This window comes from Mucor mucedo (assembly GCF_025094135.1).
Source record: "Mucor mucedo strain NRRL 3635 chromosome Unknown EV154scaffold_203, whole genome shotgun sequence".
Lineage (NCBI taxonomy): Eukaryota > Fungi > Mucoromycota > Mucoromycetes > Mucorales > Mucoraceae > Mucor > Mucor mucedo.
The window spans coordinates 1-68,392 of record NW_026252487.1 but is presented as its reverse complement, the minus strand read 5'-3'; the positions used below and the strand labels follow the sequence as shown (position 1 = coordinate 68,392).

General features: G+C 36.7%; 17 protein-coding genes across 17 annotated transcripts; 13 read left to right on the top strand and 4 right to left on the bottom strand.

Annotated features, from left to right (window-relative positions):
- Positions 1-9,785: 9,785 nt before the first annotated feature.
- Positions 9,786-10,100, top strand: EV154DRAFT_487788 (uncharacterized protein; the record flags this gene model as incomplete). The annotated part of the gene is made up of 1 exon (XM_051599015.1): positions 9,786-10,100. One exon carries the CDS (start codon positions 9,786-9,788, stop codon positions 10,098-10,100), a length of 315 nt encoding a protein of 104 aa, XP_051451147.1.
- A 318-nt stretch (positions 10,101-10,418) lies between these two features.
- Positions 10,419-10,775, top strand: EV154DRAFT_487787 (uncharacterized protein; the record flags this gene model as incomplete). Its single annotated transcript, XM_051599014.1, has 1 exon — positions 10,419-10,775. The coding sequence occupies one exon, from the start codon at positions 10,419-10,421 to the stop codon at positions 10,773-10,775; it is 357 nt and encodes a 118-aa protein (XP_051451146.1).
- A 9,768-nt stretch (positions 10,776-20,543) lies between these two features.
- On the top strand, positions 20,544-22,401 carry EV154DRAFT_581184 (uncharacterized protein). Its single transcript, XM_051606633.1, has 3 exons — positions 20,544-21,108; positions 21,185-21,711; positions 21,778-22,401. Exons 1-3 carry the CDS (start codon positions 20,841-20,843, stop codon positions 22,126-22,128), a joined length of 1,146 nt encoding a protein of 381 aa, XP_051451145.1. The 5' UTR covers positions 20,544-20,840; the 3' UTR covers positions 22,129-22,401.
- Positions 22,402-24,568: 2,167 nt separating this feature from the next.
- Positions 24,569-25,855, top strand: EV154DRAFT_529968 (uncharacterized protein). Its single transcript, XM_051603716.1, has 2 exons — positions 24,569-24,779; positions 24,835-25,855. Exons 1-2 carry the CDS (start codon positions 24,763-24,765, stop codon positions 25,373-25,375), a joined length of 558 nt encoding a protein of 185 aa, XP_051451144.1. The 5' UTR covers positions 24,569-24,762; the 3' UTR covers positions 25,376-25,855.
- Positions 25,856-31,762: 5,907 nt separating this feature from the next.
- EV154DRAFT_431685 (permease family-domain-containing protein) lies at positions 31,763-33,616 on the bottom strand (the record flags this gene model as incomplete). Its single annotated transcript, XM_051596629.1, has 4 exons — positions 31,763-33,042; positions 33,105-33,178; positions 33,242-33,434; positions 33,514-33,616. The coding sequence occupies 4 exons, from the start codon at positions 33,614-33,616 to the stop codon at positions 31,763-31,765; spliced, it is 1,650 nt and encodes a 549-aa protein (XP_051451143.1).
- A 2,172-nt stretch (positions 33,617-35,788) lies between these two features.
- On the bottom strand, positions 35,789-37,914 carry EV154DRAFT_529960 (glutamyl-tRNA synthetase). Its single transcript, XM_051603715.1, has 8 exons — positions 37,589-37,914; positions 37,463-37,535; positions 37,372-37,409; positions 37,083-37,301; positions 36,857-37,030; positions 36,537-36,791; positions 36,122-36,467; positions 35,789-36,049 (listed from the first exon to the last, which is right to left on the bottom strand). The coding sequence occupies exons 1-8, from the start codon at positions 37,784-37,786 to the stop codon at positions 35,823-35,825; spliced, it is 1,530 nt and encodes a 509-aa protein (XP_051451142.1). The 5' UTR covers positions 37,787-37,914; the 3' UTR covers positions 35,789-35,822.
- A 509-nt stretch (positions 37,915-38,423) lies between these two features.
- EV154DRAFT_529959 (uncharacterized protein) lies at positions 38,424-42,514 on the top strand. Its single transcript, XM_051603714.1, has 8 exons — positions 38,424-38,636; positions 38,687-38,762; positions 38,817-39,618; positions 39,687-40,218; positions 40,286-40,370; positions 40,433-40,507; positions 40,571-41,378; positions 41,434-42,514. Exons 1-8 carry the CDS (start codon positions 38,588-38,590, stop codon positions 42,124-42,126), a joined length of 3,120 nt encoding a protein of 1,039 aa, XP_051451141.1. The 5' UTR covers positions 38,424-38,587; the 3' UTR covers positions 42,127-42,514.
- A 1,369-nt stretch (positions 42,515-43,883) lies between these two features.
- Positions 43,884-45,010, top strand: EV154DRAFT_529953 (DHS-like NAD/FAD-binding domain-containing protein). Its single transcript, XM_051603713.1, has 3 exons — positions 43,884-43,965; positions 44,031-44,142; positions 44,195-45,010. The coding sequence occupies exon 3, from the start codon at positions 44,301-44,303 to the stop codon at positions 44,928-44,930; it is 630 nt and encodes a 209-aa protein (XP_051451140.1). The 5' UTR covers positions 43,884-43,965; positions 44,031-44,142; positions 44,195-44,300; the 3' UTR covers positions 44,931-45,010.
- A 1,556-nt stretch (positions 45,011-46,566) lies between these two features.
- EV154DRAFT_121968 (uncharacterized protein) lies at positions 46,567-49,920 on the top strand. The gene is made up of 7 exons (XM_051593954.1): positions 46,567-46,837; positions 46,898-47,422; positions 47,480-47,564; positions 47,627-47,701; positions 47,761-48,568; positions 48,623-49,301; positions 49,365-49,920. Exons 2-7 carry the CDS (start codon positions 46,999-47,001, stop codon positions 49,712-49,714), a joined length of 2,421 nt encoding a protein of 806 aa, XP_051451139.1. The 5' UTR covers positions 46,567-46,837; positions 46,898-46,998; the 3' UTR covers positions 49,715-49,920.
- Positions 49,921-51,461: 1,541 nt separating this feature from the next.
- Positions 51,462-52,980, top strand: EV154DRAFT_546255 (diphosphomevalonate decarboxylase). Its single transcript, XM_051604692.1, has 2 exons — positions 51,462-51,597; positions 51,666-52,980. Exons 1-2 carry the CDS (start codon positions 51,559-51,561, stop codon positions 52,857-52,859), a joined length of 1,233 nt encoding a protein of 410 aa, XP_051451138.1. The 5' UTR covers positions 51,462-51,558; the 3' UTR covers positions 52,860-52,980.
- A 52-nt stretch (positions 52,981-53,032) lies between these two features.
- EV154DRAFT_431667 (uncharacterized protein) lies at positions 53,033-53,455 on the top strand (the record flags this gene model as incomplete). The annotated part of the gene is made up of 2 exons (XM_051596627.1): positions 53,033-53,146; positions 53,231-53,455. 2 exons carry the CDS (start codon positions 53,033-53,035, stop codon positions 53,453-53,455), a joined length of 339 nt encoding a protein of 112 aa, XP_051451137.1.
- Positions 53,456-54,925: 1,470 nt separating this feature from the next.
- EV154DRAFT_121936 (uncharacterized protein) lies at positions 54,926-56,808 on the top strand. Its single transcript, XM_051593953.1, has one exon. The coding sequence runs from the start codon at positions 55,231-55,233 to the stop codon at positions 56,362-56,364; it is 1,134 nt and encodes a 377-aa protein (XP_051451136.1). The 5' UTR covers positions 54,926-55,230; the 3' UTR covers positions 56,365-56,808.
- Positions 56,400-58,574, bottom strand: EV154DRAFT_540751 (multicopper oxidase-domain-containing protein; the record flags this gene model as incomplete). The annotated part of the gene is made up of 8 exons (XM_051604441.1): positions 56,400-56,908; positions 56,970-57,256; positions 57,408-57,571; positions 57,638-57,786; positions 57,842-57,922; positions 57,988-58,163; positions 58,224-58,370; positions 58,435-58,574. The coding sequence occupies 8 exons, from the start codon at positions 58,572-58,574 to the stop codon at positions 56,400-56,402; spliced, it is 1,653 nt and encodes a 550-aa protein (XP_051451135.1).
- Positions 58,575-58,743: 169 nt separating this feature from the next.
- Positions 58,744-59,562, top strand: EV154DRAFT_529939 (uncharacterized protein). The gene is made up of 2 exons (XM_051603712.1): positions 58,744-59,367; positions 59,442-59,562. Exons 1-2 carry the CDS (start codon positions 58,784-58,786, stop codon positions 59,533-59,535), a joined length of 678 nt encoding a protein of 225 aa, XP_051451134.1. The 5' UTR covers positions 58,744-58,783; the 3' UTR covers positions 59,536-59,562.
- EV154DRAFT_453157 (ubiquitin-conjugating enzyme/RWD-like protein) lies at positions 59,555-60,222 on the bottom strand (the record flags this gene model as incomplete). Its single annotated transcript, XM_051597281.1, has 3 exons — positions 59,983-60,222; positions 59,817-59,920; positions 59,555-59,758 (listed from the first exon to the last, which is right to left on the bottom strand). Coding segments are annotated over exons 1-3 (465 nt in total), but the record flags the coding sequence as incomplete, so codon positions are not given.
- Positions 60,223-60,303: 81 nt separating this feature from the next.
- EV154DRAFT_607571 (kinase-like domain-containing protein) lies at positions 60,304-62,353 on the top strand. Its single transcript, XM_051607620.1, has 4 exons — positions 60,304-60,440; positions 60,516-60,870; positions 60,965-61,573; positions 61,633-62,353. Exons 1-4 carry the CDS (start codon positions 60,410-60,412, stop codon positions 62,306-62,308), a joined length of 1,671 nt encoding a protein of 556 aa, XP_051451132.1. The 5' UTR covers positions 60,304-60,409; the 3' UTR covers positions 62,309-62,353.
- Positions 62,354-63,109: 756 nt separating this feature from the next.
- On the top strand, positions 63,110-64,948 carry EV154DRAFT_431674 (uncharacterized protein; the record flags this gene model as incomplete). Its single annotated transcript, XM_051596628.1, has 7 exons — positions 63,110-63,190; positions 63,265-63,371; positions 63,435-63,503; positions 63,564-63,712; positions 63,778-64,034; positions 64,093-64,234; positions 64,293-64,948. The coding sequence occupies 7 exons, from the start codon at positions 63,110-63,112 to the stop codon at positions 64,946-64,948; spliced, it is 1,461 nt and encodes a 486-aa protein (XP_051451131.1).
- Between the last annotated feature and the right edge of the window lie 3,444 nt (positions 64,949-68,392).

Genomic DNA, 68,392 nt, shown 5'->3' with positions numbered 1-68,392 from the left:
ACGAGATTTCAACTTGGCCATCCCTCAAATCATCAATCATTCAGCAATTTCGTCCTACCAACACAATCGTACAACTACGTGAACAGTTACACTCTTTAGTACAAAAGACAACAATTAGTACTTACATAAATGAATTTCTGACAATCAGGCTTGGAATTCCCCGTATGAGTGATGACGAAGCTGTTGATAAGTTTACTCGCGGACTCAAAAACAAGGATGTTCGTGCGCAGATTCGAGGATTATATCGAAACGAATGCCCTCCAACTCTTAACGAAGCAATACAAACTGCTCAAATGTTTGAATCCTCTCGTATTGAAAATGTGCAATTTCAACTACCAGGTATCAGAAACAATTCTACTAACGAGACAGATATGGTGGACGATCCTATGGATCTATCCGCTCTTCGTGAAGTATTAAATTTTGTTCAAAACAATTACGGGAATAATCGTGGTCGTGGTACTTGGCGTGGTGGTCGTGGTGGTTCACCTAGAGGTGGATTTAGAGGCTCGAGAGGCGGTCGAGGAGGTTATGGCGGTGCTGGTGGTTTTCGTGGGGATTATCGTGGTGGTTATCGAGGTACCCGTGGTGGTTATCGGGGAGGATCGAGGGAAAATTATGCTTATCCTACGCAACAACATCCAAGAGTAGAGAATCGTGATTGTTGGAACTGTGGACAATTTGGACATCTCCAATTCAACTGTCCTCAGCAACAGCAACAAGAATCTTTTTATATTAACTCAGAATATGATAATTATTATGAGGACGATTATAATGAAACTGAAAATCAACAACCCGTGCCTAACAATGTGAATAAAGCTAGTGCACAAAATGATCAGAGAAATAAAATCCAAGCAAATTCTTCATCATCATATTCTAACTCGTCTTTACTATTGTACAGTGTATTACCATCATCTTCGGCATATATTAAACCATTAAGCGTAGACCACAAGATAATGAAACAGGACATTGACTTTTTAATGAACGCTAATAATATTCACTACAAGTTACCGTTATATAAAATTTTAATCAACGGTCATCCATGCAAAGTACTTATCGATTCAGGTGCGAGTGCAAATTATGTTCATTCCGATATGTTACCTTTTGTATCCACAATTGTTCCAGCTAAACAAGGACAATCCGTTGAGACAGCAAATGGGCAGCAAACATATATCAACAAAATAGCAGCATTTTCAATCGCTTTAAATGGATATACAGATCGCATTCAAGCATATGTATTCGACACCAAATTTGATGTAATTTTAGGTAGATCATGGCTTTCACAGGTCCAACCTATTCCAGATTGGTTTAATGGAACGTGGAAAATTCGAATTCGCAATGATCCCACACAAACAACAATGATCTATCCATTACCAGATCATTTGATTAGTAAATCATTGGTGTCACCAAAAGTAGTTCCAATCAATTCCATCGAGGCAAACACTGAGAATAGTCAACGGCAATTGGAGGATCTTGATTTTTTACTATCTGCAAAACAATTAGACCAGTTGTTTAAAAAGAAAAAAGTAGATGAATGTTATCTCATTGATGTTTCGACAATTTACCAGGAAACGGAGGATTTATTAGTGCTAGTGGATGATAAGTTACCATTACATAAAACAACTAATCATCAAAACTTAGAAAATAGTGATAAGGAATGGTGTAACGAGTTTGCAGTAAAGTATCCGGGAGTATTCAAGGGTGTCATAGACAGTCTGCCTCCTTTGAGAGACACGGTCGAGGACATGATCAAATTCAAGCCAGGAGCTATACCAGAATCTAGGCCTCCGTATCGAATGAGTCCCGTTGAACTCCAAGAATTAAGAAGACAACTGGACACACTTTTGAAACAAGGATTGATTGAGCCAACGTCTTCACCGTACGGGTCACCGGTATTGTTTGTAAAACGGGTGGACGACAAGAAATTGAGAATGGTTTGTGATTTTAGAGCAATCAATAAGCACAGTATCAGTCATCGTATTCCAATACCACGTATTGATGAATGTTTATCAATGTTACACGGTAGTAATTTCTTCACCACGTTAGATTTGCAAAGCGGATTTCATCAACAACGTCTAACAGAATCAGATTCAGAAAAAACAACAATCAACACAAGATACGGCCAATTTAAATGGAGAGTTATACCGTTTGGACTGCGTAACAGTGGAGCACAATTTCAAAAAATGCTAAACACCATCCTTAAAGATTATATTGATGTTATTTGTTTACTATATATTGATGATATTCTTATTTTTACAAAAGGCAATGATGTAGATCTTCACAAAAAACATGTTGACATGGTTTTACAGAAGCTAGCAGATGCCAGTCTGGTAGTAAACAAAACAAAATGCAAGTTTAATAGAAAGCAGGTGACGTTTTTAGGGCATGATGTGATAGCCAATACAGGTGTTCGACCAGCACAAAAGAAAACCGATGCTATTACCTCTTGGCCTCGACCAAGTAATGTTCAAGAAGTACGACAATTTGTAGGATTATGCCAATTTTATAAAGCATTTCTGCCCAATTTCGCGTCCATTGCTTCTCCAATAACCGATCTTACTCGAGGCTCAGGTCCTAAGCTACGAAATATTGAATGGACGAATGAATGTGAGCAAGCCTTTATAAAAATTAAAGAGATGATGACTACCGCTCCAACGCTACTCAACCCATGTATGACTTTACCTTGGCGTATTGAATGTGATGCTAGTGATTATGCTGCGGGTATGGTACTTCTTCAGCAAGATCCACAATGTAACCATGAATGGAAACCAGTTGCATATGAATCTCGTAAATTTAGTAAGGAAGAAAGAAAATACCCAGTACAAGAACGGGAGTGTTTATCGATTTTACATGCTTTACGTACTTGGCGTTGTTTCATTGATGGCAATGATTATGAGGTATTTACTGATCATGAACCTCTTAAAACATATCAAGATACATCAAAAGTTTCTCCAAGATTGGTAAGATGGATGACGGAATTAAGCTTATACTCACCACGGATTCTATACAAGAAAGGTGTTGAAAACATCATTCCTGATTTGCTCAGTCGACGTGATGGTCCTACTTGCACCCCAAATGCTGAATCAATCGAACCTAGATATCTATATGAGCCTATCGAAACGGTTGCGGCAATTTTGACAAAAACATCCCACAACACCAACGAAACTTTGATCACAGACCCACTTCAAGACTGGCCGCTGTTTTATTTTAAAGACTCAAATCTATGGCCAGAATCCATCAAACGACAATTATCTGAAAAACAAGAAGATTTCATGGTTCAAAATCAACACGTTTGGAAGAAAATCAAACCATCAGACAATCACAAGGAAGACAAATTACTTAAATTTATTCCATTTAAACGAAGACTGGACCTAGTAGAAGACTTTCATCGAGGGTTCGGACACCAAGGAAAAGCAACTGTTTACCAGCTTATGAAATCCAGATTTTGGTGGCCTAAGATGCTCCATGATATTACAACATGGTTATCACGATGTCCTGAATGTCAACTACATTCGCGTAAAGAATCCAATGTGCATCATGCCCCGATGAAGCCGTTAGAAATTCCACCACCCTTTCACAGATGGCACATAGATTTTATAGGTGAGCTCCCCACAACAAAAAACGGCAACAGATGGATTATTATGGCAGTTGATTATCACACAAATTGGCCAATTGCCCGTGCTTTAAAGTCTGCTACCGCCGATGAAATAGTAAAGTTTTTATATGAAGAGATCGTCATGCGTTTTTCGTGTCCAGTCGAACTTGTCAGTGATCGAGGTGCTAACTTCATGTCCAAAATATTGAATCAATACATGAAAAAAATCAAGTCACAGCATATATTTACCAGCGCCTTCCATCCGAGAACTAACTCCAAATGCGAACGCTTAAACCAAACTTTCAAACATATGATTACAAAATATGTAAAAGGAGAAGTGCATAGCTGGGATGAATTTGTTGAAACTGCCCTCTTTTCCTGTCGAGTAAGAAAACATGCCACAACTGGATTGAGCCCTTTCTTTATGACATATGGTGTTGAAGCAGTTCTTCCAGGTGACTCAAAACGTCCGTTCATGGAACCTATGACAGAAGAAGATCCGGAGCTCATTGCCGAAAATACATTATCACGTATTAGAATACTAAGGGAGGAAAGATTACAAGCAAGCGAAAAAATGAGGATCCAGGCCGAGAAAGACAAAGCGAACTGGGACAAAAAAATGAAAGGAGCAACAACCCAAACTTTTGAAGTCGACGATTATGTAATGCTAAGGCATGAAAACAAGCAAGGCCTTGAATTCAATTGGATGGGGCCATATAAAGTACTCAAAAAGAATAGCGACTACAATACATATCAAATTACTGAAGTGGATGGAAAAATTTACTCCTCTTGGGTCCACACGGATAGGCTTCACCCAGTAAAATACGATGGTAGTCCAATTGACAAAACTTGGTATATTCCTCGCGTTGCTCGAGCCAAAGATAAAGAAAAGCAAAAAAATTTACCTTGAAGCTTATTTTGGAAAGGGGGTGTTGTCGGAGTACAATTCAGATACATATATATATTTCTTAATCATACAAAACAATAAAGACCATCTTTTATCTACTACTCCACTCTCGTATATATCTTACTTAATACAAGATCAGACCCGACAGGGCTTTCTCCTTATGGCTGTAGTTTTTTCACCCAACCAAATTTTAATAAATTCTGTAAATTTCAATCTCAAGCCAATCTTCTCTCTTAAATTTCTGTAAGTTGAGATTCAGAGCCAATTAAATGTCTGTATTTTCTGTAACTTTCGTACCCGCAGTGGATATTGCCACGAGGATCAATCACTATAAATGTTGATTTGAATGCTGTACATAACACTTTTCTCTCTTCAATTACATATTAAATGAAGCCGACAAAAAAAAGTCTTGGAAAGTCTACTCTTCCCAAGAGGAATAAATCAATTCTGAATTTTTTATCAAAAAAATGTGAAGTAATTGATGATCAAAGTACCCTAGATGGATCTCTTGTCCATGAAGGGTCGTTGGATGAACCTGAAGTATCCACATCTTCCGGAGATTCCATAATACCAAACAGTGTACAAGTTGAGGTAAACTCCCAACATTATTTTAGTCGAATCAAGCTAAAAACATATTTTCTAATTATAGCAAAGCGCTACGTCCGAGGTCGAAGGAATACATTACCTTGTGGATGAAGAAAGCACCGACGAGTAAGAGTTTATAGATTAGGCCTATATAAATAATTGGGACTTTAGATTAACTGTATATTTTACAGTGCAATTGTGGAAGAGGAGTATGAAATAACTGAAGAAGAGTTTTTGAATATTGATGAAGATGCAGGCAGAATCACCAAGGGTGGTCCATTGGATAAGTATCTTCAAAAAATCCAATTAGAATGTGATGTGCGTAATCCGTACAAGAACGGTACATACTGGATCAATCCTATGATGTCAAACTTCGCCTTGTCAAAAAGGCCCTCCCCGGAAGCCCTTTATTTGCCTAAAGTATTTATTTGGCTGCCTCATGCATTGTTAAATACTAGAGATGATAAATTGAAGTGCGTAACTCCAGGTTGCACAAACCCCTTGAACAAGAAAAGTTTTTTGGATGACCCCAAGGCGCGAAAAATTGTGGATGTGCATGAGTAAGTTATTTGTTCCCCGGTATACATATTTATATTAAATCTGGTGTATCTAACTATTTTTTTTTAGAAATTTTTACTTGATGACATATCGTTATGAATGTCCAAACAAGGAGCATGGTACATGTATTGGATCTGACAAACGAATAATTGAGCAGCTGCCTATCAGATTTCAGCTGGATTTCCCTGCTCATTTGACTCACAGATCAGGAATATCTAAAGATTTGGGTAAGCTGCTGAGGGCTGGTGCACAAAATTCCCTTGGTCCAAGCAAGGTCAGTCGCCTTTTAAGAGAATTCCATACTCTTAGACACAACGAAATCGAGCTTCGTTATCTTAACTCGTTAAAGGACACACAAAACAACACGTTGGTGGGATTATTGAATACAAAAGCCACAGAGAGTACCGAGTTTTCTTCATTTGGTGACAAGGAACATTACGCCGGATCAATTCCCTCCGCAAGTTATCTTAGTTTTGTATATTGCTCGATTATAAATGATCTTCGGCCTTTCATGGACCGAATGACATCGTCATTGGGTGGAGAAGTTCTTAAAGCCGATCACTCTTTCAAGATTTTGGATCATATGGGAAAAATCAATGGTGTTTCTGTTTTTGGTGCTCTCTATACAGTGTGTAACGAATATGAAGAAATTCGGGCCCAAGCTTTAGTTCCGACTAAAGCTCATATGTTGTGTTCTAAGGTAAAGTAAAATTATAAAAAGACTATAGGAGTAGTTTGAGACTGTTTATAAGATTGTCCTTTATTAATAAATGAAATGTACGAGTATTTATATAAAAGACTGTCTGCTGTGTTCATATCTCTAGTGCTATCTTGAAGTTATCATTGATTAACCAAAAATGTATACGATTATTACATAGTCACTAATTTAGTCTTGTTCTAATAAATGTTAAGTCTTCTTAACTCTCTTTGCTTTAAACTAAATTTTAAGTATTTCTCAGACGTACTAAATTAGACTTGTGATGTAATATCCTTATAGTTCTTACTATGACATTTATTGTTAAGCTTATATCACAAATGATATCAGCATGGATAAACCTTTGTTAGCTCTAATATGGCTATAGCCTTGCTAGGTCACCACATCATAGTCATCTTCAACCTGTCTACGATAAATTGATTGAAAGCTACAACATCTATGGTTGCAATCTCCCAAAATTTGTCTTCACTGATAATGTTACTGCAGATCAAAAATTTCTCGAGTCTGTGATCCCAACATTGAAAGAAAATGTTTCACACTATTCAAAAAAAAAATTGATCGAAAGGGCAAGGGAAAAGAAATTGTTGATGCAAGCACTTCTAATGAAAACCAGTATTAAGACAACGCAGAAATTTTAAATGAAACTGATCTGGCTCTTCCGATGTATACCCTTCCTTTAGATGTCAAAGTCTGTGTTTTAGATAATTTGACAGCTATTAATTCAGTACTCAATGATGTGCTTAACATATCTGAAGATCGTGGCCCATTATGCGTTGGATTTGATTGTGAATGGTACTTCAACCGGTCTCCATTTTCAATTGATAAAGTGGCTCTGGTTCAAATTACCCACAAAAATAACGTCTGGCTTATAAGATTGAACAAGTTTAACGAAAACAATTTTCCAAAGGCATTGAAGATCTTTTTAGTTGATGATAAAATAATTAAAATTGGCCGGGCAGTTGGTGGAGATATGAAAAAATTGGAGCGAGACTTCAAGCTGAGCGAGGGTAATGGGAAGTTAGAATTGGGGACTTATTGTAAGAACAAAGGTGCAATTGAAAAAGCAAACGTTGGGCTGGATTTTATTTGTTCCGCCGTTCTTAAAAACAAATTACCCAAAGATAGCAATTCACCAAGACTTAGTGATTGGTGCTCCACCAGTCTGTCAGAAAATCAAATCAACTATGCCGCATGCGATGCCTACATATGTATCATTGGAAATATTCAATTTTTTACAGCATGTTACTCCAATTGGTACTCAAATTTTTGAAAATCCTAACCCAAATACCTTTGTATCTGTTTATGTTAAAGGAAGCAAACCAGCTTGTGCTTTTGGTTACACTACGGTACCTACTGATACAATGCATAGTATGAAGAACAAAGCGGTAATTAAGATAACAAAAATTGCTATTCCTGGTGTAGCAAAAGTAGGCTTAAAGAGGATAGTTTTGCAGAAAAAAAGGTAGAAAAAAACAATAGGATCAATTAGAATTCTTGTCAGAGTTTATTGATGTTAAAGTTAACTAAAGATTTAAGAAGAGGAAAAATAAAGAGTATTTATAATAAATGGAATGGACGAGGCTGAGGATACTACTCTTAAGAATATGAGTGTGCTATCAATAACAATATCTATATTGGACAATTAGTGCTACGCATAGTCAATAGAGAAATAATAACAATAACATGTCTTAAGTTTGGACATTGGTGTTACGATACCGTGACACTTTAAAATAGTGACCGGCTTTAGCGAATTCCTTTTTTTATGCCTGATCATGATTTAGCTATCATTTATCAGTGATGATGAGATATGAATTTATTATATGTACAATCTATATGTGTGATTTAGCACACCTGGTACCACGATGATTGACTCTTTCGACAACACCAACAACAAATCCCTGAGTGATTTTGGTGACACACCTTTTGAAGTTGTAATTGAATCATTACCAGCTTTTTATTGCTAGTGAAGATTGTTTTGTAAATACAACTAATCATGCAAATCGCCCTGAAGAAACTTTGGATACCAGCTTAAACAACTCTGATGCTCAAAACATTTTACCTTCAAGAGTACTTAAAGATGTTTTCCATATCATGGATATGATTCCGATTCAAAAAACGCATGGATTTTCCAAAGAATTCTCAAGAAAGTTTAGAGATGTCTTGTTTGTAAATGACCCAGAAGATGAAAGACTTGTGACGGAATACTTGAAAACTAGACACACATCTCTAGAAAAAATGATGGTGAAAAATTCCGACTGGGTGCTCAAGAGAGTTAGACGATATGTCCCCAATCTATCCGAGCTATACCCTGTCGTGAAAAAACTTTTTGAGGTGTATGGAAATGCCATTTGTTCTGTCTCTGGAAACAAGCTTTTTGACAAAAAGGCTTGGAAGGTGTCAAACATGGTACTTAAAGCCATTCGACTTGGGCATGTCTCGGATCCTCCTGGTGTCTCTTGGTACTATCAAATGAGCAAAGATCAGAATGGTCTTCAAGTGTACAGATGCGTGAGAGGCACGAATTCTGTTGAAGGAGGTGTCCATCAGAATATCATCCGAAAACTCTCGTCTTTCAATGCCAGTCCCGCTCTTACCGACTGTGTCTTAGCAGATTACCGTCTCCGTTACAACATAACAGTAAGCTGCTATAAAAATAATTAATAGTACTTATGAGTACTTCATCTAATGTCACCTTAATTTTAATATAGGTTGGGTCAAAAAACAAATACGGCGTTATTCACAAGACCCATTTCTCGCCTTGGATCAACCAAGCGATTAATTTTCTCAGGGCTGAAATGAAACAAAATGTAGTGCCCTCCTATAGTGATCCAAGTGGAAATACACTCTTTCTTGCCGCATCTTCAGAAACGTTCGGTATTTTGTGGAAATCGGTGTAGATTTATAAAATAAAAACAAGAAAATTATCAAACTTGCAAAAATTAACTAAGGCTTTATTAAACAAATAAAAAGGGGTCTTTATATACACATTATTTCAGACATTGATCACAGATGGGCTGATGACAGTCGTGGGTAGATTCATCCAGATAATACTCGGATGTAATGATCCCATGTAGAAAGGCCATAATGGGATGTCAATAACAATAACAATAACATTCATTCTTAAACTGTGTATGTCTTGTAGCACAATATTCAGGGGAAAATGTAGTTCTTAATTCAGATAGCTGTGGCACCTCAATGTGGCTGATGTAACCTTCATATGTGTTCATATCAATGTTATTATTTAAATGTATGTCTTATACTTGTATGAAGGATGATATGAGATCAAGCCTGTACATAAAGTAAATGATCAGTATTTAATATAACAGTATCCATAAGAATTATATTTAGGATTATCAAATGGAAGATTTAAGAAATGTAGATAGAGTCATATATTAAGTATATAGCCTCAATCATGACGTATTTGTCGTATGCCAGAACAGCTTATTGACACATATCATATGCAAAGTAACACTACAAACTATGATAATGGTAACTGCTATCAGAAATTCGAAAGTATGACCGTAAAAAGCAAGCTAGTTCTATGTGTCAGTCCAACTGTACAAGTTACAAACAGAAACAAGTCCGTTTTTGGTGGTTTGCAACATCTGTATCTCTCTTATATGCAAGGAACAAAGATAGCCGTTACTCCGGTTCATACTGAAGAAGAAATGGAGTTGTATCTGTTATTACGAAGAAATAATCCTTCGCTTGCAAATCAAGTGTTCTCTGAAAAAACATGGTAAGATTTCACCATCTTATGGTCTCAGCAGTGTAATGATGGCAAGAAAAAAAATATTTTTTATAAAACACCAGAAAATCTACGTCATTACTTTAATCAAAGAGAGGATCAAAGCAGATATCTCAACTCTGTAATTTTAAGCAAAGAAAGAGTTGACTCTGCTTCTACCTTGATTAAAGAATCATACGAAAAAAGACCACTTGAAGAAGCTAATCGTTTCCTCCTATTACCAGGACAAACAATCATGACAAATATTCAAAACTCAAAATAAATACATCAACAAGATAACGCTTCGTCGACATCCAAACCTCTTCCTAAAATTATGCCATCTCAATACATCTATGCACAAAACTCCAATATGCCTCCCAATTTTAACTATTCTATGCACCCAAATAACATGTTTCCATCTCGCCTACCTCAAAATCCTATGCCTCCTAACCCTATGCCTCATAACCCTATGCCTCATAACCCTATGTCTCAAAACCTTATGAATCTACCTTTAAGCCCATCACATACAACGACACGAAAACATCGACTCCTTTATTCCAATACACCACCACCCACTGTAATGTGTGAATCAAACCCTAAGCGAAAAAAAACAAGAACATGTGCACTTTGCCATAGCAATATCTGCCCCGGAAGCTCTAAAAGAAAATATTGTACATATAAGCCTCAATAAAGTATCTAATTCATCTCTTAAATTCAATTATTTGTCGACGATCCGACTTTTAAATTTTTCTAGGAGGGCCTACCGGCCCTCTCCTCAACATTTTAATTAATTTTTTTCCAACTACAGACATGGTCACAGAGCCTTTTGTCGAGTGTCGTGACTGCTTTCAGATAATTATAAATATGTCAGATCAATCCTTCTGTCGTGACTTAGGTCACACAAATATGTTGATATTTAAAATAGGCTTTTATCTCAACCATAATAAAATTATCTTTGATGTGGTGATCCACCTACTGTTGTTACTAATCACACCATAAAACAATATTAAAATTAAATCTCACTTCATCACCCCATACATTATTACATCACAACACGAACTATTTTCTTATACATTATATCATATCCAACTACAAGCACTATTTTAGTGCTGTGTAACTTATCCATCAAACTAAATTCATAATCCGATTTCTCTTAACATATATAAATATGCAAACTGATAGTTAGAATAGAACCCTCGGAATCTTTGAATCTACTTTTACTCTTAATAAAACTTATAAGCAGTCTCAAAGTATTTTATTGTTTTTCTCTTTTAAAATCTATTCTCAACTACCACATTTGATCCTCTAAATAATACTTTTATATATTTGGCTGTTACATACCAAAAGTCCCACGACACTTCAATAAAACGATAACTCTTTTACTACTCTACTTAAATATCTATAACTAAGCTTCACAACGGGAAATAAAATGTAATCTAGTGTTTCTGGTGTAATTTGGTGTAATTTGGTGTTAACATTTTAAAATCGTCACTCGAACATTAACACTAAATTACACCAAACTACACCCACTTACACCTTCTTTAAAAGTGTGATAAAATATAAAATGGTGGCAACACGAAATCACACGAAATCACACGAATTTACACCAAACTATACAAAAGCAAATCAATGACATTTTAAATAATTATAGGAAGGATGGCTTTTTCTTTTTGTATGTTTAAAATTATTTATAAGCATACAGTAGTAAAAAACTGTGAAACTGTATTCTACTGTAGCCCTTTACACATTACATGCACTATGTCATCATTCATAATCGAAGGAATATAGATGGTCAAACCAACAATATCATCGATGGCTGCTATATATACAGAGGAAAGTACGTTTGATCTGTTCATGTAATAATTCGAGCCATTATGCAAAAGCATGGCTTCTAAGGTTACCATTGCATACAAGATGATGCCATCTAAACTGAATACAGTACTTATGATTCCTGTAGCGTGCTCAACACGACCATCTTCATTCTTGAACTCTACCACCACGGATCTTTTGGTTTTTCTTTTATGACTGAGCGATTGCTTGGTACGAGGAATACAGCAAGTTGGATAATAATTTATATTATCCTGATTTGAAAGATATGGAAATTTATACATCATCGCTTCCACTTCTTCTTGTGATGAAGTTGTAAAAAGCTCAGTTATGGTCATAATTTCTTTTTTGTTCACTTGCAATTCCTCAACACCCCAAGCTCGACAAGCAAGAGAATGATGATTTTTCATCACTGTTACAGCATTCTCGGCAGGCTTTGATCTTGATCTAATTAACCTCTTCACATTACCGATCGTTCTTTCTAAAACTCGTGCACTTGAGCAGCGAAGCGGTCCAAGCTGACGTATCATTTCGGTAACGTGAGTCAAGTAATGTTGATTGATCGTAAAAGCCGTGTCTTTGTACACCTCCAGCAGAAACAAGTGCCATACCTCAATCAATCTGTAAATACGCATAAATACATAAGGCAATTTGAAAGTTAGTTATGTGCTAAACAACATTCTACTACATTTACCTATCAATCTCGATAAGATCCATGGTGGAAATTTCGTATTGTTCCGTCATACGACAGACTTTGGACAAGCATTGCAAGGCATAGCAAGTCTTGCCTATAATTTCTGGCACTTCTACCAGATTCGTCCCAACAGGAACAGGCACGTCTCCTCTTTTCATCTTTTTGTTGCGTCGTGCTTTTTCGGCTGCAACAATGTCCATTGCTTGTATTTGTAGCGCTTCGACGACCAGCGTGGGTACGATGTACTGCATGAAGTCAATCATGTCCACACATCTTGCATTTCCTGCACGGTTAGCCATGTCTGTTGTATGAATGTTAGATACGATGTATAAATTGGAAATAAAAAAGCACAAACAAAATACAAGCCATTAAAAACTTACCAATGAGCTGGCCGTCTAAAGCACTACTATCGATACAACGTTGAATGGTGGCCATTCTGGATCCAACGTTGTCACGATACTTGTTTCGGAGAAACAGTGGGTTTTCATGCCCAAACAACTGCTTATCGTCAACCATCATCTTCCACAGTTGCTTGGCGATGTTTGACCCCCAAAGATGGAGTTCATCCAGACCGAAGAAGGAGTATCCCTGGAAGCTATTCAGCAAAGAAAATGGTGTTGGCTTTTTGATTCCAGCACTCTTTTAAATATGTATTTCAGTATCATTAGTAAATTTGAATACAATTATTTAGCTACACTTTTTTTCCTGGTCACATATAGCAGTACCTTATCACCATGACAAAACGCATTGGAATCTCTATAGTCATTTTTTAAAAAAACCCCATCCTTGTCCATTTTTGGGGGAAAAACTATTGCCCGTTTTTTACTTGATTGCATACCTCGAATGGTACACATACGGCAACCAGTATAGGACGTATGTCCTGAATGACAACAAAGATCCGCTACTCCAGGTATATCCCCTACAACATGAACAAGCTTCGCCTTATACGTACAGGTGCCATCAGAAGCCATGGAAATCCCAGCCTCCTCGAGTGTTATCAGCTCCTTTAACGTGGGGTAAAGGAAGCTGAAGATATCCCATGGCTTTTTTTCCGTGGTGATAATCCCCAAGATAAGAACATTTTCGGCCTTGAATCTTTTTGAAGTAAATATATGTACAAAAAATCAGTATTCCATTTCAAATTCAAATGTTATCAGTACAATACCTTAATTCTGGAGATAAGTCCAGAATTGTCACCATCAACAGCGTCATACTTTGACCTGTAGCACCTCTTTTAAAAGGTGAAAATGCATCGGCATGTAAAGCCAATGAGAGCATTTTATCACCTTCTAAATCTTGGTTGTTCTTCCAGGCACTACCATCAAAAACATCTTTGTAAGATCCGGACGAAGATTGTCTCTCTTCTCTATATGCGTTGATGTTGTTGACATTTCTTTGCTGAGTCAGAAAATTTCCGAGTTGCTTTGCGAGAGATAACTGCGTATGAGTTTCTACAGGTACACCTGTGGCATTATCGGTGTATCTAGCAGCTTTACAAGAAACATTTGGACACTCAGTCTGTCCTCTCTCTTGTTCATCATCCACAAACATGTAACAGCCGTTACGACACATGTCGTACGTATCTGAATCTACTCTGGATATGTTCTTGCTGGAGATTGCATCGCATTTGTAGGGTGAAAGCAAATGGAGGTGTTGTTCTATTAAAAAAACGTCATAAATAAACAATTATTTAGATATAACATTTATCAATTTACCGAGCTCAAGATCTGACATATACTCATTAAATGCTGCAATTAATTCTTCTGAGGCAGTTTTTGATACTGCCCGCTTTGTCATGATGTCTCTTATCTTCAAACTGGCTTTTTCAGTCAAATCAAGAGGTCTCGTGCAGCCTTGAGTGTCAATACAAATCGGTGTTTGAACGGTTTTCTTAAAAATTTCTAATTTTTTCATCACATCTTTTTTTTCCTGGGTCAAACATTCTTCTTCAGGATCCATGTTCTGATCTTGGAATTCTTCATCTGCAAGCAGGCCTTGTGATTCCTCAACGAACGCGACATTTTCTTGTTCGTAATCGTAATCCATAGGTTCGTCTTCGTACGTTTCGGTTTCTGTAGACACATTCTCGAACATGGTGCCAGTGTTCTGCAAGTTTTGTAAGATTTGTTGGCCCATTGCGGTATTTCCATTTATTGAAGGACTAATGCTAATATTTTTTGATACTCGACTATAGATTTTTAATGATTGTTGAACCTTATGATTATTAAGGTGGTTTGATAAATCTTTCAACTTAAATTTTTCTTGACAAGTAGGGCAGTAATGTTTAACCATTTTTTTAAAGTGTCAGAAAGTGTGAAAAGAAGATTGGACGACGAGGCTGTTTTTCTTTTATTGTTTTTGACAGAAATAGATAATGACACTAATAATTACCAGCTTGATTATTTACCAGGGATAAAAATTTTTCACTACTTTCTTCTTTTTATTTTTTTTATTCTAGATATGCCTCCTAAAAGAAAACAACCCATCGAACCTACATCCGATTTGCTCTCGTCTATAGAAGCAATAGTAGAAAGAGCCTTGTTAGCTCAAAAGAAATCGATGGATGATATGATTACGGCAAAGGTGGATGAAGCCTGTTCAACGTTGGAAAGGAACATCATTTGCCTTGAAAATAAAATCGACACTTTATAGGAAGCCTTACAAAGTTTGACTGAAAGAGGTCTCCAACAAGGTGAGTCTACTGTTTCTTCTGGTACTGTTCCTTCTATTACTGTACCGAAGGCAGTTTCATACAAGGACAAGAAACTGGAGATAGCAATCTTGCTATTGAAACAAGTAGAAGGATTGTCTGAAACTGACAAGGGAGCTATGATGGAGAATTTGAATCGTTCTGCCCTTTCTGTTTGTCGTGCTTTCGCTTCTCAAAATCACATGGGTAAGTACAGAGGATGGGAATCCTTGAATGGCACTGAGCAATGGACAATGCTCAAATCAATGCAAGAGGAAGTAGTGGAAATCGATCCAAGGTTTGGTTTCCTTAAGTATTGTGCTCGTCTATGGCCATGCGAATTTATTTTGCAGCCCAAATGGACACAAATGTCCAAGAATTTCCGAACAGAAAGGTAAAGAGCAACATGAAAGAAATAAAAGTCTTCCGGTACTAACCTAGATATTTAATTACGTAGGCAAAACGCAGAAGCAAAGAAGATCATAGATGAATATCATTATCAAATGACACCTTAAATAAAAATTATATTTTTAGTTATCCAATTTTTGTAATAAATATAATAAGGTTTTAAAAGCATCATTAATTTACACCAATTTACATCCAGCTGATGTTTACACCATTAAGGTGGGATTAGGTGCATATACGTGTTAACATAATTCAAGTGTAATAAGATTGATTTAGGTGTTAACACCAGCTAGGTGTAATGAAATGTGATTAGGTGTTAACACTATTTGGTGTAATTTGGTGTAATGTGGTGTTAACATCAGACTGCCCCTGGGAGCGGATTTTTACACCGAAATGGTGTTAACACCAAATTACACCAAATTACACCAAAATTTCCCGATGTGCTTAACACTTATATCAGACCCGACACGAGGGTCGTGACTGCTTTTAGATAGTTATAAATATGTCAGATCAATCATTCAATAAAACAATAACTCCTTTACTACTCTACTTAAAATATCTATAACTAAGCTTAATACTTATATCAGACCCAACACGAGGTGTGGTGATCTGCAATTATATTGTTGCTACATTAAATAAATCCATATCTATGACATCAATACATTAAGAATGATTAAGGAATCAATTACCCAATATAGATAGTTAGTACTATCATATCACAAGGTTACAAGAACACAGTGATTAAGGCTTACTAAAGATATGGAAGTACAATGTGTCTAAGATGACAGTAATTCCAAGTGTAACATATTTACAAAATAAGCAGTTAAAGGTAACAGGATACACACTGGGAAAATGATAACAACTTCAAAGATACACTAAAGATAGTGGTACAGCAGATAGTCTTTTTTATATAAATACTTGTTCATTTTATTTCATAATAAAAACAATCTTATAAATAGTCTCAAATTATTCATAAACTGCCTTATAATTTTTACTTACCTCAAAACACAACACGAGGAACTGTTGTCGTGGTGAGCGGTGTCGGAGTACAAACCACATTAACACCGCAAAATTTCAAGAACGATTTATTAAAAATTGACCGCAATCGCCATGATTGCGGTCAAAAATTGACCGTATCGCATTTTTGGCGATAATATCCAATTTTGACCGCAATCGCCTAAGTTTAACTCCGAAAAAAAAACAAATAGCTTTAAATATTGATTTTGCTATCCTTAGAGGTTAGAAATAAATAATAGAATAATTTAGTCGAAAAAAATAGCTCTTTACGACAATTATTGATGATTTTATAAGAGAAACAAAACGGATGATTTGGTTCATGGACTGGGTTTGAGATTTTGTATCACGTCAGATAAATTTTCTCGCACTAATCAAAAGAATTTTTTATTTTTTTAATTTTGCCTTTTATTTTATAAAGTAATGTCGCCCACTTTTCCAGCCAGTTTCGACATATCCTCCTCAAATGCCTCACCCGTACGTATGACATACATGTTGGATGACTGATCAGTGGCATTGACCAGCCCGACCGAACACATAATATCCTCCGCGTCAAAAACGACAAACTTCTTTTGCTCATTCTTGGAGTAAGCCTTGACCCGGGGAATAGCCTTGGAGTACGGGGACACCCCATTCGTCTTCATCAACTCACCATAGACATAATGGGATCTAGAGCCCTCACGGAAACTGAAACTAAAAAAAAACAAGGCCTTACAAACGTATATTCTTTCGACGGAACGAAATTGTCTACATAATGGATAATTTTCGCATTTAACACAAATGAATCAATTGCAGGGGTAGATACTTACAAGTTCTGATGGACGGCCTTGAACATCAAGAATTCACCACCACGAGAACTCGAATTGTTATTGGACTTGAAAAAATCAGAGATCAAAACTTGGTTGTTGAGCCATAATTTTGCCGAAATTATGATCGTTTGATCAGCGTGAAATTGACCGAAAGATACCTCTTTATTTCCTTCTAGACGAACAAAGCAATGTAACAAAGCCTTGATCCAGAAGATAAAAGGGTATCCTCCAAGGGAGAAAGAAGTCGAGGCGGTGAATCTCTGGTACAAATCGCCAAACACCAAAGGAGCCGGGTTTGACATGAAAGGAGACCAGAGCTGTGGGCGGGTTGGATCATTTGACGGATGCTCTACAAAATTGGAGGATTTATCAACAGAGGCGCGACCAATCGAAAAATCGATAATATCAGCCGACTGGATGAAGGCAAATATTTCTCGAGTTTCTAAGATGTTGCCAGCATTGACACCAGGATGAAGAGTTGAACGGATTCTTCTTTTGTATGTACCGATGGTTCTTTCTAAAGATCGTGCAGAGTAACAACGCAAGGGACTATATTAAAATCAGGTTAGACGGTGGATTTCTTTGCACAAGTACTATTATTTTAACTTACCCCATTCTTTTAATCATATACACAATATGATTTAATTGATGCATATTAGACTTAAAAATGGTACGGGAGATCGTTTCTTGGACAAGGCACGTATCCAGATAATCAAACCAAGTGTCAAATGATCTATCAGATTGGATGATTAGTGAGTTAGATATTTATAAGGCATTTGTAATATGTAGCTAATTACCTTTCGATTTCTTTAAGGTTGGATTCGGTTACAACCCACTGCAAACTAAGTTTAATGCCTCGGGAGAGAGCAATAAATGCCTTTGTGGTACTACTGGCGGGAAGGAGAGGTGCAACAATTGTAGGTACCACATACAGCAACCAAGCAATCCAATCAACAGATCGATACATAGAACGGACGTTGTCTGAATGCATGCCCTTGAAAGAGCCACTGAAATCTGTGGGGATATTACAGCGCGAATCGTTCATGGACTGTTGAATCTTGGCAAAGTTCGCAGGGGAAAGGAGAAAAGGGTACTTGGATTCGTGACCAACAAATTTAAACCGGGCATTGTACCTTGGGGAAAGAAGATCAAAGCAGAGTTTGCTGACATTGGAGAACATATGCAGCTCATCGCAAAAGAAGAAATCTATTCCCAAGAAGGTATTTAATCGACCAAAAGGACTTGGTTTTTTGATGCCATAAGTGTTATCAGCGTTGGGCTTTGGGTGTAAAATGTAAGTACAAAGTAGACGGGAATATAAAATGTAAGAACTTACGGATAACAAGGATTCCTTACTTCTCATAGCAACACCCCTTTCAATGAAGTACATGCCACCTTTTTTTTCTTCAACAGGGTGAACACCTTCAACTAATTAAATAAAGGAGACGAATAAGTTTTCTAAATCGTAAAAGTTGGAATTTAACACATACCTAAACAAAATCTACATCCATGGAACCCTGTATGGCCACCAAACATTAACAGCCGCTGGTTAATTTCAACACCATCCGCAATAACCCCGAAACAAAATACGTTAGACGTAGCAACATGTTCACCATTACGCTTAACGACAAGCGGTTGTTTGCTTAATTGATCAAGGCTTCTAATTATGGGACGGAGGTACGACTCAAAATTTGTTTTGGTATCGCCGAAAAAAATTGCTACTTGGAAGGTATATTCATCCGTATATCTGTTAATTAAATGATAAAGTTATTAATAATAATTTGAAGTATATCTACAGATATGTGATACATTACCTAATGGACGGATCGATACTGGGGATGATGACATGTACCATTACCATACTTTGTCGGGAAACCTTGGATGTGAAACCATCGACGCAGAGAACAATGGCCAAATCATGCTTACCCGAGAAAAGCCCCTTCGCTTTCAGCTCCTTGAAAGCCAAACCAGAGAAAAAGTCGGTGTAAGGATCGTCTTTCTCTATACCATCAATGACCTCTCGGTATTGCTCGACCTCCTTACGGAAATCATTGCAGGTCAGCATACGAGCAAGATGATCACCGATGTCGACCATTTTGACAACAGATGTTGCACGTCTTACGGCACCACACTGAGGACAAGCAGCCATATTGACATCGATGATGGGATCAAAAAGATAGCAACCCTTCTTGGAACATATCTCATACTCGCGGACAAAATCAAGTTGTAATCTTCTTTTGATCATGGCAAGGCCAGCTTCTTGAGCATGAAATTTCTTCTTCTGGATTGATGCTAAAAAAAGGGAAGTCAATTAGTATCATTATTATAATTTAAAACTGATCGATAATTTTAGTAACTTACTGGATCGTTCTCTGTTCGTAAACAACTCCAACAATCTCTTCATTTCTCTCACTGCTTCGACTGTCATGTTTGACTTTACGCAACTATACATGAATTGGATACTGTCATATTCGTTATTGTTGAATGGATGTTCAGGAATAAGAATATCCTTGGTGTCGGGATCTTGATACATTTGGGCTAATATGGAGCATTATTGGGTAAGCATAAGTGTTTAAAATTTCAATTATCGTTACGAACCTTCATCTATGTCTTCTTCAGTTACAGTTGGCTCCGCAGCAGAGGGAAGAATGATCTCCCTTACATACGCCATTTCTTCCATTCTACTACGTTGTTCAAAGTCCACATCAGGGATGTCACTATCCAAGAACTCATTACAATCCAATGCTTCGTCAAAACGTTGTTCCGCAGGGATAGTCTCGACATTGACATGCGCCAAAGGAACGGTATGAACAGCATCCATGTCCACATCATTTGCTTCACTATTTGCTTGATTTGTATTGGCAGCAGGAGACATAAAGCTCGTGATACGGTGGGCTCTGCCCTGTCTATGGACTCTTGAAGGTGTAAGCGATTTCTGAATTCGATTAGGGTGCACCATGATTTTAAAATATTTGAATTAAACAAGTAAGTGAAATTGTATGGGCCTGTTTTCTATAGGTTTTATATTCATTATAGAATTAGACTATCACAGATCGGAACCACTTAAAACTCTTATGCCGTCATAGCTGCCAAGCAAATTGGCTTTCAAATACACGAACCTGTCGGGAACTGTTGTCAAATTGTCTTCCCAAAACGGCGTTCAGAATTAATGATACAATACTGTGATTGGTGTATGCGAATCTACATCAGTCGAACCATACAAATCGAAGCTAAGTAACTGACAAAATGTTATAAATACTAAACATTTATACTAAATCATTGATATTATTCTAAATAATTATTTTTAAAATTTATAACATGAACCCCAACAATATTGCATTATCCAACGCCGATTTTATCCGTCTTTACGAAACTGCCATCAATCGTATGGAAGCAAAGTGGGAGACTAAGTTTGCTCAGTTAACTGCAGATATGAATCGTGGATTTCGTAATGTTCCTGTAGCCGTGAGCAATCACATGTACCTGAAATCTGGAGAACATTGTAAGTGCTGCAGTCAACTCAAAAAGCTTCAAAGATCCAACAGCAAGGCCTCCATCCAAAAGCCACTCGCAGTAGAGTCAGCAGGTATGAAATATCAAACATTTTCGGTTTATCTTGTAACAGTATTTTGGTTTTAATATTCTTACTTTGCGACTTATAGAGCATCTGCAAGATCAACTCCGTCGAGCAATTGCGCACTACAAGGATAATGGTCTGGTCGAAAAAATTGATGCCATGATGATAATTTTTGGATCTAGATCAATTGAAACGCGTAAGGAGAACAAGATCGAAGACTTTGAGATCGTGACCGAGGCGTATCTCAAGTCAATTTCGTCTGAGGATTGCAGCGATGAGGATATCACGGCCAGAGCAACAGAGTCATACAACAACGTCCATTCCCTGTGTAAGCATTTTGTCGTAGCATATCTCGGTGACAAATTGCTGACACATTTTACATGGAGCTCACTTGATGCCAAGGTCCGTAAGGAGATGACCGCATTGTTTGAGTGCATCGTTCTGTTCTGGAACAAGCGTGTGGGTATAAGTGGATTCCCAACATCTTTCGCCGCTGAGATGATCTCGGATGCAGAAGCTCACACCCCGGTGATGCCACTGTACCGTGCTGACAAGAACTGGATGGCACGTCGTATGCTGATTTCAGCCATTCAAACTGCCGTACCAGTTAAAGTAAGTAATATTTTTGTATACAATGGTTCATAATGTGGTATCTAACTAAGTTTATTGTATGATCAGCCAGTACGACGTCCAGTTTCCTCAGGCGTGTCCAACAACTTTGACAGCTTGGGGTTATCCGAAGTGCCTCTGGGTAACTCGTCCGCATTTAATGTCAGCATGAGTACGTTGAGTTCTTTTGGGCGGGTCAGAATGCCAGACGACGATGCTCCGTCAGTCTCTTCTAACAGAGACATCCTCAACTGTTTGTCTGACGATGTGTTTGACGATGTGCTTGACGAGGTGCCCGAGGAGGTGTCCGAGGAGGTGTCCGAGGAGGTGTCTGAGGAGGTGTCTGGTGCGAAGAGACAGCTTGCCAATTCAAATGCAGAAGGTGAAACAAGAAAAAGTCAACGGTCTCGTAATGCTTAGATCCGTTTTTTTTAAAAGTCAACTAAAAAATTTTGTATAAAAAACCTTCTCTTTTTTCTTAGAAATAAAATTTTTTCTTTTCTTTCCCCAACAATATCTTTTTGTATTTAGCTTTGATGTATGTGTATGATAATATATTTTTTTTTTGTAAATATAGGGGTGTTCATCCCCCATCCCATCCCTAACCATAAGGTAAACTAGTTAGTGGACTTCTCGCATCCGTGAAGGTAAGTTCAATATTCTTCTGTGCAACTAACTACACCCGCTCTTTTTGATTGTAGCCATTCAATTGTAATGTAAGCCAGTGATTATATTTGATTGTATCATACTCTAACACTGTAGTCTATAGATATAATGCATACAAAACTCTCGCTAGGCTAGGCTAAGGTAAATAACTAAATGATTGTGACCTGTGTAAGCCACTTATTAATAATTTTAACTCTGATATGTAGCTTTTCTATTCGTATAATACTCTTACGTATCAATACAAAGCACGCGATAGGATAAGGTAAATAAAATAGCACTGTAATCTACATAAGCCACCCACTAATATTTTTAATTTTAGGTATGTAGCTTTTCTATTTGTATAATACCCTTCCATGTTACCTGTAATTTCACCTCATAATCCATAATCCCTTTCGCCGTTATTATTTTATAAACATTTAATAAAAAATAAATAAAATTTTTCATAACATAAACACATAACTGTTCATAATACAAGGGTATAAAATTTGATAAGCAAGGGAAAATTTAAGGATACCGCTGAAATACGGCCAATAATAGTAAAACAATTGATGTCATTCGTGATAAATACGACCAATAATAGTATCGCATTCTCGATAAATACGGCTAAAAAGTGTAGAAATTGATCGCATTCGCGAAGATTACGGTCAAAAAGTGAAGAAATTGATCGCATTCGCGAAGATTACGGTCAAAAAGTGAAGAAATTGATCGCATTCGCGAAGATTACGGTCAAAAAGTGTGAAAATTGACCGCCATCGCCGCGATTACGGTGAAAAAATGACCGCCGTCGCGGCGATTGCGGTGAAAAATTGACCGCCGTCGCGGCGATTGCGGTCAAAAATTCATCGCATTTTTGCTGGTTATTATTTGATCAAAAATTGACCGCGATAGAAATTTTGCGGTGTTAATATATATTTCATAATTCTACAAAACAATAAAGATCATCTTTTATCTACTACTCTACTTTTATATATATCTTACATAACTTAGGATCAGACCCGACAGCGGTTGTCGTACCTTTTCGGTCTCTTAATATTAATTAGAGATAAAGTAGAATAATTCAAAATTGTAATAAGATTATCTTTTGATCTCCTACACCGCAAATTTTTTTTCCGGTCCAAGTATAATTTGGACCGCGAAAAAATTAGACCAGAGGTCGAGGTACATAATTTTGTACCTGAACCAGCGGTCGCGGTAATTATTTTGTACCTCGACCAGCGGTCGCGGTAATTAATTTGTACCTGAACTAGCGGTCGCGGTCCATGTACGCATGAAAACCGACCGCTACTTCCAGTTTCTAACGAATGAAAACATCATAACCTTATTATTTAACGAGATGGTATTGGAGGATATTCTTTAAATGTATATTAAACTAGGGCTATTGACCCTTGCAATATTAAATGGGTTTTACAAAAAATAACATTGGAAATAATAGAATATGAGGGGCAAAAATAATGTTTATATTGGTTTTTATTTTACAACGAAATAATTTATGAATGGTTTATACACGTATAAAAACTACGAAACGCCTTTTTAAATGTATACTGTGTAGTGTAAGGATGACAACAAACAGATACCATGCATAATATAGTGTTGGTTGTCCTGGTTGCATACGGAGACTACCAGATGCAGAAGTGATAACAAGCTAGATATATGACTTACCTTTGATAAAGCTAGATTGAACTAAGAAAGATACAGTTAGAAAATATAAGCAAGGCTTTCAATTTTTTTAATACTCACATTGTAGTTGACAATCACATGAAGTACCCTTTGCTGAGCTGTAAACAACTATAAAATAGAGTTAAACTATATAAACACGGTTTTCAGTATTTTAAAAAAGGCTTACTCGCTTTAGATGACAATCATGTATTTAGAGTGGACAGCAACCATGTACGCGAAAGAATGCAGTGGTAAGTTAAGCCATAAAAGCCAGTACGATATGTAACAATATATCTAATAGCTTTTCAGTTAGTTATATGAGGATGTGATGTTTTGAGGTACTTACTATAATTTTTGAAAAAAAAAAAAAAATTTAGAAAAAGAAAGAAAAGAAAAAAAAAAAAAAAAAAAAAAGAAAAGAAACAAGATTATTAACAAAAAAAAATTAAAACCCAATGCGGATTAGGGCTTAGTTTTGCTACGAGAGCGTCCTTCTATTATCAACTCACCCCTTGCCCGTTTGGTTGCTGCCTTTTTTGCGGCCCTTTTTTCAGCTCTTTGGTCAATCTTTGAAGACGAAGTAGATGGCTCAGGGGGTGGAGGTGAAGAAGCAGGTGACAAGCAGACAGATGCAGACAGGCGAGGAGATGGAGAGGGAGAGGGGTGGGGAGATTGGACAGAATCCGTACCAGGCACAGAGAAACTCTCCATCAGCTTCACCACATACCCTACATGATCCGAAGAATGGGGTAAGCTACTAATTACTTAATCCTTATTCGATCATATACTAACCAACTTCTATAGTCCATTGCGGTGTTATTCTGCTAAGTCCCTTGAACGGTCGATTGGTACATACAAAAAACGTATCCGGTCTTCTCTTCATCCTGGTATTAATGCTGGCAACATTATGGAAACCAAGGAAATATTTAAATTCTTCAATGCATCCGGTATTTTTGACTTCTCTGCGTTAACGGCATCCCCTGACAGTAACGAGAAGAACTTCGAGCAGCATCCTCAAGATGCCACCTATCCTCAACTCTGGTCCCCTTTTGATGATTCTTTTACTAAGGTTGGTGTGCTCTTGCAGGGTTCTTCGGATGTCCTCATTTGTGGTCTGTATCGCACAATCCCTTGGTGTCGTGCGTTGATGGGTTGTATGACAAGGCTGACTGGCATGAGGCAACGAGTTGTATTGCCGTTTCATCAACAACAACACCTTCGAATTTCGACAAGGTTATTCCATGAAAATCAAGTCTACATTTCGGAGTTGTACAAGAAGAAGAATAGGTCATGCTCTCGTGGTGGTGAATTCGTCATGTTCGAAGCGATACATAAGAACAATTAAGTATATGTTTTTGCTATCGCCGTATTGCATTTATTGACACTCTTCAAATTTAGTCTATTCGTGCCAGTTAAAAACTGGTTCGTTTGTAAGATTCTGTTCTTTTTCCGTTTCCAATTCTCCGCCAATGAACCAGGGTCCCATTATGTGTATGGTGAATTGGCAAAAACACATGGCGTGTCTCCTATCTCAAAGTCTATCCCACGGATTCAGCTCTTTGGTGATAGCGAGCAAAAATTCGTTGTATTTGACGCCAGGGATATTGTATCTTCTGTTGGATTGCTAAATTCCTCAGACAATTCAGCATACAAGTATGTCATCAAAACTGGTGATGCGTTTGCGAAAGACATGTCAAGTTCTGCCGGAAAGATTGGGACTCTGGAGTAAAGAGCTATTTTTTTTTTCTTTTTTTTTTTGAATGTAGTAAAGGCTTTTCAACATCCGAAAAAAAAATTATCGCTTCATTGTGTCACACAAAATAACAGTATTTTCTTCAAACATCATCTTTGCCATCACCAAGGAACATATTTATCATTTTTTTTTCATAACACAACTTCCAATATAACATATTATCTTTATATAACAATTTTTTACAATTTTTATGTCATTTGCGTTTTTTTGATTTTGCGGTCCAAGTCTAAATGTTACTTGGACCTCTGGTAGAGGTAATTAGCTAAAATTGGACCGCAACCTCCGGTCCCGGTCTAAATTGTAAATTTACCACGACTAAGTTTTACGGTGCTAACTAAATATCTTGTACCTTGGATCGTGTACTATAAGTCTCACGACAGTTTAATATTTAAAATAGCGTTCACTAAAATATAATAAAATCATCTTTTGATCTCCTAAATAATCTTTGATATATCCGGTCGTTACATAACAATAGTTCCTCGACAATTGGTAGTGTTGAGGATGTCATAGATTTAGTGTTTGGAATGAAGATCGAAACTCTCGAGCAAGCTTCGATCGTGTTCCAGTCGAAGCTCGCTCGGATGCGTTTTTCTGCAGCTCGAGCTCGCTCAAAGTTTCTTAAGCTCGGCTCGGTTGCAAATACGATAGCTCGAACTCGCTCGCCCTTTTTATTACACAAAGTGCACGTCAAAGTGATGTTAATTACAGAAATTTATGATAATAAAATTGTTATTTATTGAAATAGAAGTTGGAAAAAGAAAAAGAAAACTTTTTTTTTCACCAGCCTTAACACCAAATTCGGATACTTAAATCAAACTATTACTGCTGTTGTATTCGAGCAGTATATGCACCCCATTTGCGGTAACATACTTGCACTCCGACGATTGAAGTAATTTATCATCTTTCACCTTTTGGCATATGTCAGATGATATTTCATAATTCACGTAACACTAATATATTTATTTCAGTTACGGACTGTTATTTCATTATCCTTGATGTACCTTGCGGGATATTGACAGTTTAGACAACATGTCAATATAATCTACCCACGGTAGTCATCTTCCCGTTTGCTGTAAATAGTTGTGTTCGTTGGGTATAAAAGAAATCCACATTTTTATGTTTAATAAAGTTCAGTTCCTATTTGCAATCTGGTTAATACTCTGTCTTATTTTCTTTTTTGTCTTTGGATTTTTCAACTCCATCTATATTTATAATACATTTGGATTTGTGAACATGAAAGCTTAAATTAATTCTGCTACGTCATGTTACTATGGTTGCTGTAAAAATTTGGCTTAGTTGGGCATAGTGTGCAACACTGTATCATTTTCTATGGTAAATGTGTTTGTTGGTTGTACAATTAAATAAAAGTCCAAAGCATTTTAGTTGGAATTATTAGAGCATAAATAAAAAAAAATGGTAAAGGGAAGAAAAGATTATAATCAAGGGGAAATGCCATCTGTAGTCTTTCAAGGACCTTAACTTTAAAGTGACTACTATCGACATTTTAGCCGAGCTAGCTTCGAGCGATCATCGATCGAAGCTCGCTCGAACCCAAAAAAGTGGCGCAAGCTCGAGTACAAAAACTCGGTTCGAGCTTCGTTCGAACTGGCGCAAGATCGGTGCAAGCTCGAAAAGTTCGAACACTAATCCTCACGTACTTTTGTCTTTACTTTGTAAGGAAGGAATTACTTCATGACATATTTATTTAAACAGACATTACGTATTATTATTATAAATTGGAGAGTGTGTCATGAATAAAATTAGATGTCTTTTTATATACGAATTATAACTTCAGCTACTTTCTCTGCTCAGTTCTAATTAAGGTTTGACACGAGGTGGTGATACCTTAATTTGAAGTACAAATCAATGTCAAAATAAAGTAGAGTTTATTACTTATCTAATGTATCCTCGCTTTTGTATGTTTAGAGTCTTTATATAAATATAATCATATATAATTCCTTTACTTGAAGTTAAGGGCTTTAGAGTTCTTGATCAAAGTACATATGTTATAAGATTCCACAGTTACTCGACAACCTGGATTTAATGTAAGATATAATCGCAGAGTAAATGTTGTGTGTTACTGGCATTGTGCCTTTAACCACTAGGAATGATATTCACTAGAGTTCTTGTTATAATACGGTATGTGTTATAACGAAGAGGCAAGCTAAATTGTAATTATATTCGGTTTAATAGGAGTAAATACGACAAAGTATGCTAACACTCTTTACAACACATATGGGCTAAACGAAGGGTATACCTCAAAAAAATTGCAATTAACAAGAGCTCCCTGTCTTGATGACTTGAGTCTTTGGTTTGATTGTTACAGATGCCCTTAGATTGTTGCTGATACATTTAAAAGACCAGTAATTTAACATGCAACAACACCAAAAGTTGATTAGTATGATATCACGTGGAGAGACAATGATTATAACGTCATGTATACTAAAGATACAACTATCTTTGTACCACTTCTTGGTCTGGATTTAGAAACAATGAATGATCCCACTCAACTTTTGTTTGCCAACAGTCATTTTTATATGATTTTGCCTCAACTCGACAATAAAACGAAGAAGGCTTCCAAAGTTAAAAAATGACCAACAGTAAACTTTTCCCACCAAAAAAATATTCGACGCGCACTGAGGAATTTGTGTCAACGACGTGTCTAATTACTTTTACATTTAGACAGGATACTTTTATAATTTACTTCGCCAATCCTCAACATTTTACCAAACTTATATATTTCATCTCATAATAATCAAAACCCAAAAAAAAAAAAAAAAAAAAAAAAAAATTAGACTAAAAGCATGAGCTCACACTCAAAACCACATGGATTTTCTTTTTCAAAAAGTATGGTGCGCCAGCAAAAAAAGTATGGTGCGCGAAAATATTAGGGGGTTTCATTAATTATTTTCATTTTCTCAAGAAATATTTTCTCATCTTGAGAAAGAAAAATCTTCCTCAGAAAAATTATATTTCTCAAAAATTGAAGCAATGTTATTGGCTGATTAAATTTATGAGAAAAAATCATGAGAATGAGAAATAGTTAATGAAACCCCCTATTATTTAGCTGGCCTGGAATTTTATTACTTGACCAGACAGAAAAAAAAATGGTGCGCAAGATTTTTTTTTTCAAGTAAAAGTATGGTGCGCGTATAATTAGCCTTACAAAATAGATGCACTGTATCAGCCCGACCCAGAAATCAATTTGACCTTAACAAAAAAGTGTGATGTGTCAGTCGTATTTTTTAATAAAAAAAGAATGAAAATAACAGAAACCGTACAAATGTATATAGACAAAAAACAAAAAAGCCGAAAAAAAAACCCCCCGAAAGAATGATAAGATACGCCATAAATAAAAGATATTTCTCATGGGAGCATGTGCTCGTTTTGTAGTTTGATCAAACAATATCAATATTAAAGTAATTTTAATCTTAAAAAATTTACCTCATCACAAAGTGCGTATGCAGGAATTCATTTTTAAAACAAATTGAAAAGTAGCTCGCAGTTTACGTTAGGAAAAAAAGATGAATTGTAATGATTTTATGCGTTAGGTTTATTTAGATGTCCAGTGAAATATTTTTTGAGTGCTGTATGAAACCCTCAATTTCGCTTTGTGATACATTAGCTTTGGATTGATTTATTCTATGGGCAATTGTTTCACCATCTAAAAGATAATGTCGATTGATTCCGTATTTGACTGTTGTCCAAAATTTGGTTATAGGGTTTAGATCAGAACAGTACGGTGGTAAATAAGCGCATTGATACCCTCTATCAACCACTATTTTTTCTAAATCGTCTAAAAGCCAGTCATGCATGTTATTCATCACAACGTAGGATCCTTTGAGCTCATCTGATCTATCCATTTTATCCAAAATTGCATTTAAAAACTCTACATAGGGGTCCTCTCGTTTGATCCCTGGATGGAACATGCATGTCTCTACAATACCTACAGCAGAAACGGCTACAAAAAAGTAGCGAGGAGTCACATTTAATCCTGACTTCTTGTAAGGTAATCCACCACTTTTCATCACAACATCAAGTCGGGGACACTCAATAAATACGCAATTTTTCATGTAATCTAAATCTGTGTGACTCCATTGATTCACCCACTGAATACGATTTTGTAAATTCATTTTGATTTCTTTTCGATTGGGAACGTCCGTTTTGAGCACCTTGATGTTACACTCGTTTTTCATGAACTCTTGGATATGTGTCTTTTTTGCATTTAAACCTGGAAACTTTTGTGTCAAAGTTTCAAGTGCTTCATTTAGAACTGCTGTTGGATTTTCATCAATAAAATTAATCAGGTACTGTTTATGTTCCAACTTGAAAAAAGATGGTTGAGCACATATTTTTTCTCTGGCAAGGTTGACCCAGTTTAGAAGCGTACTATGGGGAACATCTGCATTATTTGCAACTTGAGCAACCGAAATTTTCTTATCCAGAACCAGACTCACGAGGGCTGCTTTGTAATCGTCCGTATATAACTTTTCTCTTTCTTGTTGTTGGAGGGATTCTAAATGTCGCTCTATTGCTGTGGTATCTTGTTCTATTTTTAAGGGAATGGATGAGTTCATTTTGCTATGTCGTGGATTTCTTTTATTATGCTGCTGGTCCCTTTCGGTATTGGTTGCAATATTATGCTTTATTTTATGGTAATTGCTGGTATCTTGGGTCATATCTCGATCTGAATGAGGTTTTGATTTGGTATCTGGGTTTATGGTATCTTGGTCAATCTGAGGAGTTGAAATATCTGGCTCCGTTTGCATGCTGCTTTCGAAAGTTTGTGGGCGGGTGTCAGAATTCCGAAATACATGTTCTACTGTCAAAGTAAAACTGGGTTTTTTTTCCAAGCTCTTTTTATTGCCGTCAAAGTCCAGAGAGTCTCTAAAAGACACTGCTTCATCGTTCGGGTTGAGATCCATAAAACCCAAGTATATACCTTGCCAATCTTTAAAACATCGTCGAAGTTCTGAATTGCTATTTAAGCACACAAAGTTACAGTCCATGTCATATTTCATAACGGATGTCTGTGCTCGGTTGAATTTGACACTGTCTATGTAAATGCCTTGCCAATTCTTAAACTGAGACAATACTTTCTGCTTGTTATTATTTGGTTTAGTATCTGGACATTGTTGAAAATAACCTGTACTTGTTGTTTGCGTTTGAACAGGACTTCTTATGGAACTGGGAACGCGAATGACCTTGTTGCTTTTGGGAACTATGGTAGCCTTTTGGTTTATTTGGTTGCCCTTTCTACCCTTTTTAAATAAGCCTTTCCAACCACAAAAGCATTTTCTTGCTTTTGGTTTGGATGGCATGATGTAGATGAAAAAGGAGTTTATGTCGTGAAATTGAAAAAAAAACAAATAAATTGGGACTCGCGGAGCAAGGTACACATCCTCCACATCACGCCCTTTTTTTTATATTATTATTATTAGCTCGTGATACAAATCCTGTTTGAGGGTCCAATTTTTTCCTTTCTTTTATTTTCTCATCTTTGTAGTTGTACTTGATGACTACAACAAAGTGTATGAAGAAGGCCAATAACTTTGAATTCATCATTTTTTTTTTTTTTTTTTTTTTTTTTTTGACAGTGCTACACAAAGGAAAGTGTTTAAAATGATGCAATTTAACAGCATTTGAATATTCCCATTGTGTAAATCTAGGGAGAAATCCCGCCCATATTAAAACTTTCCTGTTTTCATGGACATGAATTCGTTTATTCATATACAGTCTTATTACCTTAAATGAAGATTATTTTTATAAAAGCTTGAAAAAAGCTTAATAGTCGGGTCTGAAGCACTTTTGCTTTAACTTTCATTCATAATCTAAATATTGTATTACACGTATGTATGTACGCGCTATATGATCGATATCAAAAAAAGTTGTTTAAAAAAAAAGAGATATGTTTATTTAAATCCCCCATCAGATATAAATAAAGGTATAACGCAGGGAGATGGGATCCCATATATAGATTTACAAATGCTTGGGGCCGGTAGTCTCAATTTTACAGGACACACTCTTTTGTTCTTCCTCGTCACTGTATAATCGACTATGACCACTGATCGATTCCTTATCTTCTCCCAAAAAGGACTCTGGCAAATCGGCAGGAAGAATCCAATTAAGTAAAATAGCGATCAATCCTGTCATAAGATATCCAGTTTCGACAATTGTGCTGATAGAATCATAAAACCCTTGTGCAGCTTCATTTGTAGTTACAGGCATAACATATGTAAACCAATCTGGAACGAGAGATACACCAAGTCCAATAGCTAAGGAAGATGCTACAATCACTCGATCACGACGGTTCCAATCAAGATATCCTAAAATACGAATACCAGAAGTACCAACTGATGAAAAGATAAACAAGGTCATTCCACCTACCACAGGATTAGGAATAGCCAAAAAAGCAGCAGAGATTTTACTGAACATGCCACAAAGAATCAAAAGGCCTGCACATACAAGTCCGGCTGTTCGACTAGCGCATCGAGTGACAGCAATCACACCATTGTTGTTGCTGTAGGTAATGACACCCATTGTAGAGCAAAGTCCCGATAGAATAATACTGATACCGTCACAAAGAAGACCTCCTTGCGAACGTTCCTCAAAAGCAGTACCTTCTACAGGTAAACCTGAAACATCACTTGCAGCCGTTAAATCACCTAAACATTCAATCATCATATCCAAACAGGTAAAGAGAAAAGGTAAAATAGCGGGAGGATAAATGCTATAATTGAAAGTTTTGACCCAAAGAAAAGTAATCACCGGAGCAGAGGCAATACTTGTGTTATCAAACATACCCAAGGAAACTGTCATAATAACACCAATAATTAAACCAAGAATGACAGAGATATTTTTCAAAAAGACAGAACCCAAAATTTCAATCAAAATAATCGAGCCAAATACAGCGCCACCAATGGCGAAATTCATTGGGCTACCCCAAGCTTGTGCATTAGGCGCATAGATATCCGGACAAAGCACATAATCTCCAGATAATGGTCGGCTCATACAGGCACCGGATCCACCAGCCCAGTTCTTCATAGCGTTACCAATAAGTGAAGCACCAATTACGACGAGAACAGTACCAGTAACAATCTTGGGAAACAATTTTCGAAGTACGCGGTGAGGTAAGAAACTGATAGCAATGTTTAAAAGTGCACAAAGCATTTGTGTACCCAGAATAGCTCCAAAAGCATCTGGGCATGGCAAATAGCCCGTTGAACCATCGGCTAGAATTTCGGTAGGACAATGACCGTCTATTAAGTAAAATAATAAATACAAATGCCATGTATGAACTCGAGAGAAGGGATGTATTTACTTTTATACATGTTACCAACAACAGCCTGGGCTGCGGGCATATTAGCAAAAGCAACACCAGCAATCTGCAGTAATCTGGAAAAAGGTCAATGTTTAGATCTTGTTACTGTCTTACTTTTACTTTCAATTATATCTTACCCAATACCGAAGTAGTAATTTGTTTTGGGGATTTTGAAACGAACGATTTGAAAGATACTCATGATACCGCTCACAATAAGAGAAACAGATACCATGTATTGACGTGTATCTTCATCCAAATTCAAATTGTTTGAGCCAGCACCAGATAAAATAATTGTAGGTGTGATGATACCTCCCACCACGGCTAAAAAATCTATATGTCAAACGGGGTTAGATTCTCTTTTCAATTGGTCTTTGATATTGTGTTGCAAATTATTTAAAAAGTTATTTACGTTGAAATCCCATTAAAAGAGCAACAAGTACAGGAATACTGTCATCAGGACCATAAAAAATGGATTTCCCAACTTTTTTAGTGTAAAAAGGGATACGAGGCATGCATAAAGCAACATAATCATAATCGCCTAATAATCCCTCGCGTGTTGTAAGTGAATTTTTGACACGTTTTATTAAAGAGGGCTTAGGGGCCTCTACTGCCATCATGTATTCTGGTGTATAATAATATGTTTCCGGCGTCTCTGTAACAATATCTCCACCTGCTTTCACAGGACTAATTTCTTGAGACATTTTTTTCTATGAAGTTTTTTGAATTCAAAGAACTATCGCAGATCCAAAACCCCCGCTATTTATATCGATATTGCAAAGAGAAAAAAAAAATACCAAGTAGCACGAATCTAGTGAGATAAAAGATAAAGGGGAGATCCAAGATAAAGGAAAATACAAGATAAAGGAAGATAAAAAAAATAATCTCTCCCGTTTTTTACCCAGATCTTTGCAAGGAGATCCTAATGAAATTAGGTGACTGTAATAAAATAGTCGATTCGTACCCTAGATGGAAAATAGTACGACCAAGGAAAGCTACATAATAGTAACTAGACTAGATAAAAAAGAGAGAGAAATATGTGGAGTATCATAAAAAGCACATAGTATATTCATTTAAAGTGATTTTCTTCATAAAGAGCTGTCCCTTTTATGAAAGACAGCGATTCATCCACCAAGTACTCGTTCTGACATAATCTAACATTTTTATAATTGGAACCAATTCACTGATTTTTTTTTCTTTTTAACGATACCTCATTAAAAGGACGTCGTTAGTGTCAATAAATTGTTAGCCGTTAATGGTTTTTTTTTCTGAGAAAAGTTCAAACACTAAAGCATGATGTTTTATTTTTTTACATAAAAAGGCGCGTTCAAATTTTCATGGGACATGGTTGATATCACAGCTACACTGCAAGGGTTTTAGACTGAACTCAATGTGTAAAGTAATGTATCCATCACACTTTCTTTAGTGTAAATTATAGCTACAAACATTAGCAAAAATGAATGTATAGGTACAGTCTAAAAATGAAAACTCATTTGGTCAAAAATCTACGTGGAAAACATGCATGAGCAAACACTCACGGAGCATAAAGCACTGAAGTAAGTAAAGTGGGTAACCAAAGATCCGCGGACAGTTTAAAAATCAGTCAAAAAGGTCTATCTTAAGGTATGATTCTTTTCCCGGTTTTTGGATCCAATAATCACTCATGTGTAAATGTTGAACTGACCATTATACATACGATAGCGTTGATTAACATGCATAGGCTTATTTTATAGCAAATTTATTAGGAAGCTTATTTAGAGAAAGTGGTTGTCGACTTTTGTGGTAGACGCATTTTTAAAATGGGAAGTAATCTATGATCGGCTCGTTGATTATTTTTGTTGGTGGGTGAGTGTCACTAAATGCTGACAGTAATGAAGCTAGGGATCCATTCAGCTTGGGTTTTACGAGTAATCTTCTGATAAAAAAGAGAATGACAGTTCCATTGTCAAGTTTTCAACCCAGCTAAAACTATAGTACAAAATCCGAGCTGTTGAGCCAACAGACCTGGAAAGACTTATTTAAAGGTGTGTAACGGGTATCGATTTACTTTATGAAAAAAAAAAAATGTGGGTGAAAATCTGGCTAAGGCAGCCTCACACAAACGTCAAAAAGCTAGGCAATGATCTCGAACATCCAGTGATGAAAACACAAGGATTTTTGTTCGAACAGAAAGACTTTATCCGGAATGAGTTGGCCATAGATCTTGTTCCACAAACCAATCGATCGTTACTTTTTTATTTATTTAAATAACCTCCTTTGCTTATAGACTGAAATATTGAACAAGCATATCCTTGGCATTATTCTATTATTACACCGTATCGACATACATATGCGCTTAAGACTAAAGCAAACAAAAAACAATAGCTTCTCAGTTTGATTATCTTTGCTGTATTTAGTGCCCGCCTTTAGTCTTATCTTTGTGGTACCAATTGTCCCCGCATTGAAAGACAATACCAAAGTACGGGAAAGAATATACAAAGTACGATCGTCAATGTAACAGTGGGTCTTATTAACATAGCTAGCATGTAATATGTGATATACTTATTTGTTAGGAGAAAGATTAAAAGTGGATTGGCGGAAGATCTCTTTTTTCGGTACCGCCTTTGGGATCTTTCGGGTGATACATCTTATCTTGCAGCCTGGGAACAACAGACACAATTGCTTATCATCTAGAAATACTATAATATGTACATATTTTATTTTCATCTATTTGGTATGGGTCTAATTTAATCGTTCCATCACAGTCTCTCTACCTAGTACTTGGATGGTCTCAGCAACACCTGCACCTACTCTTGATCCAGTTACTTTATATCGCAATGCCATCATGACATGATTTGGGTTCAATCCGTTGGTTTCTGATAATGCATATAACCAAGGTTTGATCGTCGTTGCCTCAAAAGGTTCAATCGTGCTCAACTTTTCTTTAAATTCGTCGGTAGAAATTAAATCTATCCATAAAAACGGGTTAGTTGCATCTATTTTTTTAAAGAAAAAGAATAAAAGAGTGCCTTCACACATACCAAGCGCAGGTTGCTTCAATTTTTTTTTCAATGCTAATGCATCCGCACTTGCATAGTCTGGATTTTCGAAATAGTAACTACAGAGGCTGGGAATATCACTGATGTTTCTGATACGTTCCTTGATCGTATCAATCACTTGTGCAAGATACTCGTTGCTCAATCTATATGCTTGTTGAGTTCCTTCCAGTTGATGATAGGATTTATTCACAAATGGTTTTAAAATATCAACCAAACTATTTAACCCTTCAGGTGATTCTGCGCGCTTTAAAATATGGTGTTTGTTGATCCAATCCAACTTTTGATGATCCACAACAGCACCAGAGTGATTGATGTCCTTAATATCAAACTACTCGAATGTGTTAGCATGTTGAATGTGTTTTGACCTCTTTCTTCCTTTTATTTATCCACGACTTACTTGTTCGATTAATTCTTCAACAGTGAAAACAGAATCACTTGTATTTGGATTCCAGCCCAATAATGCAACAAAGTTATCAATGGCTTCTGGTAAATACCCCTTTGCGATGTATTGTTCTACATGAACATCCCCTGATCTCTTTGAGAGCTTTGAACCATCTGGGTTTAATAAAAGAGGAAGATGTGCAAACAAGGGAGGTTTCCAGCCTAGCGCCTTATATAACAGAATATGCTTAGGCGTGGAAGATAACCATTCCTATGATTTCCAGAGTTTGTCAAAATAAGGAATCATGCGGTAGCTATTTGAAAGCATTGGCTTACCTCTCCTCTTAAAACATGTGTCACTTCCATCAAATGATCATCCACGACATTGGCAAGATGGTATGTAGGATATCCATCACTCTTAATCAAAATTGTATCATCGATTGTTTTGTTACTAAAATTGATACTTCCATACACCAAATCCTTATGTTCTGTTGTTCCTTCATAAGGTGTCTATCCCATTATGTAAATAATATTGTGTATTTTGTGTTTTTGATAGACTTACACGAAGACGAACAGTGAAAGGCAAGTTTTGATCGACGTTCTCCTTGATTTCCTCGTCACTTAGGTATGAACAATGTTTATCATAGGCGATATAATTTCCTTGCTTTTGTCGTGATTCTCGTACTCGTGCTAATCGTTCTGGTGTACAAAAACATTGATAAGCATGTCCCGACTCGACTAATTTTTTGGCATGATCTCTATACAACTCGGTCCTTTGTGACTAATACGAAAAACGTTAGCATTTTTCTTTTTTGAATAAAAAAAAAAAAAAAAAGAGAAAGAGCGTTTACTTGGTAATAAGGTGAATGAGGTCCTTCCTTTTCAGGCCCTTAATTTTTGACGGTTTAGTAAAACAAGTCATCGCCCCCATACACAAATTACCTTCGTCATGAGGAATGCCAGCCCAATTCAGAGCCTTAACGAGATTCTCTACAGCTCCTTCTACATAACGTGTCTAATTCAAGTCAGTAATTGATGCCATGGTTTAGTCATTTCCCCCCTTCTTACCTGATCCGTGTCTTCAATACGAAGAATAAATTGGCCGCCAGTCTTTTTGGCAAGCAGGTAATTGAAAAGGGCGGTTCGTAAACCTCCTAAATGTAATTGACCGGTTGGACTAGGAGCAAAACGAACTCTGGCAGGTGTGCTGAGGTACCTCTTCCAAGGACCTGTTTGACGTGACAGTAATCGTAATTGAAGCAACATGGTTTTTCAAAAAAAAAAAAAGGACCCTGGGGGTAATTTAACTCCCCCGACATTTTTTAAGCATGATTGACAAAATTAAAGTTTGAGGGGAAGTTAAATTGTTTAAAATAATCCATTGTTTGGTCACAGGAAATCATGTCAAAGTCAAATGTCTTCATGGTGCCCCAGGCATATCACTGTCATATATTAGACATATATGTTGAGTCTGAAAAGATAAAAATAACTAGTCTATCGCCACTTTCAAACATAATAAAGCTCATGTAGTCCAAGAGTCTACGATAAGAGTAAGTTTCATCTTTTTGTGTGCAATATCTTTTTTTAGAGTTTAAAATGGCATTAACAGATATTTATTATTCATTCAATAGCATATTTATGAAGGAAGTATGGACGGACAAGGCATAAAAAAGGAAAAATATCTATTTATTTTATTTTTGATCCGGTTGAGTGTAACTTGAAACTTTTATACATACTCCTTGTGCTTCGATCGAGTAGGACGCTCTAAAATTGTTACTTTCTTATTCAAAACCTTATACCTGTCATCCTTATACTCGTATGTGTTTGTTGTTTTAACATTAGAAATATGTTAAAGACAACATTATTGATTTACGATGACATTCTTTTATTTTGTACAACATGCATGGATTACACTAATCTGTATTGTAATTGGCGAACTTTAGTTACGCCTTTCATTGTAACAATATCGGATAGCTCCACAAATGGAAAAGTTAATGAAAGCTATTCCACGTTGTATTTGTTTTCTTTTTTCTTTTTCTTTTAATCTTCGTTTCACCATAACGCAAAATGAGAGAGTATTATGATTTTTCTTCACATAGATACTGTCTAATTTTTGGTAAGCGGCTGTAGTGTATTATGTATGATGCTTATGTTAACATAAATTAGAGTTCGATAATACAAGCCTAAAGGCCTCAAGCATGGATAACGCAGACCATAATCACGACTGGGTTAATGATTTAAAGTAAGTACAGCTTAGCATTTCATAATTTTTTTTTAATAATGATTTACATAAAAGAGACCCAATTGATATCCCTTCAATACTATACAATACTACTACTGGTATTGTCGCATCTAGAGGAATGTCAGCGTTAGAAAAAATGGAGTCCCAAGAGAATCAACAAGATGAGTATTTTGTGCAAAACGTTTTTATGGAGCTGTATGGCGTATTTTGGAGAATGCAACAAGAACATTATGAAGCAAACATATACGACAGTGTTATAAAGCAAGAAGCTGTGAAGTTCTTACAAGATGAAGTGAGCGATTGGGAAAAATCTTTGAAAAGTCCCAAGTCAGACTTTTACTATGCATTTACCCTTCCAACAGATTGGAATGAAGATATACGAGATAGTATCTTTCGTCCTCTTTTTATACAAGCTGGTCTTATCGCTGAAGAAGATCATGTTGATAGGCTGATTTTTTTTTCCAAGATAGAATCCGTGTTTCGGATTATTCAATCGACCAATGATTATTCTTTTGGAAAAATAGAAATACAAACTGGAAAGCAGTATGCCATATGTTCGTTAGATTTCGATGGTCAAGTTTGCATAGATCTGGAATTATTCTCAGCCCAATATCCTTCATTAACATCAATCGACAACAAGTATATCCCCCAGCCATTAAAATCGTCCAAGTTTAAATTCCCTTTACAACATAAGGAAACCAGAGAGTGGGTAAAAGAAAGCTTGGAAAAAAGGTGTAGTACAATATTGACACCCGATTTTATTGACATGATGACAATTGAGAGCTATTTCGATCGATTTTCACCAGAACAAGACAGGAAACATAACCCTGACAGATGCTACTATGAGGACAATCAGGTAATAGTATAGGAGACCAGTTTATAAATCACGTTTACGTTATATATAACTTTTTATATTATTTGTAGCCAGAACTATTTGCTAATACACCTTATCAAAAGTTTTTCGCCTATCGGCCCTTCAAGGGGCTAGAAGATATACGTTACGAAGAGTTTAATTTAAAGCAGGACGAAATTAAAGCTATCGAATCCATGACTATAAATGATATCTATATGGACTACCCTAATTATGTGAAGGAGTTTTTCATGTACTATATACATGCTTTTTTTCAGGACACAACCGGGACAAAACTTTCGGGGTTGTTCATTTTGTATACAGAAGTATATGCGCGATATAATGAAACACTAGTGTTACTGAAACTTATAGAGAGGTGGCTAAACGATTACGGTGAACATCAGTCTCTTTATAAATTAATGTCACATGATGGCGATGATGACGACAAAAACGTCAGCTTCAGATTAACTTTGTTTACAAGAACTCAAGGGGGTGAAAAACTAGTACAAAAGAGAGTCAGAGAATACAACAAACTCAGCGATCCAAAAATACAGCCACTGGACTCAAAAACAGAACCGTTTAGGCCTGTACATTGTATTTATATAGGTAAGTTCAAAATCATCTTCGAAATCATGTGCACTGCAAGTTATTAAACCAATAATTTTTCGTACAGACTTGTTGCCTACAACTGTGAACTTGCAGATTACCCACACGGGAGATACCGGCCATATAAAGAGCACAACAGGAGATTATCAATGGTATTTATTATATAGGTATACGGTATGGAATGATACTAACGTGATTTTATTGTTACTGTCAGTGATATACAGCCATTAACAAACTTTATCTCGCAGTCCAACTTGTACGAGAGATCAGCACTGTGCATAACGAATAGGTGATAAAATTTTCAAGTGGTATGAATATATGTTAATGGATGACTAAGAATAAGTGTATCTAGGATGAAATTATATATCGAGACTATTTTTGGTGAATATCTCGTATTGTGCTCAGACCCAGATAGAACATCAAATATTATAAGTACATTTGTTCATTCTAAAACAAAAATAATTGAGAAGCTTTTGAGCAAGGTTGACATGCATGAGATGTTTTCTAAAACAATTGCACCTACTGCCTCCGACGGTAATAATTCCGTAATTGTTTGCCACCCCGGATACTTCTTTTTCTTTAAGATAACGTACCTATATTATCTCAACAAAATTATAGAAGACAAATTGGACATTGCTTTTGGAAACGAATGGAAGAACAAGAATACTGCGTTTGTTTTTTCGGTTGAAAAGAAGTTACTGGATGATATGTTTGACTCAAAAGAAACGCTACATAATCTGCTATTTTCAAGTGGGATACTAAATAATAATAATGGTTTTCGAAAAGCTGAAATATGTACTTACGGCGAAGAAATTTTACCTGCCATTCAACAGAAATTAAAAGACGCTGATTTCAAGATGAAATCGTACTTTGTTGTTGCACAGTTAAATCAAAAGCATATTCAACTCACTTTACATCAAGTTGTTAAACTATCAACACCTGCCGAGGATGCTGCCACCATCATTATCCAGGATGAAATACTACACATAGAGGATGTATATGACACCTTATGCAAAAACATTTGGGCGGCCTTATTATCTAGCAACCGTATTGATTACTGTCTAAAGCACAAGAATAAGGGTGATAATCCTCACAGCTTAAATTCTTCAGAAGGTTACAAGGCTATTTACCAGAGGTTAAAAATTTATTTGATGGAAGCTGTAAGTGGAATAGATCTATTTGATATGTGTATTCTTTTCGCCTAATTTCTTGTAGCTGAGCTTGAGTCATACAAGTATTGACATGGATTATAATTACCATTTAAAAATCACGGAAGAATGCCCTTGTACAATTGTTCTTTTTTTTCGCGACATCATTGAAATGGGAATTAGGTCAGTCATAAAATCTTTAGTAACAACCATAGCAGCTTCGGCGATAAACACAGCACTGTTCGGCCATTACGAAGTGGAATTTATGTTTTTGTTAGGGGATCCATTCAACATTTCGTCCTTCTTGTCGACTTATTATATATATACCGCGATAGTCCAACAAGAGATCAATATTTCTATCGAGCTGAAGGCAGAATATATACAGGGTTTTGCTTTACAAGAATCGCTCTGCCAACTATTAAATCAGACAACAAGTAAAAGTCCACACATGCATGACAGATTCATCAAAGGAGTTTTGAGCCAGATATGCACAGATACTTACGGGGTACGATTTGTAGCTGCAGATGAGCATTACCCTTCGTTCATATGTATGGATTGCAGCAAAGACGACGAGAAAGTTGTTGTAAAGGATGGTAACTTTCTGGTAATTCATCAAAAAGGGGAGTCGATTCCGATAACAGGATTGGCGATAAAATTAAAACTGCTCATTGAGGAGGACAGCAATATTGAAAGCTATAATGAATGGGACCCCAAAAATAGAGTATTCGCTGGTACTTATAATTCAGTCGATCTTTTTTAGATGCAACCCTAACCCCGAATTATATTATTTTTCAGAATTTATTAGAGTGCAACATTCAAATGACACTGTTATAGGTAGATATACACTCTTGGGGGATAATTCGGAAGGTCCCAAATGTATAATACATATCAGTGATGAAAGGAGCAAAGATCAGCCAGTCATAATAGACTTTAAACACGCCAACCATGAATATACTTTACACTTTACGGTGAGAATGATGGGTTATTCTACCATTTATCAAAATCAAAACTGTGATATGTATAATATCATAGGGCAGCCGCTAACACTCGCCTACATTTAGCTTGTACATAAAAATAAGTTGTTAATTCTACTTTAACAGCAATTTTATAGTTGATAATATAGTAAAATAAAGTTTTTTTGAACCAAATCATTTATGTTCATATAATATCATAGCTAGTTAAAAGAAGAGAAAGTTCTGTATTGACGAATGAGCATGCTATGCGCAGTTTTCTAGTTTTGGTTCACAGTGAGTCGAATATCATCAAATGAAACAGATTGGTTAATTTATTTTACTCCTACATTCAATGATGGCCTACTGTGCCCATTCAAATGAACTTAATACGTACTAAATGTTCTAGTTTCCTTTATCAAGACAATGTTTGACGAGCTTTTAAAGATTTGTCAATGGCTTGACGTTGTAAAAGTGGCGAAAACTCATGGCTTGCATAAACAAGGCAAAAAGATAGCCAAAGCTTCATTATGTAATTTTTTATATTCATTCATTGATATTAAAAAAAAAGACCAGGTATTGCACTGCAGCCCTACTGTCATGCTTATTTTGAGGCGAGCTTTTCCGTACATTAATTTCAAATTATTCTGCTTACAGTGAATCCCTGGGTAAAAAGAAATATGATAAACTGTCGCAAGATGAGAGATCCACCCCGCCGATGAACGACAGATTCATCGTTATAAAATTCCGCCTGTTGGTGAGAAACAGAAGGGGTGCGACATTATGAGCTCTTAACTCGAAGAAAATCACCCAGTTTATAAATTTTATTTAATTTTAAACCCCCCCCCCCCAATTGATGACCTCGCTTTCAGTCTAATGTACGTACATCGTTATATGTCACAACACAGCGCTTATACCCCACAATGCTTTTTTTTTTATTATTCAGTAGTTTCGATAGTTGAATTTATCAAAATGGGTATTCTTAATGAACTGCCTGGTCTAAGCGGTACCTCTATCCCATTTTTGTGAAGGCTTGTAGTAGTTTAGTAAACTTTCTCTAACTTCATACAATGAAGCGAAAGTGCAGGCTGTGGAAATTATAACACACATGAAGATATTTACACAAATATCACATACCCATATATATAAATCCTTCTGGTATCCATAATCTTCTCATGTTGTTAGTATTATTGCCATGAGAGCTGACAGTAAACACTGCTTCATTTTAGAATTGCCTATACAAACCCAAATTGTAAAATCCCTAGATAATTTGTCGGTTATTATCAACTAAAGATGTAAGTAAAGATATAGGGTGCTAAACTATTGACATCTTTATGCATTACTGACAAAAAGCGTTGATTGGTCAAAGGCCCAAAAAAAACAGAGAGAGGTATCTGGGATTAAATAGGACAAAAGAGTTCCCTTTAACCTTACTTTTACAAACCCCATCTCTTTAGCGATGGTTGCCTTGTCTAACGTTTTACTTAAACAAGTGTCCGGTAAAGTATGGAACTCAACGATAAAGATCCCCCAATTGAAAGCCGCATCGCCCATTATGGATTCCGTCTATGATGAGATGGAAGTAACGCAATTGTTAACAAATATGTTTGAGCGACATAAAGGACGTATCCTAGTGATTACGGGTGCTGGTAAGAATACAGCTAAAAAAAAACAAGAAAAAGAAACCGGGCTGACAGGAAAAGAGTGTATGTAGGGATTTCCACGGATTCGGGTATTCCAGATTACAGAGGTGATCAGGTAAGAAGCGAACACGAACACGAACAAGAAAAGGAATCAGTACATATTAAAATTAATGACTAGGGAACGTAAGGACTATTATTAAAATTGGTTGTTCGTATAACTCAATTGACAATATAGGTATGTTCGTAATCCTAATCATCGACCTATATTATATCACGAATTAGCGTCATCGCATAATTATCGACAACGATACTGGTCACGAAGTTATTTAGGGTGGCCTCGAATGGCGAATGCCTTACCCAACGATACCCATCACGTATTAAAATCATTGTTAATGAACGGCCATATTCAAAATATCATTACACAAAACGTGGATAACCTACATGTCAAAGCATTGACACCCACCGACCGATTACTAGAGTTACATGGCACACTTCAAAAGGTGGAATGCATGGCGTGTGGAAAAACGGATGTAGATAGAAACCAGTATCAAAACCGTATTCACGCCCGTAATCCCAGCTGGGGAGAATTGATTGGTAAGGGTAAAATAAATCCAGATGGTGATGTAGAATTACCTAGTGGTGTGTCCTACGATGATTTTGATATACCACCTTGTTTGTCCTGCGGTAGTTTAAAGATGAAGCCCAACGTTGTTTTCTTTGGTGAAAATATTAAAAAATCCACTACCAAAAGAGCTGAAGCGTATGTGGATGATGCTACTGCTGTGCTTGTCCTGGGTACTTCTTTGGCTACTTATTCCTCCTACAAATTAATTAGACAAGCCCAATTGTCCAACAAGGAAATTGGCATCATCACAAAGGGGCCCACAAGAGCTGATAATTTGATGGATTGGAAAGGTGAAGTTGGATGCACGCCTGTTTTAAAATCGTTGTTTAATTTAATCGGTCGTTAAGAAAAGAGTAAAAAATAAAAGGTCCAGCATGACCGATTCTATTTAATTATATTATAATATAGACATGTCAAGAGCTATGGATTGGCAGATAGGCTTGTTTCTTATAAACTAGTGCGTGTCTGCGATAATATCACTTAATCAGAAAACCTAAATTTATTATATCTCATGTATCAAATCAATATCTATACTCCTGTTTTCCTCGTGTATCAGCTCTTTTTCTACACTGAAGAGTATCAAATTCCCAATAACTTTGTAGGCCATTCGTAGTATTGAAAAAAACAGGGACGTTACACAGAAAATTTCTTTGCGCTTTTGAAGGCTTTGTGTTCCGTAACTCTGGAAAAACGAGGTTTAACCCTAAATTATATTTGAATATGTCACTTGTTCAATAAACGTAAAACCTCTTTATCGGGCTTATTCGCTAGAGTAACAAAAGATCTAAGGAACTGACGCGTCTTCATTGTTTTGTTCGAAATTTGGATCCAGTTGAGTAAGATGATTCGTGTAACTTGACGCAACGTTCTTGTGCTTCTCCCGATTGGCCAAGCATTGATTTTTTTTTTTTTTTCTCGTTTAAAATTTAGCCGTGGTCCCTATTTGTTGATTTAAAAATAAGAGATCGGCCAAAGCCAATTTAAAATGATCCATGATGACGAAGTTTAGGGAATCCTTTTTTATATGTATGACATGCATGAATCGTACTAAACTGTCTTGCAGGTGACAAAACTTGATTTCGCCATACATTGTAACAATGCCGGATAACGTCCGAAAGACTCCGCATCTGAACAACTTAACAAAAACTGTTCGACGTTATACTCGAATTACTTTTTATTTTCTTTTGTTTTTATTTTCCTTTGCTCATCACGCAAATAGAAATGGGTGACTATTATGATTTTTCTTTGCACAAATACTGTATAAGTTTTGGTAAGTGACTACAGTGCAGATTATAATCTTATATTAACATAACTCAGAGTTCAATAATATTATACTCAAGGCCACAAGTATTAATAATGAAGACCACGACCAGAACTGGGGTTATGGCTCAAAGTAAGTACAATTTAGCTTATTATTATATACTTTTTTCTAAAAATAAGTTACATAAAAGGGAACCATTTGATATGCCATCAGTACTATACAATACTGACACCGGTGTTGTTGTGGCAAGAGGGGCATCAGCAACAGAGAAATGGCAGTCCAAAGAGTATCAAGAAAATGCTTGTTATGTACGTAACATTTTTGTCGAGCTGCATAATATCTTTTTGATGATGCAACAAGAGCATTATGAAGCGGACATACCCGACAGTGTTGTTAAGCAAGAAGCTGTGAAATTTTTACAAGACGAAGTGAGCGATTGGGAAAAATATTTAAAAAGTCCAAAGTCTGACTTTTACTATGCATTCACCCTACCGACGGATTGGAATGAAGATATACGAAAGAGCTTGCTTCGTCCCCTTTTTATACAAGCTGGTCTTATCACTGAAAAAGATCATGATGACAGGTTGATTTTCTTTTCAAAGCTTGAAACAGTACTTCGATATATTCAATCGCGCAACAGTTACTCCTTTGAAAATGTAGAAATAGAAAATGGCAAGCAATATGCCTTTTGTTCGTTGGATTTCGATGACGAAGTTTGTGTGAACCTGGAATTATTTACTGCCCGATTCCCTTCATTAACATCAATTGACAGCAGATACACTCCTCAGTCATTGAAATCAGTTAACTTCAGATTTCCTTTTAAAGTAAAGGAGAAACGGACGTGTGTAAAAGAAAGTCTGGAAAGGCGTTGTAGTACTAAATTAACACCAGAGTTCATTGACATGATGACACTTGAAAGCGAGTTTCCTCGATTTCCACAAAACAATTATAGGAAACATAACCCTAATGAATTTCGCTTTGAGGATAACCATGTAATTAAATAATCATTTAACCTATGTTCTTCACTTAACAATTCTATTTTTTTTAGCAAGGCACGTTTGATTTTACATCATTTCAAGTATTTTTAAACTACCAGCCTTTCAAGGGACTACGAAATATACGCTATAACAAATTCCGTTTAAAGCAGAAGGAAATGAAAAATATTGAATCCATAACTATTAACGATATCTATGTCAATTACCCTGATAATGTGAAAACCTTTTTCTTAGACAAAATAAGCTCTTTATTTCATGACACAAGCGGAAAGAAAATCTCGGGGTTGTTTATTTTTTTTACTGAAGAATATGCGCATAACTATGAAAAATTAGTGCTACTGAAACTCATAGAGAAATGGCTAAATGATTATGGTAAACAGCAAAAACTTTTTAAATTAATGGCGCATGATGGTAGTCCCAACAAAGCTGTCAGCTTCAGATTGGTTTTGGAGATAAAGATGTTTGGAGGCGAAAAGCTAGTAAAAAAAAGAATTATAGAATCCAAAAAATCTACAGATCCCAAAATATTACCATTAAATTCAGAAGCTGGATTTTTTAAGCCTATTTATTTTATTAATATTGGTAAGCCAAAAAGCCAAGTGCACTGCAAATGACTAAAATAATTTAATTCGTGGACAGACTTGTTGCCTACAACTGTGAACTTGCAGATTACCCACGCAGGAGATACCGGCCATATAAAGAGCACAACAGAAAATTATCAATGGTATTGATTATATAAATATACGGTATGGAATGATACTAACGTGATTTTATTATTACTGTCAGTGATATACAGCCATTGACAAACTTTATTTCGCAACCCAACTTGTACGATAGATCAGCACTCTGCATAACTTATAGGTGAAACACATTTTAAGTGATATAAATCTATGTTAATGGATGACTAAGAATAAGTGTAGGATGAAATTATTTATACAGAATACTTTTCGTAAATATCTCAAATTGTGGTCACATCCTGATAAAAGAACAAAGGTTATAAATACATTTGTGTATCCTGAATCCAAAATAGTTGAGAAGCTTTTGTGCAAGGTTGATATGGATACGATGTTTTCGAAAAAAATTGCGCTATCTGCTGCCAACGGTGATAATTCCGTAATTGTTTGCCATCCCGGATACTTCTTTTTCTTTATCATAACGTACCTGTATTATCTCAACAAGTTGATAGAAGACAAAATGGACAGTGCTTTCGGAAACGATTGGAGAGACAAGAATACCGCATTTGCTTTTTCAGTTGAAAAAAAGTTATTGGATGATATATTTGGCTCAAAGGAAACCCTAAATGAAATGCTATTTGCAAGTGGGATACTACATAATAATAATGGTTTTCGAAAAGCTGAAATATGTACTTACGGCGAAGAAATTTTACCTGCCATTCAACAGAAACTGAAAGACGCTGATTTCAAGATGAAATTATACTTTATTGTTGCACAGTTACATCAAAAGCATATTCAACTCACTTTACATCAAGTTGTTAAACTATCAACACCTGCCGAGGATGCTGCCACCATCATTATCCAGGATGAAATACTACACATAGAGGATGTATATGACACCTTATGCAAAAACATTTGGGCGGCCTTATTATCTAGCAACCGTATTGATTACTGTCTAAAGCACATGAATAAGGGTGATGATCCTCACAGCTTAAATTCTTCAGAAGGTTACAAGGCTATTTACCAGAGGTTAAAATTTTATTTGATGGAAGTTGTAAGTGGTATATATCTACCTCATATATGTATTCTTTTTGATAATTTTTTGTAGTTGAGCTTGAGCCATGTAGGTATTGACATGGATTATACTTACCATTTAAAAATCACGGAAGAATGCTCTTGTACAATTGTTCTTTTTCTTCGCGACATCATTGAAAAGGGTATTAAACCAATTATTCAAAATACGGCAACAACCATAGCGGCTTCGATGACGAACTCGACACTATTCGGTCATTACGATATAGGATTTTTGTTTTTGTTAGGAGATCCATTTAAGCTTTTGACATCCTCACCACTGTATATCATGTATACTGCAATAACTCAGAAAGCGATTAATATTGCTATCGAGTCCAAGGCAAAAGATTTACAGGGAGTTGTCTTTCAAGAATCAATTTACCAATTATTGAAACAAGCAACAAGTGAAAAACCATACTTATATGACAGATTTATTAAAGGAGTTTTAAGCCAAATATCTACAGAAACCTACGGGGTACGGTTTGGAGTCTGGGGAAATACCAAGCATTATTCATTTCTCTGTATGGATTGCAGCAAGGACGGTAAAAATACTGTTGTTAGGGATGGTAACTTCTTGATAATTCTTCAAAAAGGAAAACCGATTCCGATCGCAGGAGTATCGATAAAACTTAAGTTCCACATGGAAGATAAATCTGAAGAAGATGACATTTTTAGTAACTTTTATAAACACAACCCTGGAAAGGGCGTAGTCGCAGGTAGTTATATTTGTGCCAATCTTAAATCCATACACTCTTAATCCTAATTTAAATTATTTTTAGAATTTATCAAAGTACAGCATTCGGATAATGCAGTACCAGGTAGATATACACTCTTGGAAGCAAATTCGGACGGTCCCAAATGTGAAATTCATATCGATGATAATAGAAGTCATAATCAGCCAGTCATTATAGATTTCAAACACCTTAATTACGACTATACTTTACAGTTATCAGCGAGACTAATGGGATTTTATACCGATCTTCAACGCTGGAATTTTAAGGAGTACAGAATTATTGGACAACCGTTGACACTCGCTTATATTCAGAGTGATACCCAAGTGGATTCTGCTAAACATCGGATAAAAAAAAGAGAAAAAATTCGTAACGCAGCCAATTGTACAAATCAATGATACAATAAATTATAAAAATGTAAAACTTATGTTTAATGTAATCATCACTCGCATTGTCTACCTCGTGGTAATTATTGACATCCTTCAAACTAATCTTTGCGCAAGTTGAAATCTCATTTTCTCCCATCCGATCTTTGTTACAACTCTCAAGTTTGGGTTTATTGTTCACTTCATTGTTAATATCTCGCCCAAAGTGCCTGATGGGGTTGACTTGTGTCAGTATTTAAAGACTCTCTTGATGACTATAAACTCTATAATTGTATATGCACCATTATATCAAGTAACCTCATAGTTCTCGTTCAATATTTTGAATGAGGAATAAAACTACGTGTTAGAAGGGCAATACACTTGTCTTGATCATTATCAATACACCACCGCTACTTCATTTTATTGTTATGAGTAGATGCTTTTCATAATGTTTCCCCCAAATACTCTGACCACTTAACCCCTCCATTATACCTATCACCAAAAAATAATTCAGCTGACAAAAAAATTATTTCCCCACTGAACTTTATCTATTGTACATGGAATCGACCTCAGCGAAGTCTGTCTTACTTTTGTCTTTGTAAAGAATATCCGAATTCCAGTCCAATTATTTTGGTGAAATGACTAACTAGCTAATTTTTTAATGTATTCCACTTCAACACACGCACACAAAAGCTGATTGAAACGGAGTTAGACAGCTAAAAACTACACAAGCTTATAGCCCTATGAAAAAAGAAACGGGTTCACAAATCGGATATCGGATACCACAGCTCTTTGTAAGAAACAAAAACACCGCTTAACAGCACTTTCTTGAAGAGTACTTTATTCAATTATAAACATCATATGAATGGAGTATATTTTGACAAATATGTAATACGTATGAGTGCAAAACAGATATGGCTGTAATAAATTGGATTTTTATCAATTCTGAAGTAAAACCGGCAAACAACGGCCATTTCATAGAAACAAAGAAACAGAAGATTGGTCCATTTTTTTCCCGCCAGATAAAAAGTCAGGATGCAAGCAGAATTTTGGCAACAATGAAATAGTAGTGTGTGTCTCTAATCAAAAATTTTAGTGGAGGAGCTTACAAACTACTCGCAATTTAACCATGACAACGATCACTTGACTAACTAAATAAATCATTTTTTTTTTCAAATCCAACCGAGACGCAAAGAATAAACAATGAAGTTGACATGATAAATGCTCAAGACAATAATTTTGAAACTATCATATGAAGGGGTTAGTAGTATACTGTTGGTTGAATAAAACAAATAGAATAAACAACAGATGAATCTATAAAAGATGGAAAGTGAACAAAAATTGAAGGAGAATGCAAAAGTAAACACGTAACTATGAGATTTTTTTACCCCTTAATTTTTTTTTTCTTTTTTTTTTTTTTTTGAGAAGCCTTAACAAACAGGTTTTTTACTGTATTTATGACAACAAATGAGAATATGAGAAGGATGACTAACATGTTTAAACTTTTAAGCTTTTTTTTTTTATTTATAAATGTAACAAGGCGGGAGCTGTACCGAATTCTACTGTGTATTTTGCTATGATCATATCTAGGGATTGACTTAATCCAGTAACAGAAAGAAAAACCCCCTTTTAATAAGAGTGAACAAAGAAAAGACATTGTGTATCTTATTTCTCGGGGGTTGTTACATTTCAATGTTAGGATAGACTTTTTTCCATGTGTCAACAAATAAAAGTTTTGACGTAAAAGGTCACAATTTATTTTTGTCATACAAGTAACCTTCTGTGAGCGGCTCCTTAAACAAGTCAAAAAGGTCAATTTTTTTTATTTTTTTTATATCTGTGTTTCCTTCTTCTCATCATCATTTGAATCTGCACACATGAAGTCTGTTACCTGTACCGCTCCCGTGAACATTGCTGTAAGTTACAACCTTGCGAAAACCACCTTTCTCTCTTTTGAAACAGCAACTCATTTATTTTTTAACAGGTCATCAAGTATTGGGGAAAGAGAGATACTGAACTCATCTTACCTACCAACAGTTCCATTTCCGTCACCTTATCTCAAGACATTCTTCACAGTAAGACCACCATTTCTGCCAGTCAAGACTTTACCCATGATCGTCTTTGGTTAAATGGAAAGGAAGAGGATATCACCAAGAACAAGCGTATGCACAACTGTTTCCGTGAAACTCGTGCCATTCGTAAGTCCATGGAAGACAAGGCCGAAGCATCTGGTTCTCCCATTGAAAAACTCTCCAGCTATCCTGTCCATGTCTGTTCCGAGAACAACTTTCCTACTGCTGCTGGTCTTGCTTCTTCTGCCTCTGGTTTAGCTGCTTTGGTCTATACTTTATCTCAATTGTTTGAATTGACCATTTCTACCTCCGAGGTCTCACGTATTGCCCGTCAAGGTTCTGGTTCTGCCTGTCGTTCTCTCTTTGGTGGATTCGTTGCTTGGGAAATGGGTAAGGAAAAGGATGGATCTGATTCTTTGGCTGTTCAAATTGCTCCCGAGACTCACTGGCCTGAACTCGAGGCTTTGATCTGTGTGGTATCTGATGCCAAGAAGGGAACTTCTTCTACTGCTGGTATGCAAAGCACCATTAAGACCAGTCCCTTAATGAACGAACGTATCAATCAAGTTGTTCCTGCTCGTATGGAAGCCATGACTAAGGCCATTCTTGAGAAGGATTTCCAATCATTTGCCGAATTAACCATGCGTGATTCCAACCAATTCCATGCTGTTTGTCTCGATACCTATCCTCCTATTTTCTACTTGAACGATACATCGCGTGCTATTATGCAATTAATCCATGAATACAACGCTACATCAGAGGATGGTAAGTTAAAGGCCGCATACACTTATGATGCTGGACCCAACGCTGTCATTTATGCTCCCAAGGCACATATGGCTGAAATCATTCAATTGATTGGTCATTATTTCCCTTCCAACAAGGAACCCAGTGCTTTCTTTGCTGATCCCTATCAAGTGGTAGAAGGTACATTGGGTCAAGATTTCATTCCCAAGACACATGCTTCTTTCAATGAAAAGGTGATTCCTGTGCAACCCGAAGGTAGCGTGAGTCGTTTGTTGCATACCAAGGTCGATGATGGACCTCGTGTTTTAGCTCAAGCTGAATCTCTCTTAAAAGAAGACGGTCTTCCCAAGCGTCTTGCATAAAACTATTACTCTCATATAAATAATAAATCTACAAAGTAAATCTCATTGTCACAGAAAAAAATCTCACATTGTGACGCGCTGTAATGCAAAATAAAAAAAATAAAATAGATATAAAAATCTCGCGTTTCAACCTTTTTTTTTCTTTCCTTTTTTTTTTCAACTCGTAGTTCATTATGACTGAATTTGAAGAAAAAGGTTGGTTTCTATCACCAGAAGGCATTGAACTATTAAAACAACAAAATCCGGAAGCGTCGAACGTTGACGACCTCATTGCTTGTGCCAAAGACGTAATTGACATTATTAAAAAAAAAAAAAAAAAAAAAAAAAAAAAGAGTGATAAACTAACCTCAACCTATAAAAAAAAACTCTAGACGGATTTGCGTCTTTTATCAGCAAAAGGGTTCAACAAAACCAACGAGAAACTCACGACTATTCCTTCACCTTGTGTATTACAAGTTTTGGAAATCAAGAATACAGCCATGCCCTCTGCTCATCAAGCTGAAACACCGCGTCTTCTTTCCGTAGTCTTTACAGACGGTAGCAAGAAGAAATTTAAAGGTGTCGAAGTCTTTGGCAAGGTCGATTGTCTAAAGTAAGCTCTTTGTATCTGCGTAGTTATAAAAATGTATATTAATTGTTATTTTTCACATGATAAGACTTCACACGCCTCCAGGAACGAAATTCTTGGTAACGAAACCTATTGCCATTAGAGACGGCATACTCATGCTAGGTCCGGGCATGTTGTCAGAATTAGGTGGTCATGTACAAGAACTCGTGCAAGCTTGGAGAGCTGGAAAGGTAAATATACAAGGCTTTTCTTTTGTCTGCATATCTTTTTTTGACATTTTCGTATATAAAAAACAGCAATTCTTAAGACGTTTCGGTGGAAAACAATCTGAAAAAGAAGATGAAGGTCCTCCTGCCTTTATTCCTTTTAAAGTCAAGGTAAACCATACATACACACTTTTTTCTCGAGCATGTATTGACAGACTATACACATTTGTAGCCCGAAAAACCTGCTGAAAACAAGTTAAGTGCTCCCGCCGCAGCAGTAAAAAAGGATAAAAAAGCGCCACGTCAAAATAAACAACAAGAGCGTACCGATGCCACTCCTATCGATTCAACACAAACAACCACAACAATCAAAACCGAGCGTAATAAAAACAAGAGCAAACGCAATGATAAACCCAATAGTGAGACACAAGATCGTCCTGACAAGGTGGCTAAACCCAAGAAAAAAAAGGCCGAACGAGGTGATAAGCTATTAGACAAAAATGTACCTGAAAGAAATGTGCAACAACAGGATGGAAATAACAAGCCTGAACAAAATATTCAGCAGCAGGAAAAAAATAATAAGCCTGAAAGAAATATCAACCAGCAGCAACAACAACAGCAATATCAGGAAAAAAATAATAAGCCTGAAATAAGCGTGCAACAGCAACAAGAGAGATATACCAAACAAGAAAGATACAATAACCAACAGGAGAGAAATGTCAACCGACAAGATAACCATAAACCTGCGGCTGAAAGAAATAATCAACAAGAGAGATATAATACCAGGCCTGAAAGAAATTTCAATCCACAAGAAAGAAACTTCAATGGAGGAAACGCTAACCAACAGGAGAGAAATAATATTCAACAACTGCCTGAACAAAATAGTCAACAACAGGGAGGAAAAAACAAGCCTGAAGGAAATATCCAACCTAACAAGCAGGGAAAATTCAACAAGCCTTCTCCTTCTCCTGAAGGGACTCATCATCATCAACAGCAGCAGCAGCAGGAAAGATATATCAAAACTGAAAGAACGGATAAAAAGGGTTTCTCTCCTGAGAGAAAAGGTACACTCGAAAGAAAGGCCACACCTGAAAGGGCTACACCTGAAGGAAAGAATTTACCTGAAAGAAGAGCTACGCCTGATAGAAGAGCTACGCCTGATAGAAGAGCTACGCCTGATAGAAGGGATACACCTGAAAGACCACGGGATAACGTTGAACGAAAGAATACACCTGAAAGAGCACGGGATTACGTTGAAAGAAAGGGCACGCCAGAACGAAGAGAGACACCCGAAAGCAAGAGTTCTTTTGTTGAAAGAAAGGGCACACACGATTCAACTGAAAGAAAAACTACACCCGATCCAGGAGCTGAAAGAAAAGCTACGCCCGAGAGAAAAGAAAGATCCAGCAAGACCACTGATAAACCCACCAAAGGCGACAATTCACCCGCTAAAATCAAGTCTGATTATACCAACAAAAAGGATGCTCAAAATAAGCCCGAGGAAGGAAAGACGGATAAACCAGAGCGTAGAGAACGAAAGCGTAAAGAAAAACCACGCAAAGTGACAGCTATCGAACGTCGACCCTCTTCGGACCCTATGATGGAACAGCCTCTACCTGATCAACCTGCCCTTGTACAACAACCTCCTTCAGAAGAACCACAATCTGTTCAACAACAAGCCATGGTAGAACCTACAACTGGAGCGGAAACAAAACCTAAGCAGAAAAAGCGTAGAGAAAAGGCACGTCGTAAAAAAGCGCCCTTGAACAATGCAACGGCAGTAGAAGATGCCAATGTGTCTGCACCTTCGGAACAACATGTATCTTCAGATCAACCTGTGTCTTCAGACCAACCTGCATCTTCAGACCAAACTGCATCTTCAGACCAACACGTATCTTTGGAACAACCTGCGTCCTTGGATCAGCCTGCGTCTTTGGAGCAACCATCGAATATCCCAGCAACAGATCCCGAGTTAAAACCACGCAGGGAGAAAAAGAAAAAACCTACCAAAAAGAAGAAGGTCAAGCCAGAGACAGAAGAACCCCTTGAAACAATAACATCCGATACAACTAGTTTACCATCCGATAAACAAAAGCAACGTTCTAAAAAGAAGAAACCTTTGGAACCCGTCGAGAAAAAGCAGGAAGAGAAACCTAATACTGATCATCCTCTTGTGGTTCAAGATACTTCACCTTTACCACCTCCCCCTCTTCCATCACCACCATTAAAGGCTTTAGCATCTTCATTCCCAACACCACCGTCACCACCACGACCACCACAACAGCAACAACAGGTTGTAGCATTACCACCGCCCACTACTGCTACAACAACAACGACAGCAGCAACGGCACCTGTGATGGAAATGTTTAATAATTACGAGTATTATCCTCAGCAACAACAGCACCAGCAACAACAACATTATGATGAGTATTATTATCAACAAGCGTATACACCTGATTATGGTATGATGGTACCGATGGTGGATCCAAATACTGGATTAACAGTGTATGGATATGGTCAACAGCCCTATGTTCAACCTGTTTATTATATGCCTAATGAACCCCTTCAACAGCAACAACAACCTTATTACAATCATCAACAGTATTATACCGCGGATTATTATCATCCATACCCATACGCTACAACAACACGAGGCCGTGGACGTGGCTCTTCTTCACGCGGCGGCGGCGGCAATATTAGCAGCGGCGGTGGAGGTCGAGGACGCGGTTAAAAAAAGAGAGAGAGAATGAAGTAATTTTTATTTTTTTATTCTAATAAACGTTTTTGATCCTCATCTTCTTCTTCGTGCTGAGAAGAAGTAGGGTCTACCCAGACATGCCAAATAATCGTACTAATACCTACTAATGTTGCAATAATACAACCCAAAATCAAAGGATTTTTAATAGGACGAACACCATCGGGTGCGCCCTCTAAATCTAAGCCCTTTTTACCGGCAGCGTTGCCTTTGGCTGGTAATCCGGATAAAGTACAGATGTCATACATGATATCAGGCAAGGCCTCGAATTGTTGACGGGCCAATTTGGGTGCGGTGATAAAGGTGGCTGCTAAACCTGCAGGTAAATGCCAATCGACGTGACAATGGAAAAACCAGACGCCAGGGTTATTGGCTCTGAAACGAAGCACGACATAGCCTTCGGGAGTGACGACAATGGTATCTCGAACCGTTGGATTGATTGGTTCTACAATCACCGTATCTTTCGAGTAGACGCCGTCACCGCGTGCAATCACTTGAAACGAATGACCGTGTAAATGGACTATCATAAAGAGTTAGTTTCGGGTCTATTTGTGTATAAATTAAAAAAAAAAAATTATTACACGGGTGGGGTCCATCATCCAGATTATTAATGACAATTTCAAGCACTTGATCCAAATCGGCGATAATCGTTTGACTTTGAGGACCATAAACACGCGTATCATTCACTAGATTTTCCTCAATAGTCATTAAAGTGTTTAAACTGGGGACCAAGGGTGAAAGATAAGGAATATCGTTAATCACACCATGGTTTAATCCATCGGTATTCTCCATAAAATCCACCGTCATATTGATTTGTCTGTCTGCAACGAGAGGGGGTGATGCTTTTAACGGGAAAATATTGGCGTCGCTGTAATGGTTCTCGATTTTCTTTGGGTCGTCGAGAGGAGCAAAAGGTGCATCCTTGTCATAGTAGATGGGAGCTTCGATATCTAACATTTAGGTGTTTAAGAGAATATACTTTAGCATACAAGTTGTGTAACCAATGTGGGTGTGTCTACTTGCTTAATTTGAGTCCGTCTGGGATATAGTCAAACATGGCAGGATTCATGTTGGCATGCAAGATATAGTTCAAGTCTGTAGTGGATTTGGTCTTTACAAGGACAGAGACACGTTGACCTGCAGCTAAATAAATAAGCCCTGTGCGTGTAGGTTGTGTAGGGATCTAATGAAATATTATTTTTATAGTTAGTGTAATTAAAATAGAAAGGAGTGATGGTTTATACTATACACCGTCTACTTCAATGACTTGCATATCATGACCGTCCAAGTAGACATTAAATGTGGCGATACCAGCCATATTGACGAATCGAAGACGATAGGTCTTATTGGGCTTGAAGGAAATTGTTGAATTGACATGATCGTTAATTAAGCCAGATTCTGTTGTTTGGGTTGGTTATTTTAAATGTGGCACTCCATTCATCAAAGAACTTACGAGGAATGGGCTCAACACCTTCAATGTTATCATGGTTCATGTACTGTTCCAAATTGGTGTATGAATCTTGGTGATACCAGTCTTTAAGATATATTATGAGTTAGAGGAGGGAGAAGTATGGGTTGGGATGGTGCAAAATAACAAACCAGAGAGAGAGATAATTTGGTCCTCGTCCCAATGGAAGGGTTCATGGATATCCCGTACGACGAGTGGAACACGCAAACCATCCATGTACTGAACCTTATAATGGCTGTGTATCCAAAAGGTGCCTGCTTGTGTGACAGGAAATTCGTAAGTGAAATTATGGTTAGCGGGAATTGGACTAGAACATTAAAAAGGGTGAATAAGATGAGAGGGGAGTTATGGTTTTAAGGTTATTTACCACTGGGTGACCATGCCTGCACCGTCCATATGATTTGTTCCGTTATTTTGGTTGATACCGTGTGCATGAATCACGGTGACTTCATTCAGATTATTTTGAAGATGGATGACCAAGATATCATTGACGTTTAACTCCACCGGCAACGGGCTAATGATAGAATACGATAAGATGTTTATTTTATTTTATTTTTTGACAAGAGAGATTTATTTACGGCCATTGATCATTGATACTGATGACTCTACGTTCAAAAAGTCCATCGGCATTGACATTTTTGTACTTTAAATTCCAATCAAGCTCCACTCTTTTCGCTGTTACCGCGTACAGAAACAATAGCAACAATAACAGTTTCATTTTTTTTTAAAATAAAAAAAATAAAGAAGAAAGGAAAAGGAAATTAAATATTTGAGTTTTATAAAAAAGAAAAAAAAAATATCAACGAGGTTAAATATAGTTAAAATCCCGAAATAAGAGCTATATATATCTAACACACAATAAGGAAAGTTTTTTTGCTTTTTTGTTTTATCTTTCTCTTTTTTTTTCTTTTTTTTTACTCAGCAAAAATGATAGGATTGGAAAGCCGGTTTTTTCAGTTGATATTGGACAAGGTGTTCAATACGACGGTAGTGACAACCAGTTTAATGGTGTATTCCAGCCGAGACAAACGCTTGATTTTATCAGGCGTAGGTCTGGGATTCTTTATTAATGTGATGCTTCATCTTTTAAATTTACAAGTGAACACAACCTTTCAACTGTTCAATTCTCTCTTTATTGCAGTGTTGTCAACAAGCATTGGATGGAATATCCTAAAAAAGAAACATGATGTCACTGCACGGCTATTATTGTTATTGTTACCTACTTGTTTCATGATCAATCAAGGCTTAGGTGTCAGCCATCGTAACCCTCAACATACGGTTGTCATGACAATGATTAGTGTTGTATTGTGCGCAGGGTTTGGAATTGCCTATTATGCTACACTCACGCATTTCTCCAAACGTGTGCAGACAGCGTGTTGTAGTATTGTGGTGTATCTCACTGGGGCCATTGCTGTCTCTAAATTATTTGGCTCTGTGGAACAAATCCTGCACCCGCCTATTCAAAATCTGGTGTTTATTATTCGGGGACAATCCAATGACAATCTCCTACGGTGAGTAGCATAAACAGTTATAAGTAAAAAGAGAGAGAGAGAGAACTAAACCAAATGATTTAAAAAAAAAATAGTTTGCTATTTGGCACTTCGGACTGGAATGGGACTGGGTATAGTGTGTATTGGTTCATGATTTCAGTTTATTTAATCTACCAGTGTAAAAAATAATAAAAAGGGGAACTTATTGAATGGCATAGAGTTGGGTATACATTTTGATCAGGCTTTCGTAACCTAATTTATCATTACACCTTAATAAATTGGCAGCGTCACAATTTAAAGGTGAAGAAGGTTCGGGATGACTCAGTAAGAGAGAGATGGCCAATAGTGTGGATCTCAAGGTCCAGGCAGGTGACCATGCTGTCTTTAATATGTCTAGACAAATCTCGCCCGTCTATTAAATCAGATATTAGAACCCCCCCTTTTTTTGGGTGTGTGAATATTATTGTTACCTTGAAATGAATGTTGGGGTGACAAATGGTAGTCACGAATTTCACGTTGGGAGGATGAATAGGATAGTTATGAGGTATATCTATTGACAATTCAAAGCGACCGCCTTTAAAAATTATAATGTTAGTTCTAAAGTAGTATTGGCAGACAGCTAAATGAATCACTCACCTTCGTAAGGTGTGTCTGCAAGTCCTGCAAGAACAGCTCGCCATTGCATCAAGTTGTCATCGTTCTCTGGTGCAAGTGAGACTATTTCTGGGTGTGATTTTGCCTCTCTGTCAATTTCACGCAGCTCCTTGATTAATCTCTTTGAAACAGCATCCATGTTTAAAAATGTAATGGAAAGAAAAAAAAAAAAAAAAGAAAGAAAGAAACAAAAAAGTTGTTGTCAGATTTATTCTAGTCTATTTCGATCTCCGCTACTTGTGGGGGTTTTAAAAACAAGGTCATTTAACTTTTTTTTTTTTTTTTTTTTCTCTTTTCACTCCCTTTTTTTCTTACATATATATAAAGAGGTTCCATCTAGAATATATAAGCTCTTTCTCTCTTTCTTTTTCTCTCTCTCTCTTTATTTTTTTATAGCAAAGCTTAAAGAATGAATTCTTGGAAATTACCCGGTGTTAGAAGTAAGTGTGTTTTTTTTTAGTGTGTGGAAAGAAAGAGATGATGTATTAATAATGGACCATCTCTCTCTTGTTTAGAAAATAAGGAACCTTCAACACCTTTACGCCCACCCGCACCTGCTGTTACCTCTCAGCACTCGAACAGCTCCACACCTTCACCATCTGCCTCTTCTTCCGCCAATGAACCCAAATCGGGTGTGCTCTTAATTCGTGTATGTGAGGGTAGAGGTATCTCTCCACCCGCAGGTGTCAAATTACCCGCTGTTCCTCCTCAACCAGCAATGGTACAAGGCCGTGCTAATCGGGATTCTTTGACTCGCAAGCAGAATTGGTGGTTGCCTTATGTTGTATTGGAGTTTGATAAGAACGAAGTCTTAATTGACTCCTTGGGGGGTGATACAGCCAACCCCATCTACCAGCACCGAGCCCATTTGTGAGTGACATAGCATATATATATATATATATATGTGTGTGTGTGTGTGTGTGTGTGTTTATGTAACTAACTCTATTTTTTTATCATAAAACAGTGATGTTTCGCGCAGCTCGGAAGTGTCGATATCTATTTACATGCGTCACCCACCAACAGCGCATGGAGAAACACCACGCACAACCAACGACTTCTTCTTGGGCGGTGTCAAGATCCAGCCGAATTTCGACAGCACAAAGATCGAAGACCAAGTACTTCCTATTGTAGGAGGAACAGGCGCTATGCATTTGCAGCTGTGCTATCGACCTCAGCAAGTGAGTACGCCCATTACATTTGACGCGTTTGATCTGTTGCGAGTGATTGGACGAGGTAGTTTTGGTAAGGTCTATGTGGTGCGTAAAAAGGACACAAATCGAATCTATGCCATGAAAGTCTTGCGTAAATCTCGCATCATTTCTCGTTCTGAAGTCACCCATACAATGGCCGAAAAGACCGTACTGGCCAAGATTCGAAATCCATTTATTGTTCCCCTCAAGTTTGCCTTCCAGTCGCCCGATAAACTCTATCTTGTCCTTGCCTTTATCAATGGTGGTGAGTTGTTCCATCATTTACAGTTGGAAGGAAGGTTTGATGAGAATCGCTCTCGATTCTACACAGCTGAGCTTCTGTCTGCGCTAGAGTGTCTCCATGACTTTAATGTCGTCTACCGGTAAATTTCCAAGTCTATGTATCTATATTTACATACTAACTTTTATACTACAACCACAGTGACTTGAAGCCAGAGAATATCTTGATTGATTATAATGGACACATTGCGTTGTGTGATTTTGGGCTGTGCAAACTCAACATGAAGGAGAACGAGCGTACAAACACATTTTGCGGCACACCCGAATACCTTGCACCTGAATTACTACTAGGACAAGGGTACACAAAGACTGTGGATTGGTGGACATTAGGTGTTCTCTTGTATGAGATGATGACGGGTTTACCTCCGTTCTATGACGAGAATACCAATGAAATGTACCGTAAGATTTTACAGGACGAGTTACGTTTCCCGGAAGATATGAGTGCTGATGCAAGATCCTTGTTACGAGGACTGTTGACACGTGATCCCAATGAGCGATTAGGCAATAATGGATCTGAAGAGATCAAGAACCATGCGTTCTTTGCATCGATTGACTGGCGTAAATTAAATCAAAAGAAATTACAACCTCCCTATAAACCATCCGTTGATTCAGCCTATGATACCACCAATTTTGATGATGAATTTACATCAGAGGCTCCTCAGGAGTCCTTGGTCGATGATTCTCAAATCTCCAGTACTATGCAAGAACAATTTGCAGGCTTCACTTATAATCCTGCCAACGATGGTGTCATGGGCGAAAGTTATACAGGTTCTTCTCAAGTTGGCAGTCACAGTGCTTCTCAAGGTCCCTCTTGGTAGTCCTATTTTTCCACGTGTTGTGATAAAATAATAAAAAAAAAAAAACGTTAATTTTTTTTCGGTTAAAGTTTTAAATCGTCTTGTAGCACGGACCTGCAAAAAAAGTTTCATCACACTTGCCACGTGGGTAAAAAAGCTTTTTTTTTTTATTTTATTTTATTTCCCCCTTTTTCTTCTCTTTATACGTCTATTTTATATATTTTTTATCCCCCCCTTCTTTTTTTCTTTTCATAAAAAAAAAAAAAAAAAAAAAAAAAAAAAGAAGAGTGAGAGAAAAAGTTACTGCATTGTTATGAACCCTTCACTTTGTACAGTGGTGATACTACACCAGTCTTATGTTACTCATGACGGTGAGACATATGGACAGTTATTTAATTCCTACTTTGGAAAAGGTAGATATCCACTTTTATAAAGAAAAGGTTAATAGATATTAAACTCATATTATGATATACAGTGGTTGTGCAGCATGATACGATGGAAGCAATAGAGAAAGTAGAGCAAAGCAGCAGGCAACAACCCACGTTATTATTGGTGGACTTGGACGCGATGGATATTCATGAAGAAAGTGCTGTTGGTTATATACAAACAGATTCATCCACTTGCTGTTCTACTCGTTTGGATGATACACGGCATCTTGTACGATTTATTTCTAAAATCACACGCGATTTAAATACCTTGCCGAATTATGTACCTCTTGTCGGTTAGTTACTACCTTTTTTTATTTTATTCTATTTACACATGATTTTCCTTGTGTATTCACATATTTATATAGTCTGTTCATCCAATGATGATACTGAAAGAATGTTGGATTGTATACATGCTGGTGCTACGGATTATTTATTAAAACCATTATATCCAAACGTCATCAAAACTCTATTTCTCGTAAGTATCTCTCTTTCTCTTTCTCTCGTCTATATAAAAAACAAACAGACTTCTCATGTCTCTTCTTAATCTAGAAACTGCATGCTTCTCAAGCACCAATTACAACCAGAATCAGTGACAAAAAGACCGTGCAAAAGGACTTGCATGACAGAATTAACGACATGTCTTCCAAAGACCTTCAGTAAGATTTCTGTTTCCATCTTTCTTTTTTTTCCTCATGCTGACTCTTTTTGTTTTTCATTAGCTTAACAAAGATCATGATGGACGTGTATGGTTCACCTGCCACTTCACGCACTTACCCAACACTAACAAAGTAAGTATCCTTTCTAGAATATTTTCACCCTAGTCTCACTCTTTATAAAAAAACTTTAAGGAAGCGTTCATCCGAACTGAAATCCAAAGTATGTAGTTGGGACTTTAGTCCCTTTGGACTATCTGAATCTGAACTTGTTCATTGTGTCTATCTTGTGTTTGATCAAGTTTTAAAACTACCCGAACTCTATCACATCTCTATCACACAAGGTAAAAAAAAAAAAAGCTTAAATCTTTGGTGCGCACAACAAGTTAATCTTTTTTTTTATAAATAGCACAATTGTACGACTTTATCTTGGATCTGGCAAGTGTATATCATGACGAAAATCCCTATCATAATTTCGCGCATGCTGTAGACGTCTTACAATGTCTATTTTACATGCTGTGTGAATTGGGCGTATTACCTTTTACAAACAAGTTCTTGCAAAGAAACAAACCTCAGGCTTTATTAAGGCCCAAAGACGTCTTTGCCTTGCTTATCGCTGCCATCGGTCATGACGCTGCTCATCCTGGTGTGAACAACATGTTTCTCGTAAGTTTGACCCATCCACCCTCCGCAGCATCATGCTAACAACCCCTTCTTGACATAGATTAATTCAGCAAACCCACTCGCTACATTATACAATGACCGATCTGTATTAGAAAGTCTACATTCCGTCACATTATTTCAACTTTTAAACAAGCATGGTATCGACCGATTGGTGGGTGATCCTAAATCAGATGCATACAAAGGTACAGAACAAACAAAAAAAAAAGTGAAATTTTAATGTAAAAAGTAACACGATTTTAGACTTTAGAAAGACGGTCGTGTCGAGTATCTTAGCAACAGACATGTCATTACATAACGAATACGTGACAAAGATTCAACAACAAGCGATGCGATTCTCCAGCCCATCCACCACACTAAAGAATGACGAAGCCGAAGAGCGACAATTAATATGCAGTGCACTGATTAAATGTGCGGATATCAGCAATGTGGCACGACCCTTTCACTGGAGTACACAATGGGCTGAGCTCCTGGTGAAGGAGTTTATTAATCAAGGTGATCTGGAAAAGGAATTAGGGATGCCTGTTTTACCTATGAACGATCGATCGAAAGTAGTGTTGGAAGATTCACAAATTGGATTTATACGCTTCGTGGCATTGGGATTATTTCAAAATGTCAGTAAAGTATTGGCCGAAATTTCATTTGCTGTCGATCAAATGCAAATCAATCTAAGCCGTTGGGAAAGTCAAAAGAAACAAGAACAGAATGAAGAAGAGTTTGAAATCATTTCCAATTCTAGTACAACAAAAATGATGATGGTAGAGACAGGTGTTAAAAGATCAGGCAGTGCCTTGGATCATCCTACAAAGCGTGTTTCTTTAGAAAAATTCGCGGCCTCTCATACAGTGGATGAATACGAGAGTGATACACCTGCTTACTGTCAATGTACTATACAATAACTTTTATTTCCCCCCATCCCCCCCTTCATGTATCATAGTGTAATTTTTTTTTTTTTGTATATATGACAGGTCTGCATTTTCTTTCCTCCCTTTTCCCTTCTTTTATCAAAAAGAAATTACGCGTGTTTATATATACTTTCTTCCTTTGCACTCTCCCCCCTATGCTTTGGCAATTAAACTACTACATTTTTTTTTCTGCTTGTATGAATCTCTTTTTATTTATTAGATTCTTATAAAAGTCACACGTCAGAAGAGCGGTGTGCAGTGATAATTAAGTGGAATTAAAATAGAGGAGCTACACATCTATTAGACGTAGAAAAGGATCCTCAGAAGCAATGAAAGATTAACCTACTTGAGGTAGTTTTAATAGATGCTGGTTAAGGTATATTTGACATAATTTAACTGAGATTCAGTAAGTATGTAAAAATTCGGCTGTCTTGGAAACAGGTGTCGGAAGCCAGTTTTCCATGCAGGCCAGACCAATAGACGTTGCACAAGCATATGCTCAAGATATTTAAGTGAATCATTTGGGCAGAGAAGGCAGTAGGGAAGCGACACGTTATCTAGCATAAATCGATGTGTAATCATCCTGTTGCTGATTTTACTGTGCGATATACCATCGACTGAATCATATGGTAGTGAAGTGTTTGTCAATTGTTCGAGTCGGTATGAACAGAAGTACTGTTGATGGATGTGATTAGCCGAACGAAATCTGACTGGATATACTGTGGAGACAATATCACCCATTAGACATGATGTTAAGGATTTCCCTCGATGCATAGCCACAAAAGAAAAAAGATATATCTGGTATGTGATAATCGCGTGCTGGAATCATGTACGCAACAGTAGAAATAGACGAGTAGGATCAGTTATAGGTCAAAATTTAAGCTTCGAGACGTCTCTTCATACTAAAAGAATGTCCTTTACTTGTAGGGCTTTGTACGACTTGTTTTTAATGAAAACCAGACATAATTCAGTGCAGAGGTCATATCAAATCGTTGGTCCAGCAGTGTGGCGATTTACATCATGATCATGATAAGCCATGCAAGACGTCTATCGCATTGTGGGAGAAATCAGAGCCGATACCTTTATTTTTTGTTGGCTCTTAAAACCTCACATTCAGGGCAGACCGGTCTTCAAGAATGAAAAGTGGATCGTTTCCAAATTCCATCCTCAGATCCTTTGCCAACCTCGAGTTGCACTTGATGTAGCTTGTGATAATTGAGAAATAAAAAGGGAAATGTAAATTGGAAAATACAGCAAGTAAAGAAATTAGACTATATAATCCTTTATTATAAGTTGGAGAGTTTGTCATTATAAAAATAGAGGACCTTTTTATATTCAATTATTACTTCAAGATTTTTCCTGCGCAGATCGAATTGACTATTTACCCGCAAACTGAAAAATGGAAGAATTAGACTTCGGATAAGATGCTTAGTTAAGTGAAGGAGAGTGAGTAAAACGACATAAGCATCAAGCTTAGCAATTCCAGCAATCATTTTCCGTAATAAATATCACTCGTTTTGCAACTTCTAAATTTAAAGAATCAGGGCAGTACACAAAGGTCTCTTCCGAAGTTTCATTCAAATAGTGACCTTTCAATTGTGTTTTCACTTGTTGCCTTGCTTCTAAATACCGGACAAACTGTTTAAAATAAAGTGTTTGACAATGAAATTCGGGCAATTGATTTTTGCTAGCTTGATAGACTACAGCTTCAATTTGTGTCTTAAAAACCTTAACCGTTGTATTTTTTTTTTTTAACTTTGATTTTTGCAAATCAAAATAAGTGAGGATTGTTTATCGTAATTGTTTCTTGCATAAAATATAATTAATATTCCGACGTCTCGGGTCTATGAGCACGCACCTGCCTTTTGTTCTTCCTAGCTTTTCTACTGCTAGATCTTTAAAGTAGGTAAAGCTATCATCATCATCAAATGTTTTTCTTTTTTTTAGTTTTCCGACCTTTACTGGTGCTGGACTCTTCAAGTGTAACAGCAGCATTGATTTTTGGACGACCTCCATCGCTTGAAAACATAGAAATCCGTCAATTTTTTGCTCCTTGGGTGATTTGTATTTCGTATTCAAAATTTTGTCCCATATTGCCGATTTTTCTTCTTTGAATGACTTGGAGCCAAGTGTATGATAGCCGATTATAAATATATTGATAGTAACATACTCAGGAATGAACAATTTACACAGTAAGAAAACCATAAACAATTTATATGTATTTTTCTTATCAAATGTCATTGTTTCAATAGTTGGCCAAGTTTATAGAAGGCTTTAGAAGGTTTGCTTTAACATCATAATATATCGAATTGTTTAAAAATGTGTAGCTTATAGGATACATCGCGAAAACACTTGCCATCAAGGACCATTGATTTTCTTCTAAAAAAGTACCCTCTGGTAACTGCTTTCTAGCTAGAGATGTTTTGGTAGTTGCCATGGAATATTCACGCTATTTCAGATGACCCCCTTTGTTGGTTCTTCGATATACCTTTCAAAATTTATTTTTTGTTTGAGTTCGCCCTTTTATTTACAGATAAATAGCAGGACCTAATTGAGTCAAGTACCAAAATGTATTTTGCAGCGGATTGCTGCGTGTGGGTAAGCTTTGACGGTACATATTTAGCATGTTTACAGTGCAGTTCTTTGTGATTCATAATCAAATCACGATACCGAAGTGTTTTGTCTCTTCCATTATTTATACCATCACGTACCTGCCTTTCAACCAAAAGACAAGAAAACCTCCACAAAAAAATAGCTTGTTGATAAATGCGAATAGCTCAAAATTAATATCGTCTTTAAGCTCCTTGAAATTTTTGTAAATATCAAGAATGTGTATGTACGAGTAGTGATATTGTTAACAGTATCTACTAATTTGACTGTTGCAAAAATATATCTTGATTTGATGACTTTATCTATAGGTGTCTTAATGAATATAATTTATGCAGTTGGCTAGAATACAATAAGAAAAATTAAACCACATGCAATTGTTTGAAGTTCATTGATGTATGTTATGTTTATGTCGTTCTTAGACCTTTTTTTAAACGACTACAATCGAAGGACAAACAGAAGAAAGAGTTTCTTATGATCAAAATAGATCGCATTTCTTGAGACATCTACAATCATCATTCTTCACGTTGTTTAATTTACAATTTAAAACGCATAATGTTTACTTCCCTTTACACACGTAAACAGGCATCTAGTCGCAGTAATTTTAAAGTATATCGAAAACTGACTTATCATTTAGAAGATACTTCAGCATTTATACAAATTAATAAAATCCGGCATCCAAAATAAATTTGCAAAATGCTTAAACTGTATTTTGAACTTGTGTATTTTCTATTTCTTGTTCGGTCTGTAAAGATAAATTAATCATCCAGAAACTAATTTTGATTCGTCCAAAACATTACTAAGATCATTTGAATTTCAATTTTAAAAATA

Bases quoted from the DNA above. Each gene is read 5' to 3' on its own strand.
- EV154DRAFT_529959 (XM_051603714.1), top strand. From the start codon at position 38,588: ATGAGAGAGTATTATGATTTTTCTTCACATAGATACTGTCTAATTTTT. The intron at 38,637-38,686 runs GTAAGCGGCTGT...AACATAAATTAG, and splicing joins TAGATACTGTCTAATTTTTG to AGTTCGATAATACAAGCCTA. The intron at 40,371-40,432 runs GTATTTATTATA...TGTTACTGTCAG, and splicing joins ACAACAGGAGATTATCAATG to TGATATACAGCCATTAACAA.
- EV154DRAFT_607571 (XM_051607620.1), top strand. From the start codon at position 60,410: ATGAATTCTTGGAAATTACCCGGTGTTAGAA. The intron at 60,441-60,515 runs GTAAGTGTGTTT...TCTCTTGTTTAG, and splicing joins GAAATTACCCGGTGTTAGAA to AAAATAAGGAACCTTCAACA. The intron at 61,574-61,632 runs GTAAATTTCCAA...CTACAACCACAG, and splicing joins GACTTTAATGTCGTCTACCG to TGACTTGAAGCCAGAGAATA.
- EV154DRAFT_121936 (XM_051593953.1), top strand. From the start codon at position 55,231: ATGATGGAACAGCCTCTACCTGATCAACCTGCCCTTGTACAACAACCT.
- EV154DRAFT_546255 (XM_051604692.1), top strand. From the start codon at position 51,559: ATGAAGTCTGTTACCTGTACCGCTCCCGTGAACATTGCT. The intron at 51,598-51,665 runs GTAAGTTACAAC...ATTTTTTAACAG, and splicing joins CCGCTCCCGTGAACATTGCT to GTCATCAAGTATTGGGGAAA.
- EV154DRAFT_581184 (XM_051606633.1), top strand. From the start codon at position 20,841: ATGAACCCCAACAATATTGCATTATCCAACGCCGATTTTATCCGTCTT. The intron at 21,109-21,184 runs GTATGAAATATC...TGCGACTTATAG, and splicing joins ACTCGCAGTAGAGTCAGCAG to AGCATCTGCAAGATCAACTC. The intron at 21,712-21,777 runs GTAAGTAATATT...TTGTATGATCAG, and splicing joins AAACTGCCGTACCAGTTAAA to CCAGTACGACGTCCAGTTTC.
- EV154DRAFT_529960 (XM_051603715.1), bottom strand. From the start codon at position 37,786: ATGTTGCTTCAATTACGATTACTGTCACGTCAAACAGGTCCTTGGAAG. The intron at 37,536-37,588 runs GTAAGAAGGGGG...GACTTGAATTAG, and splicing joins GTATTGAAGACACGGATCAG to ACACGTTATGTAGAAGGAGC. The intron at 36,050-36,121 runs GTATGTGTGAAG...TTTTATGGATAG, and splicing joins ATTGAAGCAACCTGCGCTTG to ATTTAATTTCTACCGACGAA.
- EV154DRAFT_121968 (XM_051593954.1), top strand. From the start codon at position 46,999: ATGAAAAATATTGAATCCATAACTATTAACGATATCTATGTCAATTAC. The intron at 47,423-47,479 runs GTAAGCCAAAAA...ATTCGTGGACAG, and splicing joins TATTTATTTTATTAATATTG to ACTTGTTGCCTACAACTGTG. The intron at 47,565-47,626 runs GTATTGATTATA...TATTACTGTCAG, and splicing joins ACAACAGAAAATTATCAATG to TGATATACAGCCATTGACAA.
- EV154DRAFT_529953 (XM_051603713.1), top strand. From the start codon at position 44,301: ATGGCGAATGCCTTACCCAACGATACCCATCACGTATTAAAATCATTG.
- EV154DRAFT_529939 (XM_051603712.1), top strand. From the start codon at position 58,784: ATGATAGGATTGGAAAGCCGGTTTTTTCAGTTGATATTGGACAAGGTG. The intron at 59,368-59,441 runs GTGAGTAGCATA...AAAAAAAAATAG, and splicing joins TCCAATGACAATCTCCTACG to TTTGCTATTTGGCACTTCGG.